At 49.6% G+C, this 60,403-nt stretch overlaps 3 protein-coding genes across 8 annotated transcripts; 2 read left to right on the top strand and 1 right to left on the bottom strand.

The window, feature by feature from the left end:
• The first annotated feature begins 4,472 nt into the window (after nt 1-4,472).
• Nucleotides 4,473-17,711, top strand: LOC308466124 (uncharacterized protein). 4 transcript variants are annotated; one of them, XM_080986676.1, is made up of 3 exons: nt 4,473-4,512; nt 6,477-6,650; nt 10,674-17,711. In XM_080986676.1, exons 1-3 carry the CDS (start codon nt 4,488-4,490, stop codon nt 11,708-11,710), a joined length of 1,236 nt encoding a protein of 411 aa, XP_080842802.1. In that variant the 5' UTR covers nt 4,473-4,487; the 3' UTR covers nt 11,711-17,711. The 4 variants fall into 4 exon arrangements, with proteins under 4 accessions (XP_080842802.1, XP_080842803.1, XP_080842804.1 ...); XM_080986677.1 differs by lacking the exon at nt 4,473-4,512 and adding an exon at nt 4,646-4,769; XM_080986678.1 differs by lacking the exon at nt 4,473-4,512 and adding an exon at nt 4,782-4,965.
• A 9,100-nt stretch (nt 17,712-26,811) lies between these two features.
• On the top strand, nt 26,812-48,173 carry RGL2 (ral guanine nucleotide dissociation stimulator like 2). 2 transcript variants are annotated; one of them, XM_080993505.1, is made up of 18 exons: nt 26,812-27,044; nt 27,406-27,555; nt 28,903-29,001; nt 29,414-29,649; nt 29,927-29,986; nt 33,354-33,639; nt 34,269-34,484; nt 35,649-35,752; nt 36,646-36,730; nt 38,816-38,893; nt 39,014-39,088; nt 39,608-39,640; nt 39,757-39,878; nt 41,332-41,424; nt 41,870-41,999; nt 42,827-43,072; nt 44,845-44,959; nt 45,856-48,173. In XM_080993505.1, exons 2-18 carry the CDS (start codon nt 27,436-27,438, stop codon nt 46,065-46,067), a joined length of 2,310 nt encoding a protein of 769 aa, XP_080849631.1. In that variant the 5' UTR covers nt 26,812-27,044; nt 27,406-27,435; the 3' UTR covers nt 46,068-48,173. The 2 variants fall into 2 exon arrangements, with proteins under 2 accessions (XP_080849631.1, XP_080849632.1); XM_080993506.1 differs by lacking the exons at nt 26,812-27,044; nt 27,406-27,555 and adding an exon at nt 28,273-28,637.
• PFDN6 (prefoldin subunit 6) lies at nt 47,130-54,319 on the bottom strand. 2 transcript variants are annotated; one of them, XM_080993508.1, is made up of 5 exons: nt 54,163-54,319; nt 53,484-53,596; nt 51,474-51,544; nt 51,266-51,390; nt 47,130-49,518 (listed from the first exon to the last, which is right to left on the bottom strand). In XM_080993508.1, exons 2-5 carry the CDS (start codon nt 53,545-53,547, stop codon nt 49,398-49,400), a joined length of 381 nt encoding a protein of 126 aa, XP_080849634.1. In that variant the 5' UTR covers nt 53,548-53,596; nt 54,163-54,319; the 3' UTR covers nt 47,130-49,397. The 2 variants fall into 2 exon arrangements, with proteins under 2 accessions (XP_080849634.1, XP_080849633.1); XM_080993507.1 differs by having other exon boundaries at nt 53,484-53,661; nt 54,163-54,314.
• Nucleotides 54,320-60,403: the final 6,084 nt, after the last annotated feature.

Below are 60,403 nucleotides of genomic sequence, written 5' to 3'. Positions count from 1 at the left end.
GGCCATCCACCCTCTTCTCAAAAATCGCCAGTGAAGGAGAGACCACAAACTCCAGAGGGAGACCAGTCCACTGTCAAACAACTCTAATTACCAGGAAGATGAGCCCTTTGATAAATTTGGTTTTGGCAACTGCAAAACAACATACAAGATCCTGGTTTTTCCCTGAGATATGACACTTGAAAATCGGCCGTATTATATTTAAAATTATTTTGGCCACGTAGAAGAAGAGTGGATTTGATATCCCACTTTATCATTACCCGAAGGAGTCTCAAAGCGGCTAACATTCTCCCTTCCCTTCCTCCCCCACAACACTCTGTGAGGTGAGTGAGGCTGAGAGATTTCAGAGAAGTGTGACTAGCCCAAGGTCACCAAGCTGCTGCATGTGGAAGAGCGGAGACACGAACCCGGTTCCCCAGATTACGAGTCTATCGCTCTTAACCAGTACACCACAGTGGCTCTTGTAGTAAACAACATTTTTCTTTCCAATTTTAATGAGTAGGAAATCTCCAACATTTATATTTTCAGGATTGGGAACATCAAAAATTGTACATTAGCAGGTCACTTCTATACGTATCAATGTGCCCCATGTCTTAGTGTATCAAAGTGCCCGAAACAGATATTTTCAAAAAATTAACATTTATTAATAAAACCACTGAATTTATTTAAAAATCACGTGTAATCCTGATTACTGAGTGGAATAACTTAGAATCATAGAATCATAGAGTTGGAAGAGACCACAAGGGCCATCGAGTCCAACCCCCTGCCAAGCAGGAAACACCATCAGAGCACTCCTGACATATGGTTGTCAAGCCTCTGCTTAAAGACCTCCAAAGAAGGAGACTCCACCACACTCCTTGGCAGCAAATTCCACTGTCAAACAGCTCTTACTGTCAGGAAGTTCTTCCTAATGTTTAGGTGGAATTTTCTTTCTTGTAGTTTGGATCCATTGCTCCGTGTCCGCTTCTCTGGAGCAGCAGAAAACAACCTTTCTCTCTCCTCTATGTGACATCCTTTTATATATTTGAACATGGCTATCATATCACCCCTTAACCTCCTCTTCTCCAGGCTAAACATGCCCAGCTCCCTTAGCCGTTCCTCATACGGCATCGTTTCCAGGCCTTTGACCATTTTGGTTGCCCTCCTCTGGACACGTTCCAGTTTGTCAGTGTCATTCTTGAACTGTGGTGCCCAGAACAGGACACAGTATTCCAGGTGAGGTCTGACCAGAGCAGAATACAGTGGCACTATTTTTTTTATATATTTATTAAGATTTTTTAAAATATTACATTAACAATGAAAAAAAAAGAAAAATACAAAATAAAAACAGTTAAAAACACACAGATTTTCCATTACTTATTTTCCTTTAGCTTGTTTCCCGGACCTCCTCATACCTCCCTTTTTTGTATTCCACTTCAATTTGTTGGCTCAGCAAATCCTTACCATTAGATTTTTACCCATTTATAACCCTTTTTCATATTCTCTTAAAGCATAACAGCTGGAAACCACTTAATTTCTATCCAACATCATACTAACATTAATTTTACAATATTTCTGTAGATAGTCTTTAAATTTCTTCCAATCTTCTTCCACCGACTCTTCTCCCTGGTCTCGGATTCTGCCAGTCATTTCTGCCAATTCCATGTAGTCCATCACCTTCATCTGCCATTCTTCCAAAGTGGGTAGGTCTTGTGTCTTCCAATACTTTGCAATGAGTATTCTTGCTGCTGTTGTAGCATACATAAAAAAAATTCTGTCCTTCTTTGGCACCAATTGGTCGACAATGCCCAGAAGAAAGGCCTCTGGTTTCTTCAAGAAAGTATATTTGAATACCCTTTTCAGTTCATTATATATCATTTCCCAGAAAGCCTTAATCCTTGGGCACGTCCACCAAAGGTGAAAGAATGTACCTTCAGTTTCTTTACATTTCCAGCATTTATTATCGGGCAAATGATAGATCTTTGCAAGCTTGACTGGGGTCATGTACCACCTGTATATCATTTTCATAATATTCTCTCTTAGGGCATTACATGCCGTAAACTTCATACCTGTGGTCCATAACTGTTCCCAGTCAGCCATCATTATGTTATGTCCAACATCTTGTGCCCATTTAATCATAGCAGATTTCACCGTTTCATCCTGAGTATTCCATTTCAACAGCAAGTTATACATTCTTGACAAATTCTTAGTTTTGGGTTCTAAGAGTTCTGTTTCTAATTTTGATTTTTCCACCTGGAAGCCAATTTTCTTATCCAAATTATATGCCTCCATTATCTGATAATAATGAAGCCAATCTCTCACTTTGTTTTTTAATTTCTCGAAACTCTGCAATTTCAATTTGTCTCCTTCTTGTTCCAAAATTTCCCAATATTTCGGCCATTTGGCCTCCATATTGAGCCTTTTCAGAGCTTCCGCTTCCATCGGTGACAGAATACAGTGGCACTATTACTTCCCTTGATCTAGATGCTATAGTCCTATTGATGCAGCCCAGAATTGCATTGGCTTTTTTAGCTGCCGCGTCACATAGCTGCCGCATTTTTAGCTGCCACGTCACACTTACATTTGGTCTTTTTAAATTTTAAGGATTTAGAACAGCGTTGGGGCACTTTTACATTTCTCATAATTTTTCATTTGGCTGCACTATAAACACACCTACTCTTGTCAAATGCCAGCAGCTAACTGGTGGGCAGCGTGGTCACAACTGTTGTATTCACAGATGTATAGACACGTTTCTCAAAACTGAAATATTGTTGGTGTATCAATGTGCCCCTTACATCAATGTGCCCCCTCTCCCCTACATGCCAGAGAGGCTGCTTCCCTGGGCAAGGAAGGAGCAGGAATCCCTAAAGGGGAGGATCTGTATGTGATCCCATCTCTAGAGCTCACATAAACACCAGAGGGAAGGTGGCCGGGGTGTAAAAGGCAAAAGCAGGCCTCAGGGATGCTTCTTCCCTTTCCCCCATAGAGACCTGGGACCCCTTCTCCAGGAGGGACCTCTGAGGAGGAGGAAGCCAGGGCGGATCAGTCCCTGGACGTTGGAGGCAATGCCTGGACTCCTCTGGAAAGATGCAATATAATGTTCCATTCCCCATTGGCCAGGAACCTAAGCTCCTTTTGGGGTTCCTTATTCCACACCCCAAGGTTCCTCCAAGGCCCTGGGGAAGGAAACTGAGGCAGGCTTAGCCAAGACAAGAGGAAGAGCTCTGGCTGCCCCCCAGGGTGGGGGGCCTGCCTCTTTCTCTGGCCATGGCAGCCCCCTTGGAAGAAAGGCAGGAGACCCGCAGCAGGGAGCAGCCAAGTCTGGTTCTTCTCCGCAATGTCTTCCTCTTCTGAGAGCTCCCTCTCTTTCTTGTCTGGGCTGGACTGGGAGGACCCCAGTTGATCCAGTTCCCCTGATTCTCCCACTGGGCTCCAGTGCCCCCCTGAGACTTAACAGGGATCTGGAGTGGAAGTGACTTCTCCTGTTGAACTACTGCCTGAGGGGGAAGAACAAGCGAGGGGCGTTCAGAAAGGGCTCCTGGGACTCCTGACGTCTGGCGAGGAGCAAGGCTGCTCTGTGGAGGCAAAGCCATCATGGCAGGAAGGCGGCTGAGGACGCCCCATGAGCGCTGGCCCCCGAAACTGCCGCCCTCCTTCAGCTGAGAGCGTGGGACCCCCGAGGTCCACAGGGAGACATGACGTCTCTGCGAGCGGCTGGGGCCTCCAGATGAAACAAAATGGCGTTCCCGCCTTTTTCGGAAAAGAGCGGGAAACGCCACCTCCTGGCCCTGTCGCCTCCGTGGGTTCCTGCTTGATCATGGGGGGGGTTGCAGCTGCCCCCAAACTCTTCCCTTCCCCAGACATTGAGGGTGGGGAGGAACATTAAGAGAAGGAGAAATGAAGGAGAAGCTGGGAGGGGTAGCAGCCAAGAGGGAAGCTCAGGGGGGAAACTCCCTCAGGAAACCTGGCAAAGGAGAGGACGAGGCCCAGGGGAATCTGAAAGGGGATTGGCCAGCTCTCAAATGGAGAGGCTTCTGATTGGCCCTGCTCTGGGGTGGGAAATGGGGTCAAATGGTTCTGAGAGCCCAGTATAAACTGGTTTTCTGACAGGAAAGGCAGGGAAGGGATGGAGTTGGGAAGGGGGGAAAGAGTCCCAGAGTGGGGGGCTGCCCCGTGAGCAGCATGTGCCCCTCTCCCTCCCTCCCAATAGTGGGCTTCGCCTTTCCTGCCTGTGGTGCTTTTACGGGGGGGGGGCTTCCACACACACCCCCCCCCCCAGGATGGCGTGTCTGTTTCATTCCCAGCATGGGACACTTCCTCATCTGTCTCTCTTCCTGGGCTGCAGAGATTATTTTCGGAGGGGGAGGGATCTCCTAGCTGGGAAGCCCCCCCCCCCCCATTCTTCCCCCCACTCGCTGATCGGGTGTTTTGTTTTTTTGAGGGGTGTCTTGATGGAGCCATTTTTTAGCCTCTTCTCCCTCCCAGCCTTTCCTTGGGATTCAGGAGCCTCTATGTTGGAGGAGGGGGAGAGCCAAGGTAACCCCCCTCATTGCCATCCCCGTCTGCCATCCCCGGCGCAGAAGCAGGAAAACTGCGGAGAGGGAGGGGTGCCCTCGGCTTTGCAAGGGTTAAAGGAGCAAAGCTGGATTCCTAGAGAGGACAGGAAGTGAAGGGGGTCAAGGTCCTCCATGGCTAAATTCCCTCCCTCCCACATCCCTTCCTACAAGCGGAGAGGAGGTGGCTTGGTTTTCTCTCCTTTGCAAAAGCTTCCTTGGGGCCCCTCCTGGAATCCGGTGAGTCTCCTCTCTCTTCCCCCCAGAGTGCAATGGGGAGATTGGGGTCCCTGTTCAGATCATGCACGGTGGGGGGAGAAGAAAGAAGAAGAGGAGGAGTTTGGATTTGATATCCCGCCTTTCACTCCCCTTCAGGAGTCTCAAAGCGGCTAACATTCTCCTTTCCCTTCCTCCCCCACAACAAACCCTCTGTGGGGTGAGTGGGGCTGAGAGACTTCAGAGAAGTGTGACTGGCCCAAGGTCACCCAGCAGCTGCATGTGGAGGAGCGGAGACGCGAACCCGGTTCCCCAGATTACGAGTCCACCGCTCTTTACCACTACACGACACTGGTCCTCCCTTGTCCTCTCTGCCAAGCCAGGGAGGGGAGGAGTTCGCAGGAGGTCTGCAGCTCTGTTCTTCCTTGGTATCCAGGTGCTGCCTTCCTTTTTGGGGAGGGGGCTTTGGGTCAAGAAAAACGGGGCATGCAGATAAACCCCCTTCAGACTGAGAAGTCACATTTGTGAACAGAGGCTGCAGCCAGAAGGGAACATTTGCACATGGGGGGAGCACAGGGAGAAGAAAAGCCCATCTGCATCTGCAGCGGCACAACCGGACCACTTCCTCTGTCCCAGATGCAACAACACATGTCTCTCCCCTATTCAGGCTAAACAAGTAGGTGAACTAATGTCAAAGCAGATTTTAGATGTATTCCCAGGAAATGCTAAAGCAAGGATAAAAGACTCCTTCTCCCAACATTCTGGGACAAATGAGCGATTATCAATAACTGGGTGCCTTGTGCTACTAACAGAGGACATGGAATGCATAAAATCATTTTTCCCCCTGACTGTGATAAAATCCTTACTATCCTGATAGGTACTTGTAAAGCCTTCTGGGAGAAAATCTAGCGGAGGGTCTGTGGGTTTTGATAAACAAGAAATGGAAATTGGTGTTATCTCAAAATAGACTAGTTCTCTCAAGCTACCCTACACCTTTGGGAATCTTGTCAGAAGAGGAGTGCAAAGCTCACCTCAGGAGTTTTTTTAAAGGGTATACATGCCTGGTGTCTTAAGAACAGAAGAGATTTAGGACATGTGGAAGATCTATATTTTGATGGCTTCCATGCCAGGGTGGGGGCCACATTTTGGGACTGGAGACTTGTGAAGATGGTGTATAAGCACAGATGATATCTAAGGAGGAGGGGTGTATTAGTTTCCTGATATTTAAAAAATGTGGCATCGGCTCCTCTGCTTCCACGTATAGATTGGGTCCCCATGCAACTCTTGACAGAGGCGGATACGGCTACACCATCTGCCTGGCTTGCGATGAGAGAGCTCAAAGATTGTGAACAGGGCTCTGCATACAAAGCACCTAGCATGGGGGCACCTACATGTAATATCTACTCTGCTCTTTTCTGCCCATGCTCTGGGGTTGCAGTTTTCAGGCTTGGGGACAGGACAGTGACTGGTTTTTGCACCAAGTTCTGTCAATAATCCCCACTGAGTTCAAAGGGATCTATTCTCAGGTCACTACTGTGCAGACCGTGCCAGCCTTACGAAGTGAAGTGAGGAGTATACAGAGGAAATTGGAATCACTGGAGATGTTTAGAAATGGGGCTTCTGTTGGGAAGGGGCTGCCCCATTTGTTCTTCTCCAGGGGCAGGAGAATATCTAGGCAGGAGAATCCCTGCAGGGCCTCTGAGGCTCCCTTTGCTTCTTCCTCTCTCCCAGGACCCTGCAGCTTCTTTTGGCTCCTCGACTCCTCAGGAAGGATGAAAGAGACGAATCCTGCAAACCTAAGGAAGATGGAAGGGGGAAGATGGACGGTTGACCTGGTCAGGTTGTCTCCTGCATCCCTCCCCACAACCTCTGAGCGTTCCCTCCCAGGGACCTCCGAAAGATCTGGTGAGTCCCAAGGGAGTGGAGCTGGGGACGTGGATGGAAGGAGCCGGAGAGGTATCAGGGCTTGCTCAGTTTGGGGGTGGGGGGACGCAGGCAGGCGGATGGAGATGGAGAAGGGGAGCACTTTTTTGGGCTCCTCCACCTGCTTCCTGCCTGCGCCTTTGTCATCTTCAGGCAATTTGAGCTAGGAATACAGTTGAACCTCAGAAGTCGAACAGAATCCGTTCTGGAAGTCGGTTCAACTTCCAAGGCGTGACTTTTGATTGGCTCTTGAAATGGGAAGAGCCGATCGGAAGCTGCAACGATGCAACGTCACTTTCTCTTCCTGGCACTGCTGGGCCAGCCCTCTGCTTCCCTTTCCCTCAGGCGAAATCCCCAATGGAGTATGAATCACGAGCGACCGTGGGTTTTCTTTGGGAAAACAGGTTGCAAACAAACTTTATTATAACAGATGTCAACAAGGAGTTTTGGTTCTTCTTCCACAGAAATGGAACAAAGAGTGCTGTTGTTTTTTTCTATTAACTTGAATACGGTCTAAAGTTATAGGCTGTATGCTGTTTAGGTTTAAGGTTACTTCCTTTTACACATTTTCCATGGATCAGACTTCTGCACACAAATTTCTGGAACTGAATCCTAATCCTGTGTCTTCCGTGTGTTGCCTTTTTCTTTTCTTTTTGGAATAACTTTTATTTGCTTTTAAAAGCAAGGATCATAGGACCACTAAATGATGAAATATGTAGACCGGGGTCAGCAATCTACCATCCTCGGGCAGCAAGCGACTCACGGGGGGTCATTTAACCGGCCCCTGAGCTGCCCCCAAGCCGTCCGCTCGGTGAGTCCCGTGTCTACACACGTGATCCTGCCCACGGAGCGATCTCCGTGAGAGTGAACCAGCCCAGGCGAGGTAAAGCTTGCCGACCCCTGATGTAGACTGAGTCTTCTCATGTCATTTGTATATCTCAAAACTAGCAGAATCTATTTGCAGGAATATCTGTAACATACGATTCATCATTAGCAGTCAGTGTGTGAGTTCTGGGTTCATGAAATGTTTTAAACTGGAAGAAAAAATGAGGAAACAGGAGAGAACAGAGAGCATTCAACATTGCATAGCTGAATGCCTAGTCAGGAGCACTTGTGGCTGTTGTGCTTAGATAAAGTGTGAGTTATAGTCACTTTTCCTCTTATGTTTCCAATGAAACAATACAGAGTTGGTCTCCTCATGAACACGGGAGGGGGGTTCAAACTGAAGAAAGTGATTTACGTATAAATTTAAATTTAGACCAGTCAGATTGAGGCAACTGCTGATGGCGTGTAGTTTTCACAGACAAGGCATGGATCCTGTCCAAAGAGCTCTGCATAAGGAAGTAAAGGAGGAGAATCGTAGGATCATGGACCCTCTCAGTAAAACTCCCTGTTGGATCATAAAATCAGTTTTGAAATTCCATACATACTTCTGTCAGGGGTCGGCAACCTGCAGCCCATGGGGGTCATTTAAGTGGGCCACAAGCCACCCCCAAACCAAGCTGCCCGCTCAGCGAGTCCCCGCCTGCTGCACTAAACCAGTCCAGGGCGGGGACTCGCTTCCGTGGTGCCGGAAATCAGACGCAGACACATGAGCGATCCAGACCATGGCGGGATCTTCGCAGGGCTGAACCGACCCAGGCAAGGTAAACCTTCCTGAGCCCTGCTCTGTGTGATGAACCTTCGCTTTTTTGATGGAGATGAAAAGCTGAGCAGTTGGCTCCTTACTTCTCTCGCCCTGACCTAGCCACTGTGATCCACGCGACAGTCACCTCCAGGCTTGATTATTGTAACTCACTCTACGTGGGGATGCCTTTGAGACTGACCCAGAAACTCCAGCAGGTACAGAATGCCGTGGCAGGACTCTGTGGTGGGTCTGGAAACCTTTCACAAGAAATACCTCTGCTCACTCAGAGATATATTTACAGTCTTTATTTACATACATATTTACACGGTACAGGACATAGCTTCATGCATTTGAATCCTCGGTAGCAGATCCAGGCAGTGGGAGCTTTTGGCTCCTCCTCCAGCAGAGGAGCTTGGGAAGCCCCAAGCGCCTCCTTTATTCCCTACATTTAAACCCCCTTCTGTCCTGTGCTGAAGGAGTGGGCATTGACTCTCTCTCTGTCCTCCCTCTGAACTGGTTGAGTGGTGTTGATGGTCTCCAGCATCTGGGAGCATCCTTGCCGCTTGAGTTCCTTCCGCTTACTTGTCCTCCTCTCCCTCTCCTGTCTTTTCTAACGGCCCTTGTTCTTCCCCCTCCCTCAGCTCTGGGGCATTCCCTGGCAGCCCCGTGACAGACTCCTTACGGGGTCCTCACAGCAGGATCACATTCACCCAGTGCTATGCCAGCTGCACTAGCTCCCGCTGGAGTACAGGGTCAGGTTTAAGGTGTGGGTTTTAACCTTTAAAGCCCTATACAGCCTAGGACCCTCGTACCTATGAGACCGCCTCTCCTGGTAATGTCCCACGGAGGACCTTACGGTCTTAAAACAAAAACATATTGGAGGTCCCGGGCCACAGGGAGGTTAGGCTGGCCTCAACCAGATTTAGCAGTGGCCCCAATCTGGTGGAACGCTCTGTCACAAGAGACTAGGGCCCTGCGGGACTTGACATCTTTCCTCAGGGCCTGCAAGACAGAGCTGTTCCACCAGGCCTTTGGCCAAGGCACAGTCTGACCCCCTCTCTCCTTCTGTAATCTTCATAGAACTCTAACCTGGTGGTTGCTATTAATATGATTCTGAATTAATTCTAAAATGTATTTTAATTAATTGACTGTGTGATTTTATGAATTTTTTACCTGTTGTTAGCCGCTCTGACCGTGGCTTTGGTCGGGAAGGGCGGGGTACAAATAAAAATTTATCATCATCATCATCATCTGGGATTCCAAGATCCTCACCGTGAATCCTGAATGGAGGGATATCAACTGTTTTCTCTGTGAATATTCTTCATTTCGTCAAGCTTTTTTAAGCAAGGACCAGGCTTTTTTGAACTACCCAGGCCTTTTTAAATGTCATCTTCAGATTTTTTAGGGTAGTTGAAGTAAGTTCTGTCAGGTTTGTTGTTTTTGTTTTTGCTTTTGTCTGCATTTTATTGACCAAAGAGATGACTGACCTTGGAGATGAAGATAATTCCATGACTGAGCCAAACATTATCTATCCCAGATAAAAGCCAAGTAATATATCAGTAAATATCAGCCAACAAAGGTAGTAAAAATAATAGTAAGGCCTCATAACTAATTATTTTCAGTTCTTCCTCTATCACAAGCATTCATTAACATTCTTAATTACTGGCCTCAACAACATCAAAAATACCATCTCAGGACTATTTAATTGCTCATCTTCTAACATTATGTATGCCATCAAATGCCAACAGTGCCCTTCAGCTCTCTATATTGGACAAACAGGCCAAGCCCTACGCCAAAGGATAAATGGACATAAATCTGATATCAGGAATCACAAGACAGAGAAACCAGTAGGAGAAAACTTCAATCTCCCAGGACATTCTAAACAAGATCTCAAAGTAGCTGTCTTATTACAAAAGAATTTCAGAAATAGACTGGAAAAAGAAGTTGCTGAATTACAACTTATTACCAAACTTAAAACCCTGGAGAGACCTGGTCTGAATAGAGACATTGGGTTCTTATCTCATTATACATGGTATATGTAGCTATTTTTAGCCATCTCACCCCTTGCTTTTTCCTGTAAGACCAATTGCAGTCTTTAACAGTCTTCAACAGATTTACCACACCTATCAGCCAATCACCCATTCCCACCACCCTTCTGAGTAATACCTCTCCCCACCCTCTCACTATATATAAGGGTCTGGTGACTTCGGTGTCAGTGTATCTGAAGAAGTGTGCATGCACACAAAAGGGCATATCAACAACAAACTTAGGTGATCTCTAAGGTGCTACTGGAAGGAATTTTTTAATTCATTAACATCGTTCAATAATCTGGGGAATAATCTTCGTGAGGCTCTAATTAGCTTCTCTCTTCATTGCAGATGATGATGAATTGGAAGGGAAGAACAAAGGGGACCACAACAGAATCCACATAGCGGAGAAGTCAAATAAATATTCAGGGTGTGGAGAGAACATCCGTCAGAGCTCCCAGTCCACCTCCCATCAAGGAAACAGCTTCATCCAGAGGGATAGCCTTACGTCACACAAAAGAACTCACAGTGGAGAGAAATTGAATCAGTGCTTGGAATGTGGAAAGAGCTTCAGTCGGAAGGATTCTCTCATTTCCCATCAAAGAATTCATACAGGAGAGAAACCCTATCAGTGTTTGCAGTGTGGAAAGTGCTTCAGTCAGAGGAGCAATCTGACAACCCATCAAAGGATTCATACAGGGGAGAAACCCTATCAGTGCTTGGAATGTGGAAAGAGATTCAGACTGAGCTCAGAGCTCACTTCCCATCACAGAATTCATACAGGGGAGAAGCCTTATCAGTGCTTGGAATGTGGAAAGAGCTTCAGTCATAGTAGGAATCTCACTTCCCATCAAATAATTCATACAGGGGAGAAACCCTATCAGTGCTTGGAATGTGGAAAGAGCTTCAGACAGAGGAACGGTCTCACTTACCATCAAAGAATTCATACAGGGGAGAAACCCTATCAGTGCTTGGAATGTGGAAAGAGCTTCAGTAACCGCCAAATTCTCACTTCCCATCAAAGAATTCATACAGGGGAGAAACCCTATCAGTGCTTGGAATGCGGAAAGAGCTTCAATTGTAGGACTAGTCTTACTTCCCATCAAAGAATTCATACAGGGGAGAAACCTTTTCAGTGCCATGAATGTGGAAAGAGCTTCATTCAGAAGACTAATCTCACCTCCCATCAAAGAATTCATACAGGTCAGAAACCATATAAATGCTTCCAATGTGGAAAGAGCTTCAGTCACAGCCATGAACTCACCATCCATCAAAGGATGCATACAGGTGAGAAACCCTATCAGTGCCAGGAATGTGGAAAGAGCTTTCGTGAGACGGGAAAACTTGCTGCTCATCGAAGAATTCATACAGGGGAGAAACCCTATTAATGCTTGGAATGTGGAAAGAGCTTCATCCAAAGGGCCCATCTCCTGAGCCATCAAAAAACTCATACAGTTCAGAAACCCTATCAATGCTTGGAATGTGGAAAGAGCTTTCGTGATGGGGTAAACTCACTTCCCATCAAAGAATTCATACTGGGGAGAAACCCTATCCATGCTTGGAATGTAGAAAGAGCTTCAGTCGGAGGGATAGTCTTACTTCCCATCAAAGAATTCATAAAGGGGAGAAACCCTATCAGTGCTTGGAATGTGGAAAGAGCTTCAGATGGAAGATTAGTTTCACCTTCCATCAAAATATTCATACAGGGGAGAATCCCTATCAATGCTTGGAATGTAGAAGGAGCTTCAGTCGGAAGGATGCTCTCACTTCCCATCAAAGAATTTATAAAGGGGAGAAACCCTATCAATGCTTGGAATGTGGAAAGAGCTTCATTCAGAAGGATTATCTCACTTCCCATCAAAGAATTCATGAAGAGGAGAAACCCTAATAGTGCTTAGAATGTTTAAAGAACTAATAATAATAATAACAACAGATACAGGTAGGTAGCTGTGTTGGTCTGCCATAATCAAAACAAAATTTAAAAAATTCTTAACGCTGGGCAGCTCCCAACAGACTATTGAAAACATGATAAAAAATCAAGTCTTGTTGTTGTTTAGTCGTTTAGCCGTGTCCGCCTCTTCATGACCCCAAACTCATGTTGGTAGCTTCAAGAACACTGTCCAACCATCTCGTCCTCTGTCGTGCCCTTCTCCTTGCGCCCTCCATCTTTCCCAACATCAGGGTCTTTTCCAGGGAGTCTTCTCTTCTCATGAGGTGGCCAAAGTCTTGGAGCCTCAGCTTCACGATCTGTCTTTCCAGTGAGCACTCAGGGCTAATTTCCTTAAGAATGGATGCGTTTGATCTTCTTGCAGTCCATGGGACTCTCAAGAGTCTCCTCCAGCACCAGAATTCAAAAGCATCAATTCTTCGGCCATTAGCCTTCCTTATGGTTCAGCTCTCACTTCCATACTTTATTACTGGGAAAACCAAAGCTTTAAGTATACGGAACTTTGTTGGCAAGGTGATGTCTCTGCTTTTTAAGATGCTGTCTAGGTTTGTCATTGCTTTCCTCCAAGAAGCAGGCGTCTTTTAATTTCGTGACTACTGTCGTCACCATCTGCAGTGATCATGGAACCCAAGGAAGTAAAATCTCTCACTGCCTCCATTTCTTCCCCTTCTATTTGCCAGGAGGTGATGGGACCAGTGGCCATGATCTTCGTTTTTTTGATGTTGAGCTTCAGACCATATTTTGCGCTCTCCTCTTCCACCCTCATTAAAAGGTTCTTTAATTCCTCCTCACTTTCTGCCATCAAGGTTGTGTCATCTGCATATCTGAGGTTGTTGATATTTCTTCCGGCAGTCTTAATTCCGGCTAGGGATTCATCCAGCCCAGCCTTTCGCATGATGAATTCTGCGTATAAGTTAAATAAGCAGGTAGACAATATACAGCCTTGTCGTATTCCTTTCCCAAATTTGAACCAATCAGTTGTTTCATATCCAGTTCTAACTGTAGCTTCTTGTCCCACGTAGAGATTTCTCAGGAGGCAGATGAGGTGATCAGGCACTCCCATTTCTTTAAGAACTTGCCATAGTTTGCTGTGGTTGACACAGTTAAAGGCTTTTGCATAGTCAATGAAGCAGAAGTACATGTCTTTCTGGAACTCTCTAGCTTTCTCCATAATCCAGCTCATTTTTGCAATTTGGTCTCTGGTTCCTCTGCCTCTTCTAAATCCAGCTTGCACTTCTGGGAGTTCTCGGTCCACATACTGCTTTAGCCTGCCTTAAGCATAACCTTGCTAGAATGTGAAATGAGCGCAATTGTGCGGTAGTTGGAGCGTTCTTTGGCACTGCCCTTCTTTGGGATTGGGATGTAGACTGATCTTCTCCAATCCCCTGGCCACTGCTGAGTTTTCCAAACTTGCTGGCATACTGAGTATAGCACCTTAACAGCATCATCTTTTAAAATTTTTAATAGTTCAACTGGAATACCATCACTTCCACTGGCCTTGTTATTAGCAGTGCTTTCTAAGGCCCATTTGACTTCACTCTCCAGGATGTCTGGCTGAAGGTCAGCAACCACACTACTCCGGGGTGTATGAGACATCCATATCTTTCTGGAATATTTCCTCTGTGTATTCTTTCCATCTCTTCTTGATGTCTTCTGCTTCTGCTAGGTCCTTACCACTTTTGTCCTTTACCTCCCCCATTTCCCTAACTCAGGGGATGGGACTTCTTCCTCCCAGTTCCCTCCATGGAAACCTAGGGAATGGGATCCGTTCCTGCTCATTCTCTGCCCCAGAGATTAAACGGAAACAAGAACACTCAGAAGCAGTCATAATAATAATAATAATAATAATTTATTATTTATACCCCGCCCATCTGGCTGGGTTTCCCCAGCCACTCTGGGCGGCTTCCAAAAGAATATTAAAATACTGTGATACATCAAACATTAAAAGCTTCCCTAAACAATAAATCAAAGCTTCTCTGTTCAAGCTACTTGGCAGCTGCACAAACGTTCCAGGCAGCCTATTTTCACTTTTCGGCAGCTGCTGTACTCACAGTCTATCTGCTTTTTCTCTTCCGTCTCTGAAGAGGCTTGCTTCACGGGACTTCCGGGTTAGCGCGAAAGGGAATGGCGGATTCCCTCCGAGCTCCGAAGGGAATCGGCTTAGTAGAAGACGGGTCTTGCCGCCGCGGCGACGTGGGTACCCTCAGAAACCACAGGCGCTGAAGCCTGGGGAGTTAGTGACTCGGCGGGCACCATTTGCGCCCCCCCGACCTGCAAAGAAGCCTTTTTAAAAGCTTCGGAGCGGGGGACGGAGAGTGGCGTGGTACTGTGAGTAGACCGCTTCTTCTGCTGAGTGAAGCCGCAAGCCATGACCGGAGAGCGCTGACTTCTTCCTTGGAACATTTGGACTCTAAAAGTAACAACCCGTGAGTAATACGGAAATCGGAATTAAAAATCATCTTTTTTGAATTTGGCACGATCGGGAGAGGTGCTAAAAGGAAGTCCGTCTCCCCCTCCTGTAGATAAATTAAAGCAAGAACTGATAACTAAGGTTGTGAGAACATCCTTCTATTTACGGGAGAAAAGTTATTAATTCTACGATTTGGCAATATAAGTAACTTTGCTGGAGGATAAGAACTGACTTTAAGAGCTGAAGTGCAACCCCCCGGGACCCGGGAATGATCCGCGAAAGAGCCTGTTGAGGAGATACAAAGAATTTGACAGAGAGGGACTGAGAGAGATTTGAGGGCCTCGGATGTGAGATCTCCAGGCTGATAGTTGATGGACTGATGGACATTTTTTGGGGATCAAAACCGGGAAGGGAGGGGGTGAGAGTTTTGGAACCCAAAGGGTGTATAATTATATGTTGTTTTCTGTTATTTTGTTTTGTAAATAATATGAAAATTGGGAAATTTGTGGAAGGGAAATGGGGTCGACCTTAGAAAAATATGTAAAGGATGTGTATTTTGGTTTAATTGAGGTTTATAAGTTAAATTTGGTTAACTAAGTAGAATTAAGTAAAATATCAATAAGGTAAAGGTTGGAGATAAGAACTTGCTGAGTAAACTATTGGAGTTGGGATGCAGGAGGGGGAGGTGTGGGGAAGTCAGGGAAAGTGGTTAAGAAATTAGGGATTTGAAATTACATGTGTTTGTCTTTGTGTTTGTATGTCTGTGTTGTGTATTGTCTGTGTTTGTGTAAATTTTGAAAACCCAATAAAAATTTTATATAAAAAAAGGACACTCGTACAAAAAGCAGGTGGCTAAACAGCATGCCAAAGGTAGTGCCCCATAAGTTGCTCCCCATGTCAATGTATAAACCAACAGCCGTCTCCACTGGAGGCAACAAATGCTGCAATGCACTGAAGCGGAGGAAGATAGAGGAGGGTGGAATGTCGTCCCCCCATCTGTAAACTGAAATTCATGGTAAGAAAAAAATATGTTTTTACTAGATGGAGGGGGGCGCCATTCCTGATAGGGATCTACCAGAACAGTATCCCAGCATTGGGGAGGGCTTCCTCTGCCTCCAGATCCCTGTGGAACTCCTCTCTGCAGCATCCGAAGAAGTTTGTACCTACGGGACCGCCTCTCCCAGTCTGCCCCACGGAGAGCCTCAAGGTCCATAAATAACAACACCCTAGTGGTCCCAGGCCCTAAGGAAGTTAGATTAGCTTCAAACAGAGCCAGGGTCTTTTCAACACTGGCCCCGGCCTGGTGGAACGCTCTGCCTCATGAGACCAGGGCCCTGCAGGATCTGATTTCTTTCCGCAGGGCCTGTAAGACAGAGTTGTTCCGCCTGGCCTTTGGCTTGGAGCCAATTTGATTCCTTCCCCCTCTTTTTTTCCTTTTCTTTCTCCTCCTGTGATGAGGCTCCATTTTAATATTTTAATGTTTCAATATTTTAATGTATTTTAATCTTGTTTTTAAGTTGTATTCATTCAACTTGTTTTTATTGTTACTTGTTAGCCACCCTAAGTCCGGCCTTGGCTGGGGAAGGCGGGGTATAAATAAAAATTATTATTATTATTATTATTATTATTATTATTGGAAAACCTTCCTTAGGGGGGAGCGGGGCAGACTGATGCAGAAAAATTCAATCTCGTATTTTATGTAACAAAAACGAGTCAAATAATAATTTTTTTTGCTTTATGCATGGCATAACTAATCAATATTATAATAGCAATCAAAAGAACAATTATAGTTAGAAGATAATGAGAATATGACGACTTGAGTAAAAAATGGGTTTTGTATCATTCTGCCCCACCTACAGAGAGCTTTGATACATTGGATGTGGCACTTTGATACAAAGTGTAAATTTTATGAGAATGTTAAGTATTTACAAAAATTAATGAAAAAACTTTTTATTGTGAGAGATCATAATCAGCCTTACAATTGGTTACTTAAAATCTAAATAACGTATCAAAACTAACAGTGTTTCACATATATCATAGACTTTACGGCAGGTTTTCTTACAAAGCATCAAAACATATTAATCTTTCCTCAAACACATCCATTTAAGAAAGAACTTTGGAGAAACTTTAGAAAGTATAAGAACTCACATTAGGTAGTCAAAAATAGTAATTTAAACAAAAGGCTTATAACAAATAAGATAATTACTGAACGTTTAGCTTCTATTGTACATTATATCCACTGAAGTCAATAGAAAAAGTATACAGTGGTACCTCGGGTTACATACGCTTCAGGTTACAGACGCTTCAGAGTACAGAATCCGCTAACCCAGAAATAGTACCTCAGATTAAGAACTTTGCTTCAGGATGAGAACAGAAATCATGCTCCGGCGGCGCAGCAGCAGCAGCAGGAGGCCCCATTAGCTAAAGTGGTGCTTCAGGTTAAGAACAGTTTCAGGTTAAGAACGGACCTCCAGAACGAATTAAGTTCTTAACCCAATGTACCACTGTAAAGAGATGAAGGATAAAGAGATGAGCCCTTTGATAAATTTGGTTTTGGCAACTGCAAAACAACATACAAGATCCTGGTTTTCCCCTGAGATATGACACTTGAAAATCGGTTGTATTATATTTAGAAATGATTTTGGCCATGTAGTAAACAACAGTATTTTTCTTTTCAAATATAATGAGTAGGAAATCTCCAACAATTTTATTTTCAGGATTGGGAACATCAAAAATTGTACACTAGCAGGGCACTTCTATACGTATCAATGTGCCCCATGTCTTAGTGTATCAAAGTGCCCGAAACAGACATTTTCAAAAAATTAACACTTATTAATAAAACCACTGAATTTATTTTAAAATCACATGTAATCCTGATAACTAGGTGGAATAACTTACCTTTGGTCTTTTTAAATCTTAACAATTTAAAACAGCGTTGGAACACTTTTACATTTCTCATAATTTTTCATTTGGCTGCACTAAAAACACACCTACTCTTGTCAAACGCCAACAGCTAACTGGTGGGCAGCGTGGTCACTGTTACCATAAAGCACCAATGCTGCAGCAAGCAAAGGCTCTAGCAGCTCAGCCAGCTGCTTGTGGCTGGAAAGCCAGACAGGATGTTTGTGACTGTTGCCATGGGAACAAAGGGGCAGTCCATTCTGTACTGAGCACCGGATGTTAGCTCAGTGTGTGTGTGTGTCATATGACCCGTACTGGATGTACTTGGGAGGAGTTTCTTCTTGCTGTTGTTGAGTGCAGACATGATTCTCTGTACTGATGTAAGAGGCAGAAATAAATGATGTAAATAGTTTTCTGTCTGCTTCTTTCCCCTCCCTGGGGACACCAAAGGGGAGAGAGGAAGAACGGTGTGTTCCTCTCATACATCTGAGAAGAATCGCCGGACCTCGCCTGCTTATCAGCAGAGTGGAGACGCGGGGAGGTCGACAGGAATATCTGCCGGTGCCTACGCTGTGGCACATTCCTCTGACCCAGGCAGAATTCCAACAGTGGCAGCCTTCGGATGGTTTCGATCCATCGAACATCTGCATGAGAGGCTGGTGGATTGTCCTCCTCTGCTCCAAGGAGGAAGAGAAGCGTCTGAAAGAAGCCAGAGGCTCCACAGACAGCTGGTGGAAAGAAGAGGTGTTTTCCAGAGCAACAAAGTTCAAGGTATGCTGCATTTCGGGCTAAAAGTGTGAACGCAGGAAGATTAATTCCCTGGTTCACGGAGCTGCGTTTCAAAGAAAACAAAAGCTCCGGAGGAAGAGGCCTGCAGCTTGAAGGCTGAAGCCTGCATTCCACAAATTTTTGTGGTAGATAAGATGTCCTATTGAAATGCATTGTTGCTAGGTAACGGTCCTGGAAAGTTACTGGCAAAGGGGCTGGACTCTGAGTGTGAGCCTGGGAAAGCGAAACAAAATCAGAGAATGTTTCGGCTACAAGGTTTACGAGCTCTTGGAAGGGACTTTTCAATAGCAGCCTGAGTTTAGTTGCCAGGTGCAAAGAGCGTAAACAATTTGCAGTTTGCTGCGTGAGAAAGGAAAAAACAACTGTTGGATTTTACAGTTTGTTTGACAGTGTGAGCTGGAGGCTTGGCTTCAAGATGGATGCCAAGAAAGGGGGAGGTTTGCCTTGCCCACCTCCCTTAACCAATGACAATTATTCATCTTGGTCTGTAAAGATGAAGGCCCTGCTGCAGAATCAGAGGCTTTTTGATGTAATTGAAAACCCCATCCCTGCAGCACCAACCAGAGGTTGGGAGTCACAGAATGTAAGGGCCAGGACTGCTATAATTCTGTATGTCTCAGATGATCAGTTGGTGCATGTTCAGCATTTAGAAAATGCGAAAGAGGTATGAGACACGCTGCGTACAACGCATCAGAGAGATGCTGGTTCTTCAGCGTTGCTGTATTTTGAGAAATTGACCAATCTGAGACTTGCGCCTGATGGAGATGTTCAAGCGCACCTGACAGAAATGAAGTTTCTGCGTCAACAGATGGTGGAACGCAATTTCCGTCTTCAGGAGGAAGTGTTTTGCTTCATGATGATAAACAGCCTTAGCCGCACCTACAAGGTTGTTGCCAGTCAGCTTGGTTCCCTACCGGCCGCGCAGTTGACCGCGGAGAGAGTTTGTGCTGTGGTCCTGAATGAACACGACAGACTTGCTGCACTGGAAGAAAAAGACAGGGGGAGGGAAGAACAGAGTTCTAATTCCCCCACTGCTGATGCTACTGGAGAGCATGGTGTAGCATTGAGTGCTGTCCGATGCTACAATTGTGGACAGACTGGGCATCTACAGCGAAACTGTAAGAAGCCGCGCCAGTCAAGAGGAGCAAAGAGCAGCTCTACGAAGCCTCAGGCGTCAGGCAAAAGCCGTACCAAGTGCCAGGTGAAACCTGCAAAGGCTATGATGGCGAAAGGAACCACGCCAGATGTTGGGAACGCCTTCGTAATCGACACGGGCTGTACAAAACATTTGTGCCCGCACAGAGGACTATTTTCGACGTTGAGGAAGCAAAGCTTCACTGTGAAACAGGCCAACGGTCAGGAGTTGGAAGCGACTGGAATTGGGACTGTGTATCTTGAGAGTCTGAACTTGACTATAAGTGATGTTTACCTGGTTCCAGAACTGAGATTTAATCTGCTGAGCGTGTCGCAGATTGCAAAGAAAGGACTGAAACTGTCCTATGATGCTAAAAGCTGCAAGATCTACAAAGATGGAGAACTGTTTCTTACTGCCAAAGAGAAAGATGGACTGTATTTGTTGACTTTTGATCAAAGTGATTACATGAAATGTAATTCTTCTGATTCTAACAAAATCTCTCTTGCAGGTGTGACCAGTGTGAGCACCAAGACCAAGAAGGTCGACAGAGCATTTCAGCGGGTGTATGCTGATGTGATTGGTCCTCTAGAACCATCTAGAGGCGGTGCACGATTTTACCTTTTGTGTGTGGATTGTTTCACTAATTATTCTTGGGTTTATATGATGGAGAAACCGCAAGAAACTTTAGAAAAGTTTCAGGAGTTTTGTGACAAGGTTAAAAGTATGCATGATGCTAACATTGATTGTCTTTTCACAGATGACAAACAAGTTTTTCTGTTACAGAAGTTTCAGAAGTTCCTGGATGGAAAAGGGATAAACCACAAGGTTGCAGTTTCGCAAGAAGCGTGGAACAGGGGGGTCTGTGTAAAAGTGAACAAAGAATTGCAAAAGGGGATGAATGCGCAATTGCTGAGTTCACATTTGCCACATGAATATTGGGCCGAATCGCTAGCGTCCTATCTTCATGTGTGGTTGAGAAAAGTCTCAACAGAGTTGGGATGTTCTCCTTTTGAGAAGCTGTTCAATAGAAAACCTTCTGTTGCCTACTTTAAGGTTTTCGGGTCTCATGTGAGAACAGAAGCTCCAGGTGGTGTAAAGAATGCCAGAGGCATTTTCGTAGGTTATGAAAAGGGTCTCTACAGAGTAATTTTGTCTGAATCTGGTCAGGTGATTCTCACAAAGTTCCTAGAGAGTGCTCCAAAGCAAGAGCGGATAGTACAGACATTTCCCACAGAGGATTATGATGATGATGATGAGTTTGATCTTATTGAGTTCAGTAGTACTGATGATGACAGCGATAGCTCAGACAGCTCAGTTGTCACAGTCATTGAGAGGAAATCTCACATAATGACTAGACCCTCAGAAGAGGAGGATGAACCATTGATTAAGCTTAGTACTGGTTCTCCAGAGAATTCAGAGGCTGAACCAGAAAGCAGAGAAGAGCAGCAACTTTTACGTAGGTCTGAGAGAGCAACGAAGGGTGTACCACCCAAGAGGTATTCAAAGGAGTTTGCTAACCTTGCATATGTTGCTATTGTAAACGACCAAGGACAGATTGAAGCTGTGTCTGAGTCAGAGACAAAGGCACAACAGAGAGTTGTTAACCGAGGTAATGCGAAGTCACACAACCAGAGAGGTACATTGGTTAAACCAGTGGCGGGTAGTTCCAAGGGTGGAACTGAAACAACAGGGGAATGTTATAAGTATAACAACTGTTTGTTTTCTTCTCTGGATGACGCTTTGCTCGCGGCACACATTGATACTTTAGGGGGAGTATGTTACCATAAAGCACCAATGCTGCAGCAAGCAAAGGCTCTAGCAGCTCAGCCAGCTGCTTGTGGCTGGAAAGCCAGACAGGATGTTTGTGACTGTTGCCATGGGAACAAAGGGGCAGTCCATTCTGTACTGAGCACCGGATGTTAGCTCAGTGTGTGTGTGTGTCATATGACCCGTACTGGATGTACTTGGGAGGAGTTTCTTCTTGCTGTTGTTGAGTGCAGACATGATTCTCTGTACTGATGTAAGAGGCAGAAATAAATGATGTAAATAGTTTTCTGTCTGCTTCTTTCCCCTCCCTGGGGACACCAAAGGGGAGAGAGGAAGAACGGTGTGTTCCTCTCATACATCTGAGAAGAATCGCCGGACCTCGCCTGCTTATCAGCAGAGTGGAGACGCGGGGAGGTCGACAGGAATATCTGCCGGTGCCTACGCTGTGGCACATTCCTCTGACCCAGGCAGAATTCCAACAGTCACAACTGTTAAATTCACACATCTATAGACACGTTTCTCGAAATTGAAATATTGTTGGTGTATCAATGTGCCCCGTACATCAATGTGCCCCCCTCCCCCTACATGCCAGAGAGGCTGCTTCCCTGGGCAAGGAAGGAGCAGGAATCCCTAAAGGGGAGGATCTGTATGTGATCCCATCTCTAGAGCTCACATAAACACCAGAGGGAAGGTGGCCGGGGCGTAAAAGGCAAAAGCATTGGCCTCGAACGCAGGCCTCAGGGACGCTTCTCCCCGTTCCCCCCATAGAGACCTGGGACCCCTTCTCCAGGAGGGACCTCCAAGGAGGAGGAAGCCAGGGCGGATCAGTCCCTGGACCTTGGAGGCAATGCCTGGACTCCTCCGGAAAGATGCAATATAATGTTCCATTCCCCATTGGCCAGGAACCTAAGCTCCTTTTGGGGTTGTCATTCCACACCCCAAGGTTCCTCCGAGGCCTTGGGGAAGGAAACTGAGGCAGGCTCTGCTTGCTCCCCAGGGCCCTGCAGGGGATTGGCGGGGCTGTGTCTTCCTCTGGCCATGGCACCCCCAGGAAGCCTTGGAAGAAAGGCAGGAGACCCTCAGCAGAGAACAGCCATGTCTGGTTCTTCTCCGCAATGGCTTCCTCTTCTGAGAGCTCCCTCTCTTTCTTGTCTGGACTGGACTGGGAGGACTCCAGTTCAACCAGTTCCCCTGTAGCCTTATGAGGCTTTGCCCTCGGGTGGGAAAAATATTGTGCCCGGGAAAGGGAAGTGGGAGTCAACAGACACTCAAGGAATAGTTTTGGAGAAAAGGCTTTTTATTTCTACCATCCATGAACTGGTAGAAGGAGCAAGTGTGATAGTTCACAAAAAGCATGCACGAGTTCACAATCATGTGCACAAGCATATATACCCCTTTCCAGTTCCCTCCTCCTTTCTCCTCCCTCAGGAGTCCTGCCCCATGTTGAGGTTCCTGAGCATGTACAGAAAGCTGTCTTGGGACTATTGGACTCTTCCCAGGAAAGGGGGAATGAGAAGCCGAGGGGGTTTTCAGCATGTTCAGATATGTTTCAATCTCTTGTTCTGGCATGGTTCCCGGACAGAAAGCAAGTTGCAATGTGGTTCTTTAGCAAGGCCAGAAGGCATGAGAAAGGCCTGAGGAACAATGGCCTGTTCTCTACCTTTGTTACAGCAGAGCAGAATGTTTCTGATGCTTAGCTGCTGAGAAAATGATTTTGAAAAGCTTTGAGAAGCTTTGAGCCTGCTTTAGTGGGGGGTGACTTCGGGCCTAGGTGGGGTCACCTGTCCTCACCTTCCTTCACCCCAGAGTCCCCTGCTGCAGTGGCCCCATGAGACCTGCAGGGATCTGGAGTGGGAGCAACTTCTCCTGTTGAACTACTGCCTGAGGGAGAGGAACAGACGTCTTAGCCCGTTTTGGGGGCAAGTGAGGGCCATCCAGAAAGGGCTCCTGGGACCCCGAGGGGCCAGAAAGGAATTCTCCAGCCTTGTCTGGGAAGAGCCTCCCTTTCCCGTAGGCCGGCAGGTGGAGCCCGTCTCCTAGCGCTGACTCTTGGGGTGACGAAGGAAGCTGGTCTGGGGGTCAAACTCCCCTGAGGGAACCCTCCACCTCTGAGGAGATAAAGCCCTTCTCCTTATTCTCCTCCTTGGGCCTCCGAGACAGAGAGGGCCTTTCCCTCCTTGCTGCCTGTCCTGGCGCAAAACCTGGCGGATCCCCCTAGGCCGCTTGCCTGGCATCTCCCAATGGGGAGGCCTCCTCCGTGGGGCCAACATGGTGAGGAGAGAGGCTGCCCTGTGGAGGCCAAGCCATCATGGCAGGAAGGCAGCTGAGGACCAAAGGTGCCGCCCTCCTTCATCCGGGAGGAGAGACCCCGAGAGCGTGGGACCCCCAAGGCCCACAGGGGAGCCATGGCGTCTCTGGGAGTGGCTGGGGCCTCCGGGAAAAAACAAAATGGCGTTCCCGCCTTTTTCAGAAAAGGGCGGGAAATGGCGTCTCCTGGCCCTGCCGCCTCCTGGGCTCCTCTTGGGCCTGCCTGGCCGAGGGGGGGGGTGGGAATCCAGCTGGCCCCAAACAATGTGGGGGGGGGGGGAGAGAGAAACATGGAGAGAAGGCAGGAGAAATGAAGGATAAGCTGGGAGGGGGAGCAGCCAAGAGGGAAACTCAGTGGGAAAATTCCCTCAGGAAACAGGGCAAAGGAGAGGACAAGGGAAAATCCGCACAAAACTGGCCCTCCAGCAAGCATTTCTCTCTCTCTTCTCTCTCTCTCTCTCTCTCTCTCACACACACAACAGACCCAGCCATCCCTGCCTCCCTTCCCTCTGGAAATGACTTTGCAAGTGGAAGGCCCTGCCTCCTCCAGGAGGGGAGTCGTTCCTGTCAGCAATGGCTTCCCCCTCCACCTGGCAAACATTTCCATCCTCCAAGAAATTCTTTCATTCTCAGGGCATCTCAGCATATTCTTCCGCCATCTTCATAAGCCTTTCCCCCCTTTCGCTAGGGCAAGGGCTCCTTTCCATTTTTGTGCGCGGACCCTCGTGGAGAAAGGCTGGCTCCTGCCCCTCTCTCTGGCCAGGGGCCCATGGGGTTTCAGGTGCCCCCACAGGGCCTGCGTCTCTGGAGAACAGAAACCCAAAGCATTGCAGGCAGCCTTCCCTTCTCCCTTGCCAAGATGGCTCTCTGCCCTTCTCCCCCTTTTCCTTCCCCCAAACTCCTTGCCCTCCCCTGGAGCAGTTACCCTGCAACCTCCCAAATCCCCGCCCCCCCCTCTGGTCACACCTGGGGCAAGAAGTCTTGCTGAGGACCTTCAATGGCTCTCCATGGGTCTCTGCTGTCCGCTTAATAGCCCTAGTTTGGCCAGGCTGCCCACAATCCCTTTGCATTTTATATTTCTCCCTCTCCAAACCACAAATAATCCCAATCCTAGCATTTCTTAATTCCACGTTTCTCCCAAATCTTATATCCCTCTTGCCGCCGCTGCCCTAGGATACATAAACAAATGAAACAATTCCTTCAGAAGCTCTGGTCCGGTTGCACCGAACATGCTTTTTTTAAATGAAGGATGGCCAAGATGGCCTGGGAGGCATTACTGGAACCTGGTGGGATGAGACTCAGGACAGAAAGGAGTTTTGGTGACTTTAAAGTCGGCCGTGCAGGTCGAAGTTCAAGAGGGGAAGCTTCAGCCTGGTCCAGAGTCCTGTTCTCACAAGCAGGGCCCGGGTGCAAGAGGACTTCCCCCTGGGGGTTTCCAGCAACTGGGGTCCAGAACCTCCAACCTTGGACTCCCATCTCCTCCTCCGTGGATTTGTCTGATCCTCTTCCAAAGCCATCCCTGCCTCCTGCTCCAGCGAATTCCGCAAGTTAGCTGCGTGAAGAAGCAGAATGATGCCAGCAGGAACTATACCAGTGGGACTCCTGCCTGTCATGCAGGTCTCAGCCAGCGGGGCATGCTGGCCATCCCTATTAATGTGGGCCAGAGCTTTTCAAACGTTTCCTGTTAGCGACACACTTTTTGGACGTGCATCATTTTGCAACACAGTAATTCAGTTTTACAACAACAACAACAACAACAACAATAATTTGTACCCAGCCACTCTGGGCGGCTTCCAACAAGGATTAAAAATGAGCATTCACAGGACACACCTACGCACTGCAGCCAGCACACAGTTTGGAAAGCTCTGGTCTAGGGAAAGGTGCACTTTGATACTGGGATCGAAGGTGTTAAATCAGCAAGGGAGGGGAGGGAGAGGCTGAAGGAAGCCCCTCCCTGCTTGGGTGACGCAACCCCTTCCTGGAGACAGGAAACTGGGTTTCCAGACCCCCATTGTGCTCCTTCCTGCTCTGAGGGAGAAGGAAGGAGTCCTGGGGGAGAGGGAGAGGCCAAATCCTGCTGTGGGGCAAAGGGAAAACACAGATGCAGAACACAACAGAATCTCTCTCCCCAGGACTGGATTCCCAGGGGAATATATTTTCGAAGCTGCAGCCAAAGGCTGGGCAATGGAGACTGGATTTCTCCTGTGTCCTCGCAACCAGAATCCTTGGCCTCAGTTCCCTTTGTAGATTTGCAAAGGGGTCTCCCAAGGCTCATCTAGTCCAACCCCGTCTTGGCAGGCCATTTCTCCATTGTTAAGAGAAAGGGGCCACTCTGGTGTTCCCCAGAAGTTGTGGACTACTGTATTTATTTATTAGATGTGTGTACTGCAACTCCCATCAGGCCTGGCCAGCCAGTGGGCATACTGTTCCACAACCGCTAGAGGGCACCAGGTTGGCAAACGCTGGATCTGCACATTACTGGGGTCTGCATGGACCCCAATGCACCCGCTTTGCGACTTTGATCGGTAGAACTGGCAGTGCTGCTGGTGCCACGTAATTCCATTTCTGCGTCTGTAAGGAAATGGAGCTTTGGAACTCCCTGCCTATTGACACCCAGGTAGGCTCCTCACTGGTACAGCTTTTGGCACCTGCTGAAAACATTATTGCTTGGCCGAGATGCATAGGGTGTTGACATATTCTTCCCTTGTTTAAAATAGCTCTCAACAGCATCCATCGTTGTATTTCTGAATTCCACAGCCTCAGTTCAAGGGATGTGTCTGCACCATCTGTGGAGTCACACACACAGGCGGCAGTCTCAGCCTGTTCCAGCAATTTGCACACCTCTCCAGCTTCCCTGCACGAGCCGGTTCCACGTTTTCCACCCACCCTCTCCTGTCAAGTCAGAGGACCAATCCCTCTCTCAATACTGGGGCTCCACACTCAGAATCCAGTTCTGCCTTTGGCATAACTCACACCAGCCCAATCCTCCTTGCGCTCCACCCCAGGCTTTTGCTGAAGCTGGCCTCGTTTGCATCGACTTCCCCTCTGGGCTCTGCACCTGCCACCCTCAGTCCGTGAAGGCCGGTTCCAGGTTTTCCTTCTGCTTCCTGACTCCGATTCCAGATCTCCCCTAGCCATTCCTGGGCAAACTCCAGTTCCGTGGTTTGGGGCTGCTCAGGGCTTCCTCTACTCGGCGCTCCGGCTCCGCCAGCCTCTCCCGCTCCCTTCCCGAGGCGGAATCCAGTCCCGGGCTTTCCCCAGTCTCCTGGCTCCGCTCCCAGGGAGTCCGGCTCCGGTTTCCCCTGCCTTCACTTTGTCCCTGGCTCCGCTCCCAGCTGGCTCCGCTTCCGGACTTTCCATCCTGCCCCCTCCCTTGGCCGGCGCCTGGGAAAGCAACGGGGCACTCCTGGGTCCCTGCCCTGCAGCCCAGCAGCACCCCATGGGGTCCTGCCCTCCAGCACCCAGGTGAGACCCAGCAGGGAGAGGGCTGGCCCCCATGGGAGGGGGGGGCGAGGCATCATCAGCAGGAGCTGGAGTGGAGTTGGAGGGCGGGGACCCCAGGGGTCATCCATTCCAACCCCGTGCAAGTTAACGGAGGGAAGGAGGCAAGAGTTTCTTGCAAGCGGTTTAGGGGCTGAGGGTGTTTAAAAAACAAAGTTTTGGGGTGGGATTTTTGCCTGTGGGACCCTCGTCGCAAGCACCCTTAAGAGGAGGCGCGTTTGCAGCTAGGGTTTGGGGTGAAAACGGGCAATACGGTGGGAGACCCCCCCCAAAAAAACAACCATGGGGAAAAACACCCCCTCCCCTGCTTCTCTCCCCCCCCCAGCTGCCCTCGGGCGTGAGGGGAGGGGTCCGGATGTTCCCCCGTTCTCTTCGCCACCTGCTGGACGGGGGAGGCGACGCCGGTGTGACCCTCAGCGCTTTCCGGAGCAGGACCCCCGAGTCGGAGCGCGGAGGACCCCCAATTCCTGAGCAGGTCAGTAGCAGCAGGGAGGTGTTTGTTGAGGGGGGGACGCATGCAGGAGTTACTCTCTGCGGGTATGCTTGGCAGGTACTGGGTTCAAGAGTTCCCTCGCCCGTGCCCACGAGCCATAGAAGGGAACCCCGGGGTCATCCAGCTCAGCCCTAGCCACGGTCCCTTACAAAGCCCTGTTTAAAAACCTCTGGCCAATCCCAGCATTGCCCAGGGTCATCTAGTCCAACCCCCACCGGCTGCTTCCAGAGGTGACCCCCCTTTGCAGACAGGAGCCCCCCCGCCCGCCTCATTGTGTGGGGCTGGTCCGCTTGGGGGTCGTGATCGCGCTGCCCCCCTCCTCCTCTGCCGGCCTTCACTGCAGGGTTGGCGCAGTGCGTCTGTTTGCATTGCCGGTGTGCAGGCTGGGACAGGTGCGTGCGCGTGTTTTTGTGTGTGTGTGTGTGTGTGTGTGTGTGTGTGCGTGTGTGTTTGCGTGTCTGCCTGCTGCTCTCTATTGACCCACGGTGTGGCTCCGTTGCCCGGGTGACAAAGCTCCGTCTCTGGAGGCGAGCACCTTTGATCCGGTGTTGTGGGCACGCCTTCCCAGCTGGCAGCTGCACCTGTTGGACTCCGGCCTGCCTGCCTGCTGCCTAGGTGTGCAGGTGTATGGCGGGGCTTCCAGGCAAAGGCCCTGTTGTTGTTGTTGGGGGGGTTGGCTGAGAGAGAGAAGTGGAATCTGGTTCGGCCTGTTTTTGGGGAAGTCCTCTGCAGGGCGGGGAAGGGGCCGGGCCCAATCCTGCGAAGCGGAAGGAGAGGAATCGACACCGAAAGGGAGGCAGGAGAGAAACACACACGAGGCCTGGGTGGGGGGCCAGGAGTTCAGCCTGGGCCCCCCCATCCCAACCCTCTTTCTGCCCATCTTCTGCAGCAAAGAGGACACCCCCCACTTTCTCCAGCTGGGGGCAGGAGGGGTGCAAAGGGAGGGGTGATCTGCCACCCCCATGAAGGTCTTCCTCCGCCTGGGGGGCTGCCTGGAGCCGGGAGGGGGCTCCGCAGAGGGGGGGATCCTCACCCGCACCCGTTGGTACTGCCTGCCTGTGAAGGTAAGGCTCGGAGGGTTTTATGGGGGGGGGTGTCAGAAGCCAAGGTGGTGCCGTGGTTTGAGGACTTGGGTTCAAATCCTGGCAGGCTGCCTTCTCCCAGCCTGGCCTCCCTCTCAGGGTTGTTGAGGGGGAGGCCTGAGGGACGGAAATGCCGCAGACCCACAAATAAATAGACATAAATGAAGGAGCACTCTGGTGGCAACTTTGGGGGGTGGGCAGGAATTGCACCCGGGCTGAAATGCCTTTTTTTCTCCCTCCACCGCAGCCCCCAGTGACCTTGTGGGAGGAGAAGGAGGAAGGCGCCATCTACACCGTCAGCTCTCGTCTGCCAGGGGGCGCCAACAAAGCCAGCCTGTTCTCTGGGGTAAGTCGTGCCCCATGCCTGGGGGGTGGGTGGGGGTGTATATTGCCAAAGGAAGAGAAGCGTAGTTAAAAGGCGTATCACTTACATTGCTGAGTTTTCGTGGTATTTGGTGAAGCGTCACCTGTTGAATTTCTGCCTGCTGTGCAACAGTTAGAGGCCCTGATGGTGCGCAAGCCAGGCAAGGGAATGGCGTGCCCTGCCCTCCACAGGCCAGATTAGGATGAGGAGGCAGCGGCTGCCTCTGTTTACATAAAATTGAAAAATTGGTTGGGATCCCCCAGAGGTCATCCAGCTCAACCCGCCGGCTGTGCAGGGAACCACTGCTAAGAAATCCACAACTTGCAGCTCACAAACCGAGCCTCCTTCCTTGTCATTGGAGCCCACCCCTTTCTTTTTCTGCCCCCCCCCACAGGGCGAGGACCTGCCAAGCGCCTCTGGTCCCCCGGGGGCTGCTGATGCCTCGGCGCTGGGGGTGTTGGGGTCCCCGGCCGGTCACTCTCGGGTGCTGAAGGCTGGATCACTGCCCCGCCTGGTCAGGCACCTTCTGGAAGCCCCTTTGCTCGGGGACACCTGCTACGTGCCGGCCTTCCTGGCCACCTACCGGACGTTCGCCACGACCGGCCTGGTCCTGGGGTTCCTGCTTGAGAGGTTTGCAATGGAGGGGAGATGGTCTGGGGGGGGGGGGGAAACGTTGGCAGTGCTGTTTGTTTGGTCCGCAGGCGGAAACCCAGCAGGTGCAGCTTGTGCGGCATCTTTAACATTGCTGAGTTTTCATGGTAAGAACAGAACATCACCGGTTGGGTTTCTGCCTGCTGGGCAGCCGCCTGAGGCTGTGGAGAGGTGGCGGGTCCCTGGCAGGGTAAGAGAGTAGAAGGATTACTTAATTTATTGAGTCCCTTGGTTTTTCTCAACACCCCCCCCACAGGCTGCAGGCGGTTGTGGGTTCGAGTTCAGACGCTACCCCGGAAACAGCAGACCTTCAGCGGTGAGTGGGTGCCTGCTTCCTTTTCCCTGCTCCCCTGAGCACTTAATAACAGCCCCCTCCGCAAAAGAAATATCCCCCTCCGCAGCCCAAATCCCATTTTCCGAGCTAATTCCTAAGCTGCTTCTGGACTCTCTCCTCTCTCTGCCAGAAGGATGGCTGCCTGTGTTGGTGTTATGATTATGAACTGGGTAAGGTCATTGAATCGTAGCACTGGAAGGCCCCCTGGCGGTCATCTAGCCCAACCCCTTGCCGTGCGGGAACCTGAGAGGTCCCCGAACTCGGCACATGCTCAGAGGCACAGTGGTCGTCGCAAGCCTTTGGGTTCCGGGTTTGAGCTCCGTCTCCAGCCTTGCTTCTGAACGGCCTCACATACTTAGAAACAGAGAAGGGTAGAGTTGGAAGGGGTTCCCCCTGTGGTCATCTAGTCCAGCCCCCGACAGGCAGGGATCTCAGCGAAAGCATCTAGGACAGGTGGCCCTGCAACCTCCCGAAGTGGCTCTCGCATGTCTACTCAGGAGTAAATCCCGCTTGTTTACGCCTTGGTGAAAATATTTGTACAGCTTTGTATCATACAAAAAGGATAATCCAATACGTTTATAGCAATAAAACCTTCTTCTCACAAGACCATGTTAAAAAGTTACCTTGTTATCTTGTTGTAAACCTCTTTTTTTTAATGATAGGTTGGTATATACATATTTTTAATAAATAAATAAAAAACCATCCATCAGTTCACCACTGATGAAGGATTTACATCTATTCCATTATTAGGATTAGGATTTACCGTATTTTTTGCACCATAACACTCACTTTTTTCCTCCTAGAAAGTAAGGGGAAATGTCCGTGCGTGTTATGGAGGGAATGCCTAGGGGTGGCGGGGGGGATCTGCTGCAGTCGTGAGCAGAGGATCCATGGTTCCCCTTCCTTCCCTCCTCCGTGGCTCGCTTTGAAACAGCAAAGCGGGAGAAGAGCCGCTGAGTGGGGAGGAGAGAGGGACAGAGAGCCTGCTTGCTTTAAAGGAGCAAAGCGGGAGAGGAGAGGAGCCGCTTACACGAGTGTAAGCGGCTCCTGTCCGGTTGGCTCCTTTAAAGCAAGCAGGCTCTCTGTCCCTCTCTCCTCCCCACTCAGCTCGCTAAATAGCAGCAAAGTTTTTCAGCTCGCTAAGCCGGGGATGAGCGGGGAGGAGGGAGAAAAGCAGAGCCTGCTTGCTTTAAAGGAGCAAAGTGGGAGAGGAGAGGAGCCTTCTCCCCTTATACCCCTCTTCTTCATTATTAGTAGCATCCTTCTCCACACACCCCAGGCGTGCTCCTTCTCCCCTTAAACCCCTCTTCTGCATTATTAGTAGCATCCTTCTCCTTGTCCCTTGAGTGCTTTTCCTTCCCTCCCCACTTAAAACGTGGTTACAAAGCACGGATCCACATGGATCCTCAGGATTTTTGCACTGGGACACCCCAAATTCACCATCAGATCACATAATATGTCCATGGCTACATCTTGCACCAAAAAAATCACGCACCCACTGTTGCCTGGGGCCGCAGTGGTGCAAAAACGTGGTTACAAAGCATGGATCCACATGGATCCTCAGGATTTTTGCATTGGGCTACTCCAAACTCACTGTCAGATCACATGTCTGTGGCCACAGCATGAACCACAAAAATCATACATCCACTGTTTCGTTTAGAATATTTCTTTTCTTGTTTTCCTCCTCTAAAAACTACATGCGTGTTATGGTCGGGTGTGTGTTATAGAGCGAAAAATACGGTATATATCATCCATCAAAAGCTTTCAGGGCAATTCACTAGATAAAAATACAAGATTAAAACACAAATAAGTAGTTTAAGAAAAAAAAAGCCAAACAAACACAAAAATAGCCAGTCATTGCCCCCGTTGCCCCCGGCTTGCAGAATATAGATATTTTCTGCTGGCCTGGGAGACTGTCCTCCTGGGCTGTCCCCTTTCGGAGATAGGACATTAGGTCAGGAGAGGGTCAAGCAGGGCTGCTCCTTTGAGCCTTCAGTGGAAAGCGGGTGCGGGAGACGACACCCTCCCTGAAACGCCCTCCGGAGAGACGAGGCACTTGCCGGCTGCGTCTGGTCTTGCCGTGGGCTCCCGGGAGGGATTGGCGGTGAGCCACGTGGAATGGGGTGGGGGGCGGGGGCGAGGCCAGGGCACGTGGGCTTGGCTCCCTCGCACGAGTGAGTCACCAGAGACTCCCTGATCTGGGAGGGTAGGGTGTCTCTGAGACGGGTTCAGAACAGGGCAACTGGAAAGGTCATAGAGCCATAGAATGGGAGAGTTTGGAGGGACACCAGAGGGATCCAGTCAAATAATAATAATAATAATAGTAATTATTATTATTATTATTATTATTATTATTATTATTATTACCCCGCCCATCTGGCTGGGTTTCCCCAGCCACTCTGGGCGGCTTTCAAAAGAGCATTAAAAAGAGAATAAAACGTCAAAACTTCCCTGAACCAGGCTGCCTTCAGATGTCTTCTGAAAGTCAGATAGTTGTTTATTTCCTTGACATCTGGTGGGAGGGCGTTCCACAGGACAGGCGCCACCACCGAGAAGGCCCTCTGCCTGGTTCCCTGCAACCTCACTTCTTGCAGGGAGAGAACCGCCAGAAGGCCCTCGGGAGAGGGACCCAGGTGTCCGGGGTGGAGATGCTCCTTCAGGTTTACTGGGCTGTTTAGGGCTTTAAAGGTCAGCACCAACACTCTGAATTGTGCTCGGAAACGTCCTGGGAGCCAATGTAGGTCTTTCAAGACTGATGCTATGTGGTTCTGGCGGCCGCTCCCAGTCACCAGTCTGGCTGCCGCATTCTGGATTAGTTGTAGTTTCCGGGTCACCTTCAAAGGGAGCCCCACGGAGAGCGCATTGCAGTAGTCCAAGCGAGAGAGAACTAGGGCATGCACCACTCTGGCGAGACAGTCCGCGGGCAGGTAGGGTCTCATCCTGCGTATCAGATGGAGCTGGGAGACAGCTGCCCTGGATACAGAATTGACCTATGCCTCTCTGCAATGTAGTCAAATGCAATTCAGGAATCTTTCCCCCATGGTGGGAACTCACGACTCTGAGAGCTACGGACTGAGCCATCTCTTTGGGGCTTTTTCATTCGGAGGAAAGGCGAAGAAGAGGCCGATACACCTGGAGGAAAACGGGGTTGGACTAGATGACCAGCAGGCCCCTTCCAACGATTCTATGATTCTATGCTGGAAACCACAGAAAGGGAGAGAGGGCTCTTGGGGGTTCGAATCCCACTTGCCCATTTCCCATAATGGGCCTCTCTGACTGGCTGCTGTGCGGGGGGGGGCCTTCCTGGGATCCCAGCAGTCACAGACTCCCCCCTTTCCCCTCCCCCCAGGGCCCTGGGGTCTCTGCTGTGCTCCTGGCTGGACGGGTACCCGGAGGACTTTGTGGGGTTGGACGCTGGCCTGAAGGAGCAGCTGGGAGCCTGGCTACGCTGGGCGCTGGGTAGCGGATCGGACCCTGAGAAGACCCTCCTGGCGGCCGGCCAAGAGGGAGCCCACAAGGGCCAGGAGGACTCCCGTGAGGACGAGGGCATCACGGACGAAGGGCCCCCAGACCCCCACTACATCCTGGGGCTCCAGGCGGAAGACGTGGCCGCTCATCTCACCGCGCAGGATGCTGTGAGTGTGACGGGGGGGGGGGCAGGGGAGAGGGCCTGGGGGGATCCTGCAGGGGGTCTGGATGAGCTCCACAACCCTCGTTCCGCCTCTGTCACAGCCCACCCTCCACCTCTTCGGGCATGAGGACTGGAGACTTGGGAGGTTTTGCTTTCCACCAACGAAAGCTGTTCTTGGTCAGTGAGAAAGAGGAGGATTGGTCTGAGAAGATATTGAATTATTGGGGCAATTGAAATGTTAAAAGTTAAATAAACCTTGTGGAGGGAGGAATGTTAAGGCATTTAGAAGTGTACATATGGTTGATTTGAATATGTATATTATTTAAAATGTATATTATTGAATATTGTATACCACATGTATCAGCCGCCTGGGGGGGTTTCACTGTTTGTGTTTGGGTGGTTGGTAAAAAATTAATAATAATAATAATAATAATAATAATAATAATAATAATAATTAATAGTAAAATAACAGAAGCTGTTCTTCCTGGTCAGAGAATCCCTCGCCATTTGCCCAGCCTGCCTTTGAGGGGCACAGGTTTCGGGTTCCTTTTAAGCCAGCCTGCCAGGGATTGGGGGCTTTTGGGGGGGTTCTCCTCTCTTCCTCCCCCCCTTCAGTTTCTTCTCTCCCCGCAGGAGCTCTTCCTGCGCCTGGTGCCCCACGAGTGCCAGGGCCAGCTGTGGTCGCAGCGGGACAAGAGGGGCCACGAGGGGGCCTGCCCCTCCGTCCGCGCCACCGTGGCCCAGTTCAACCGCGTGGCCAACGCCGTCGTCTCCTCCTGCCTGGGCGACACGGAGCTGCGGGCGGCGCAGAGGGCGCGGCTGCTGGAGAAGTGGATCCGCGTGGCAGAGGTGGGTCCTCCTCACAAGGAGGGAGTCTCGGTTCCTTCTGCCCCTTTCCGGCTTCGTGCTGGATTAAGCTGAAATCGTAACAGAATGATGGAATTCATAGAACCATCGGACGGTTAGGGTTGGAATGGGCCACCCAAGGGTCATCCAGCCCAGCCCTCTGCTGTAGCTTTCCCAAAGCAAGCAAGGATTGGATTCTGATTAATAAAATACACCCGAGGCTTTACCAGCAAGACTCTGTGAGGAGGTGCCAATAATAATAATTCTCCTCTGTCCACCCCTTGGCCCAGGTCGTTTTATTCACAAAAGAACTTTTTACACAGTGTTCGTAAGAATCAATCAGATTTCCTCTGAGCATTTCAAAACCCCCCACGTGGGGGGTTAAAAGAAATTCTTTTAACTACAAAGACTACTTTGAGCATGCATACATATCTGAGAGTAAATTAAACAGGACTAGAGGAATGCATTCAGCAAAACCCTGGAGGTCATAAACAGGAGTTAGGATGGCAGTATTTGCCATCTCCTTGTGAACTCTCTTCCTGGCCCTTAAGATCTATCTAAAGATTAAACTACATCAAAGTAACCTACTAACTTTATGTACTGAGGATTCCTGATGAAGCAACTGGCCTGTGGTTCAGAATGCTTATACGTGCCTGTCAGGCGTAGAGAAAGCAAATGGCCAAGGTGGAGAGGCCTGGGGGATTCGATCAGAAACTGTTGTCAATGAATCAAACCCAGTCAACGCATTGCGGACACAATGGCTTACTTCATTTTTCATAATTCCTCATAGCAATCCCACCTGACCCCCCCCACTCTGGATATTTGCACCCCTACACTCTGCAATGCAGGAATCTTTTGCCCAACGCGGGACTCGAACGCGTGACCCTCAGATTCTCAGAGTCTTGTGCTCTACCGACTGAGCAATCCAGAATGCAGTCGTGGAGTTGGAATGGGAAGGCAGGAATAATAATAACAATAAACAAACAACAGCAACGTTTCTGGGTCCATGGAGCAATGTTTGCCAACTCCTGCTTTATCTATTTGTTTGGAATGTTTATAAGCTGCATTTGTCGTTGTTGTTGAGATTTAAACATGTAGCCTTTGCATAAAAACCTCCCAGGAAGGCGGTTGACAGACCCTTTCCTTATTTTCTCTTTCCCATCCCAGGAGTGTTTTCTCCTCCGCAACTTCTCCTCTCTCTATGCCGTCGTCTCTGCGCTGAAGTCCACCCCTTTGCATCGCCTCAAGAGGACTTGGGAGGAGACATCCAGGTGGGCCCCGATCCTCTGATTCAGAGCTCCTTCCCCTCGCAGAAACACACACACACACACACACACACACACACCCGTCTCTGAGACCCTGAGCTTCTTCCTGGCAGCAACAAAAACCAGGCTGTCATCCGCCCCGGCCATTCCCCTCTTCTTGCCCAGGTCCTTAGGTTCTCCTCCCAAAGCGCTTCTCTTCCCTGCCAGGCACCTTCTGGAATTGTAGGGTTGGTTGAGACACCTCTGGGTCATCTAGTCCAACCCCAGAATCACAGCTAACCAATGCAGCAGAGGTGTCTAGGGAGGTCCCTACAAACACACAAGCCCGATCCCTCTTAGGCGGGGTGCAGCCCATTAAACTTCTTCTTTTTATATAATTTTTTATTAATTTCCAGCATATTTAAACATATATTGACATCTTATACAATTTCTTTTTACTTCCATCAACCTTCTCTGAAAATTTTCCAATCTAATCTCTAAATGCACATTTCCCACTTCTTCCATTACATTTAATTCATAACAAATATCACTGTTCTTTCTCTAATTTGCAACGCTTCACAGATTTCTCCTTACACAGCTTCTTGTAGTCCTACTAGCGTAATTTGTTGGTAATACAGTTGCTCTTCAAATAGTTTGTATATTTCTTCCAATCTTCTGTAAATCTCTGGTCCCACAGGTTTTGAATCCTTCCTGTCATTTTATCCAGTTCTGCACAGTTCATTAATTTTGTTTGCCATTCTTCTTCTGTCGGAATCTCCTCTTGTTTCCATTTCTGGGCGCAGCCCATTAAAGGTGGCCTGGCTGACCTGTTGTCTCTGTCGTATTTTAGTGCTGGGGTGGGTTGAGGGAGGGGGTTCCCTTTTGAGACTGCCCTACTCTTCTTCTCTCCCCCCCCCCAGGGACTCCCTCCGCTGCTATGAGGAGCTGAGCGCCGTCTGCTCGGAGGAGGACAACTACAGCCAGAGCAGGAGGCTCCTCTTCCAGGTATTTATTCCACGTTCTCCGCAGAATCGGGATCCAAAATGACTGTAACAGATTGGAGAACTGGGCCCAGGCTAACAAAATGAATTTCAACAGGGACAAATGTCAGATCCTGCACTTAGGCAGGAAGAACCGGATGCACAAATAGAGGATGGGGCACACCTGGCTTAATAGTAATACATGTGAGAAGGATCTAGGGGTCTTGGTGAATCACAAGCTGAACATGAGTCCACAGAGTGATGCAGCAGCAAAAAAAGCTAATGCGATTCTAGGCTGCATCAAGTCTAGTGTCCAGATCAAGGGAAGTGAGAGTCCCACTATTCTGATTTAGTCAGACCAAACTTGGAGTACAGTGTCCAGTTCTGGGCACCACAATTTAAGGCTGTTGGCGAGCTGGAAGGCGTGCAGAGGAGGGCGACCAAGATGGTCGAGGGTCTGGAAGCCAGGCCTGATGAGGAACAGTTGAAGGAGCTGGGGATGTTTAGCCTGGGAAAGAGAAGACTTGAGGGGAAACTATATCTTAAGGGCTGTCCCATGGAGGAGGGAGCATGCTTGTTTTATCCTGCTCCGGAGGGTAGGACTCGAACCCATGGCTTCAGGTTACAAGAAAGGAGATTCCAATATACGAAAAAACTTTCTGACAGTAAGAGCTGATTGACAGTGGAACAGACTGCCATGAGAGGTGGTGGACTCTCTTTCCTTGGAGATTTTAAAGCAGAGGTTGGGTGGCCATCTGTCATGGATGCTTTAGCTGAGATTCCCGCATTGCAGGGGGTTGGACTAGATGACCCATGGATCCCTTCCAGCTTTAAGATTCTATGATTCTCTCCCAGGTCGCATTCTGTCACTCTAACCACTGTACTACCTTGGCTCTCGATGTCTGGTGGACTTTTAAACCCCCACACACTGGCTTTCCCCTGGCATAAAAATGTTCAGGGCTTTGACTTTTTGCGAACTGCAGTTCCTAATCTATTGCATATCCTATCCTGAGGAAATCCCTTGCATCTCTGAGCCAACCTTCTCACTCGGCTTGTTTGTTTTTGCACCATCGGTGCTTACAGTCCTCACTTTCCGGGCAACAAACTCTTCCGAGGCGGCTCCTCACGAGCGGAAAGGGAACACAGGAAAGATAACAGCCCGTGAAAACAAACATTGAAGTTCAGGTGCCGAAGCAAAACCGGATGGGGTGTGTCAAGTGTTCCTCTGCTTGTCTCCGAAATCCGGGACATGGCCTGAGACTCAGGGCTTTGTAGGAACTGCAGCGAAAGAGTCCCTGGCAGACGGCCATCCAGCCTCTATAATAATAATAATAAAAAAAAATTATTTATACCCTGCCCTCCTCAGCCAAGCCCGGGCTCAGGTCAGCTAACACCAGGTATAAAAACAATTGAATAAAATACAACTTAAAAACAAGATTAAAATACAGCATTAAAATGCAGCCTCATTTCAGTAGGAACTCAAATCAAAGACTTTTGGGGAATGAAAAAGTCAAGTCTTCACCAAGGCCAACTATCCAGACTGGTCCTACGTGGGCCAGAAAAAAGCCAGGGAAGTCCCCGAATGGGAGTTGCATCACAGAAGGAGAAAGGAAAGAGGGGAAGGGGATCAAGTTGATTCCAAGCCAAAGGCCAGGCGGAACAGCTCTGTCTTACAGGCCCTGCGGAAAGAAATCAGATCCCGCAGGGCCCGGGTCTCATGAGACAGAGCGTTCCACCAGGCTGGAGCCAGTGCTGAAAAGGCCCTGGCTCTGGTTGAGGCTAATCTGACTTCCTTAGGGCCCGGGACCTCTAGGGTGTTGTTGTTTATGGACCTTAAGGTCCTCTGTGGGGCATACCGGGAGAGGTGGTCCCATAGGTACGAGGGTCCTAGGCCTCTGCTTGAAAACCTCCAATGGGGGAGAGACGTTCACCTTTCGAGGGAGTCTCCTGATATCCTCCCACTGAACACGTTTTTGAATGCAATTTGGGCCAATTTGCACATTTCGTCATGCAATTATCCTAAAATGATGCAGTTCTGAATTGCAACGTTCACTGATAGGTTCCTTTTTTTAAAGCCCACCCCTCTCTTCTCTTCTCCTGCTCCCCACAGGATGGCTACCCTCGAGGAGCTGGGGCAGACCCGATCCAGCGCAGGCAGCAGCGGAGATCTTTGGAGCATCGCCCTGTGGTACCCAGACTTCAAGAGGAGGGGAGGCGGGCTAGGGCTGAGGGGTGGACTGCAGGCGGGGCCAGGAATGTGGGGGTCCCCGTCTCTGACCTCCTCCCTCCCTCGATCTCTTCCCCGCAGGGCGTGGTCCCCTACCTGGGCACCTTCCTCAAGGACTTGGTGATGCTGGACGCAGCGACACGGAACAGGCTGCAGGTAAGGACCAGGTGGCAGGCGGGGAGACGCCAACCCCGGGCAGGCCGTTTGGCAGGGGAGCAGGCTCGTAGAACTACAGAATTTTGGGTTTTGAAGGGACCCCCGGGGGTCATCCAGTCCAACCCCCTGCAATGCAGGAATCTCAACTCTCTCGGAAGGCGGTGGGCTCTCCTTCCTTGGAGGTTTTATCAGACGTTGGATGGCCATCTGTCAGAGAGGCTTTGGGGGAGATTGCTGCCTTGTAGGGTGGGCTGGATGACCTTGGAAGGTCCCTTCTGTGATTCTACGGCGAAGTGACCCAGCTGCCTCCAAATGCAGAGGTGGGTTGGCAGGAGGACGACGGAACGGCAACTCGCACAGAGAGACAACCAGGGAGTCCCTTCCCTGGGAGAGAACTTTGGGGTGGGAATCGCAGCAGGCATGAATGAATGAATGAGCGAATAATTTACATCTCTCGTCCCCCCCAAGTTGCTCGGGGTCCGACTAAATCTACAATTCTGTGACTCTGTCTCTTTGCAGAATGGTTACATCAACTTTGAGAAGCACCGCAAGGTACGTGCCGCATTGGGAGAGGGTAGGAGCATGCAACGGGCACCCCCTTAAAAACGGGGGGTGCGCCTTCTATTATTAATGCCCATTTTTCTTTGTGACTCCCTCCCAAAAAATAGGAATTCGAGATCCTCACCCAGCTGCGACTCCTGCAGGCCAACTGCCGCAACTACGCCCTGAGCCCCGACCGGCACCTCCAGCGATGGCTGCAGCGCCTGCCCCGACTCAGCGAGGGCCAGAGGTGGGTCTCAGGATCCCACCCGAAACCCAGTCTGCTCTTTGGCCCTAGAATCCTAAATCGGTTGGAAGGGGGTTCCTGGAGGTCACGCGGCCCACCCCCCTGACATGCCCTGAGCCCCTCCGTTTCTGCAAATGTTTAGCTGGAATTTGTGGAGGGGACGCCCCAGATATCATGCAGACTGACCCCTCAAAAGCCCAAAGTTTGTATACTGCTCTTTATTTGTAAACCTCAGAGCGGTTCACGTTGCAGTGAAATAATAATAATAATAATAATAATAATAATAATAATAATAATTATTAATAAATAATTTATTATTTATACCCCGCCCATCTGGCTGGGTTTCCCCAGCCACTCTGGGCGGCTTCCAACAAAGTATTAAAATACAGTGGTCTGTTAAACATTAAAAGCTTCCCTAAACAGGGCTGCCTTCAGATGTCTTCTAAAAGTCTGGTAGTTGTTCTTCTCTTTGACATCTGGTGGGAGGGCATTCCACAGGGCAGGCGCCACCACCGAGAAGGCCCTCTGCCTGGTTCCCTGTAACTTGGCTTCTCACAGCGAGGGAACCGCCAGAAGGCCCTCGGCGCTGGACCTCAGTGTCTGGGCTGGATGATGGGGCAGAACGATGGGCCAGTGTCTGGGCAGAACGACGCTCCTTCAGGTCTACTTAGCCAAGCATAGGGCTTGAAAGGTCAGCACCAACACTTTGAATTGTGCTGGGAAACGTACTGGAAGCCAATGTAGGTCTTTCAAGACTGGTGTTATGTGGTCTCGGTGGCCGCTCCCAGTCACCAGTCTAGCTGCCGCATTCTGGATTAGTTGCAGTTTGGTCACCTTCAGTATTCCAGACGGGAGATAACTGCAGACAGTGGAGCGGTCTCCCCCGAGAGGCGGTGGGCTCTCCTTCCTTGCCTCTGTCGTGGAGGCTAGAGCCGAGATTCCTGCAAGGCAGGGGTTGGACTGGATGACCCCTGGGTCCCTTCTGACTCGGAAGATTCTATGATTTTATGACCCTGTCCTTCAGAAACTCCTGACGAATTTTCCACAACGGTCCATGGCATCTTGATTCCAGAAAAAAGGGGTCAAGCTTCCAAGATGCCGCAAGACCCTGGGCAGTGGTCAACCAAAGCGTCCTGTCAGTGCCAAGATTTCCGCAGGGCCATCCAGCCCCCTTGCAATGCAGGAAACTCAGCTATAGAATCCTTGACAGACAGCTTCAAAATCTCCAAGGAAGGTTTTCTTGGCCCCTCTCCTTCCCAGTCTGGTCCGGAGGTTTGGAACAGATTTAGGGGGTTTATGGGGGGCAGGGTGCATCCTGTCCTGTAGCTTTTGCTGCAACAGACTGAAACACAGCTGCTGTTTTCTCTTCTGGGAAATTATTATTATTATTATTATTATTATTATTATTAAAAGTAAAATATTTAAAGCGGACATTCTCCCTCTTTCTCTCTGCCAGCTACCAGCTCTCCTGCACAATCGAGCCGCCTGCGGAAGGAGCGACCCCTGGCCGCCCCGTGAAGCCCACCCTGGTGATCACCCACTGCGCAGAGTGAGAGGCGGGAAGGGCCCGGGAGAGATGGGAGGGACCCCCGAGGGACATCTAGCCCAACCCCTTGCCAGAAAAGAATCCATGACAGCTGGCCACCCGTCCTCTGCTTTAGAAACCTCCAGCGAAAGAGGAAGTCCAGCCCCACCTCTTCTCTCCCCCCGCCCTCTAATTTCGAAGCTTTCTTTTCAAATAATAGAATTGTGGAGCTGGAAGGGGGACCCCCTGAGGGACATCTAGCCCAACCCGCTGCAATGCGGGAATCTCAGCTCAAGCACCGCTGGTGCTCAAATGGCCACCCAACCTCTGCTCCCATGAAGGAGAGTCCAAATCGCAGGTGTCCAGCTGGAATCTTAAAACCCTAGCGCGGTGGAGCTGGGTCTCACCTGCTGAGACGTCTTCTCCTGGTCCTTTCCCAACCACCAGACGTTTCTCCTTTCTCCTCCAGCCTGGCCACCTCGATTGGGATGAGCACCCTTGTCTCGTGGGACAAGCCCAGCTCCCCACAGGCCCCGCCAGACCTCCTGCTGCCTCCACCTGCTTCCCCCACCCCCCACGGGCAGCCACACCAGACCCAGGTGAGTTGGGGGCCCGGGGCGATGTCCTTTCCCAGCTGCGATTTGTGAGCTCTGCGGGAATTTTCACTTCGTAAGCAGAACGAGGGTCCTGCTTAGTATCAGTTTTTAAGGAAAGGGCTGGTGCTATGCTGCTTTTACGGTGATTTTCTGTACCTTTAATCTCTCATCTGGTTTCTATCTTAGGGCTGCCATACCTCCAGGGTTTCCCAGACGCTTCCGGGATTTGGGCCTGGAAAATGGCGTCCGGGGGTGGGGGGATTTTCCTGAAACCAGCAAAATGTCGAGGGAAACCCGGAAGTATGGCAAAAGGGATGAAAACTGTGATAAAATCTGCAGAAAAAAGCTCCAGGGAAAGAAAGGGGAAAAAAAAGCTCCAGAAAGTCAGCAACTCTGTCCGGATTTTCACATTTGGAAATATGGCAACCCTAATGTATCTTATCTACCTACCTATTTGTGTTTAATTGCTTTTTCACAATTGTCTTTCCTATGACGCTTTTATCTGTTTCCATTTTATTTGTAAGCCACCTTCAAAAGTACCTGAATTTGGAATGAGGCCACTTTACTCTTTCAGCGGCTGCCTGTTGGTGCTTTTATGTTGCTTTTTTTCATGCTGTTAACTGCCCTGGGACCTGTGGAAATTTAACAAACAAATAAATGAGGTACCTACTGAGGACCCATAAGAAGCAACTGTGCCAAAAGGGGCATCGTTGTGAATATTAGAACTGTGGGGGGAGATTTCTCGAAGTCCCCCGCTGCTGCCGGCCCGTGTAGACAGCACTGAGCAGGACGCATCCCTCGCTAACCCTTGCCTCCCGCTGCCTCCCCAGCGTATGAAGTGGCCGTCCGTCTCCTCACTGGACACAGCCCCAGAGAACGCCTCTCCCTCCTCTCCGGAGGGCTTGGCCCCACCCCCTGCCGTGGGGGGCACCTTCGTCCGGGGCCACCGGCGCTCGGCATCCTGTGGGTCAGCCTACCCCACGGCCCCCGCCCCGGACAGCGGACTCCCCTCGGACTGCCGCATCATCCGCGTCAGCATGGCTCTGCACAACGGCACCCTCTACAAGAGCATCTTGGTGAGCGAAGGGGCAGGACCCCTGGGGAAGAGAGGGCCTGGCCAGGGAGGGGGGCGCAGGAACAGCCGTTAGCTGTCCCCCGTGCGCGGCAGGAGGTTGGTCTAGACCAGGCACCCCCAAACTCGGCCCTCCAGATGTTTCGGGACTACAATGGAATGAATGTTGTTATTACGGTCACAGATCAGTTCCGGCTTACTTACGATATCAGGAAAATTGTAAAACACAACAGGGATACACTGAATTGCAATTGGGTACAACAGAGACAGTTCAGATACAGTGGTACCTCTGGTTAAGAACTTAATTTGTTCCAGAGGTCTGTTCTTAACCTGAAACTGTTCTTAACCTGAGGTACCACTTATCTAATGGGGCCTCCTGCTGCAGCTGCGCCGCTGGAGCACGATTCCTGTTATCATCCTGAAGCAAAGTTCTTAACCCGAGGTACTATTTCTGGGTTAATGGAGTCTGTAACCTGAAGCGTATGTAACCTGAAGCGTATGTAACCTGAGGTACCACTGTATAGCGGCAGTGTGTGTGTGTGTGTGTGTGTATAATCTTGATCACTAAAATATACCCTAAAATTATCATTTAAAACCTCAATCATTTTGGCAGTACAGCTTGTTTCCTAAGTTTTATGGCAGTCGCACAGAATTTGGCCACCCTTAGCGTGATCTCCAGGTCCTTGCCCTCTACCAGGAGTTTTAGACATTGACATTCGGACCCATTTGGAGATTTTTGTATAACAGGAGTGATAAATACTGAGGGACTACAGTTCCCATCATCCCTGACCACTGGCCCTGTTAGCTAGGGATGATGGGAGTTGTAGTCCCAAAACGTCTGGAGGACCGAGTTTGGGGGTGCCTGGCCTAGATGGCCCTAGGGCAGCCTTTCTCAACCTGTGGGTCCCCAGATGTTGTTGAACTACAACTCCCATCACTCCTAGCTAGCAAGGCCAGGGATGATGGGAGTTGTAGTCCAACAATATCTGGGGACCCACAGGTTGAGAACCACTGCCCTTCCCGGGCTGCAGCTCTACGGTTCCCCAGCCAGGTGCCTGCCAGCTCTTTTGCGCTGTGACGCGGGACCAGGTCATCTGTGTCGTGGCCTGACCCCACATGCAGCCACTCAGCTGCTTAGACTGCAAGGGCTGGGCTGGATGACCCTCAGGGGTCCCTTCCCACTAACTCAATATGATTCTGTGACTGGCTGAACTGGCCCATTCTCAGGGGCTATGGAACACCCGTTCTGAATCTGTAATAAAATGGATTTTCCGGCATGGCAGCTCCTGACTGTGGAACTCCCTAATGAGTGACACCAAGCAGATACCATAGAATCAGAAGGGACCCCAAAAATCATCTAGTCCAGCCCCCTGCAGTGCAAGAATCTCAGCTCAAGCGCCCCCGACAGATGGGCACCCAGCCTTTGCTGTGATCTTAGCAGCGCCTCCTAAAGCGTTTTTTATTTTGGACAGACCTACCCAGATAACGTAGAACGTTGGTGTGTTTTAATCTCAGTTTGCCGCAAAGGTTTTTGTTTCATTTTTAAGGTTTTACATAGTTATTTACACACCGTTTCTGCCAATAGTTTCATTGTTTTTCAAAACGGCTTTGAGGCTTGTTTGTTTTGTTACAATCCAGTGGCCTGTAAATTTTATGAAATAAACTCACAATCGGCCCTGGTCCAAAAAATCCTGAGGGGCACCCAATTGGCAAAGGCTGAAAATCCTGTTTCTTCTCTCTCTCTCTCCCTGTGCTATTGCTGCCTGCCCTCTGCAGGTCACGAGCCAAGACAAGGCGCCGGTTGTGATCGCGAAGGCGCTGGAGAAGCACAACCAGGATCGGGTCCTGGCCCCCAACTATGAACTGGTGCAGCTCCTGCCGGAAGGCCGAGGTGAGGCCCATCTCTGTGCTTTATAGTGGGGAGGGGGGAATCTGAGGGGATGTGAATCCTGCATTGCAAAGGGGGTTGGACTAGATGAGCTCTGGGGGGTCCCTTCCAAATCTGTTGCAAGCATTTACGCCACTGGTTTTAACTACTGCCTGCGGGATTTTGCAGTGCGTCAAATTGTTTTTAGGTTACAATTAGCTTTCCGGTGCTTCCCTGGCAGCTTATACAGTGGTACCTCGGGTTAAGAACTTAATTCGTTCTGGAAGTCCGTTCTTAACCTGAAACTGTTCTTAACCTGAAGCACCACTTTAGCTAATGGGGCCTCCTGCTGCCGCTGCGCCGCCGGAGCACGATTTCTGTTCTCATCCTGAAGCAAATTTCTTAACCCGAGGTACTATTTCTGGGTTAGCGGAGTCTGTAACCTGAAGCGTCTGTAACCCGAGGTACCACTGTAAATGTTTCCTTAAAAAATATTTTTCCAACACAGCAGCACAGAGGACGGTGTCTTTTAAACATTTCCCCTGCTTCAAGGCTGCCCAATGGACTTCAAAGTCTTTATTATCCTCCCCTTGTTTGTCAGCAGATTCTAATCAAGCCATCTCCTGATGTTGACAAAGTGGCAAAAATCTTGCGGCTTTGTATTTGGGTTTTTAAGAAAACAGCAGCTCGGGTTCTGCAAAGCTGCAGAGCAACAGAGGTCTGGGAAAGCAGTGCTAATAGAGGAGGGTTGTTTTTTTTTAAGATTGGAGATGAGCTGCGCCCCCAGGAGTCCCTGGTTCTGGCTTTGGGCATGCCATTCCTTTTCCACTAGGGAACTCCAAAAATGAGCAGTTCCTCTCGTTCTTCCACCTTGACCCCTCCTCGCTCTCTTGCCCTCTCTCTTCCTACCACCCCTGCAGAGCTGGCCTTCCCCACCACGGCGAACGTCTTCTACGCGATGAGCAGCACCTGCCTGGACTTCATGCTGCGACCCAAGTGCCCGCGGGAGAAGCCGCCCCCTCCACCGCCCCCGCCCAAGCCCAAGCCGACGCCACCCAAGGGGGTGGAGATCAGCGCCACCTTCCCGAAGATTAAGGCCACCGGGCGGAAGATAGCCAGGGCCCTCTTTTGAGTTGGGCGGCAAGAGGATAGAGCGGTGCCTCGGTTTCCACTCGCTCGGGGCTGGCGGCCCACGCTGCCCTTGAGACTGGGGACAGCATAGGGTTGCAACGCGGTGTCAGAAGTGGCAGTATGTTGGCAGAGCTGTGGCCCGTTCTGGCTGGTGGAGAACCCTGGTTTTCCAGAGTCTCTGAGGAACTCAGTGTCCTTAACTGCTTGGACCTGAGGGCAGGACCTGATCCGATGGATGCAAACGACGAGAAAGGAGATTCCGGCTAAACGTTAGGAAGAACTTCCCGCTTGATGGTGGAACCGGAGGTGGCAGAGTCTCCTCCATTTTTTAAGCGCCACCTGGGATCCTTTAGCTATGATTCCGCCATCTCAGGGGGGCTGGACTAGATGATCCTTGCGGGCCCCTCCTGATCCTCCGTTTCCGAGTCCGTTGTCCGATTTCCAGTGTCAGCACCTTTCCTTCATCATGCCGTTCACAGCTCAGTCGGGTAGAGCATGGGGCCGATAAGGTTTGCAGTCCCACCTTGGACCGCTGGGGTTGGACTGGATGATCCTCAGGGGCCTTCGAACTCTGCGATTCTAGTGAAATCCCTCCCCTCTAGCTCAGGGGGGAAGGCTGCGTTGTCGAAGACACGGATGTTGTGTCGCGCTTGGAAGAGTTTCCATCTGCGTTGTGCGCTTCCTGTTGCCGTTGCCACCGGCTTCCTGTTTCTTTGCCGTGGGCGCCTTCTCCTCTCACTCTGGGCTCCTCCCACCTCCCCCACCCTGCCTGCCCCAAGTGCCTTGACTCTCAATGGGAGGGTTGCCAAGTGGCCCTGAGACACTCCGCTTCCTGCTGCGGGGAGGGAGGGCTTGGCGGATTGCCCCATTGACAGCTCCCTCTTTTTGGACCGGTGGGAATGTGGAGCAATTCTGTGCCTGTCGGAGGCTGTTTCTCACAGATCCCAGATGCAAACTGCCCCCTCTGCTAAGCTCAGCTGCCCCATATCTCAGGGAGGGTGTGTGTGACACTTAGATACACTTGACACTGCGCTGAGTGCAAATTAACACTAACTTTTATAAAAAAGACGGCGCTATGTTGTGAGGCTGTGGGGAAGGGTTCGGCCCGACCCAGGGCCAAATTTGTCCTTCCTAAAGCGAGGGGGAAACGTCACCTGTGAATCCTGATGCTGGTGGGAAGACGGTGACTTTTCGCGGCTGTTTTACACGGACAGCCACTTTGCAAATTCCGCTCCAGCCACCCTCCGGTTGGGATCTCCTCCATGGGTTTTGCACTGAATTTCCCATCAGCCCCAACCGATGGCTTCAAATTACGAGAAAGGAGGTTCTGCGTAAATGTCTTTCTGAACCGCCTTCTCTTTCCTAAAAGGTTTTTAAGCCGAGGTTGGGTGGCCGTCTGTCGTGGGGTTAGGCTAGATGGCCCTTGGAGGTCCCTTCCAACACTTGAATTCTATGATTCATTGGAGGTTGGGTGGGCTTCTGTCAGGTATCATTGAACTCTGGTTCCTGAATTGCAGGGGGTTGGACTAGATGACCCTAGGTGTCCCCTCCCAATGTCACAGCTCTGAGACTCCAGGACTTTTGGACTACAGTTCCCACCAGCACCTGATGGGGAGTTGTAGTTTAAAACCCCAGAGGCGATCTCAGGATGAGGAAGGTTGGGAGTTTCCCCACTTTTTCCTCTCCTGCAGGCTGCTACTTCTCACCGCGCAGCTAACATTTTATATACGATCCTAAACAGCTTGCAAATTGGCTCTCGTCTTTCGCGTACTTTTGGAGGCAATTCCTGTCTCTCCACACCAGCATGTCTGAAACTCTGCAGAGTCCCCGATATATTTTTATACTATTTAAGTTTCAGCCCAAGAAACGCCTTCTTCACGGGAGCCTCTTAACACCTTCCTTAATGTTCTGTGGACTGAGCTGCACCGGTTGGGCTGCCGCCTGCCCCTTGCCGCCGCCCACGGGCAACCAGCACTTTCTACCTGCTGCCTATAACTTTTTTTTCTCTTTCTCTGGAGGAAAAATGATGTTTTGAATGTTAAAAACATTTGTACTCGGCTGCATCAGGGACACTGAAACTTTCTATAAAATATTATTATAAAAAGCAGCTTTGTGGTATGGAAAGCTTTGTGCGTGGGGACCCAGACTGAGATGGGAGTACCTCTGAGGACGTGAAGAGTGCACTAAAAAAAATTGGCAATATTTGGCCCATCTTCACAAAGTGCTCAGAGGTTCTGTTTACAACCAAGTGTCCTTAGGTGCCTCTTGGCCTTTTGGACGTGTCCCAAGAATCCCCTCTGCCAGCTTCTAGGTGGCTCTCGCCTCTTCTTGCCTACAGCAGCAAAGTTGGAAACATTCCCAGGCACCTGTCTCTGGCGGGGAGGTGAGCCTGACGTAGGGGGCAACACAGGGCTCTTTGCCAGCCCCAGAGAAGCAGGCAGGCAGCTGCAGCCTGGCCCTAGAGACCTGAGGAGGGGCAGGACATCTCCAAGCCTGGAGATGTGAGATATGATAGCTGTCTTCAGATATCTCGAGGGCTGTCACATGGAATAGGGAGAAAGGTTGTTTTCTCCTGCTCTGGAGGGGAGGACTCGAACACAGGGCTTCAGGTTACGATAAAAGAGGATTTCTGACAGGAAGAGCTGTTCCACAGTGGGCTCTCCTTCCTTGGAGGTTTTTAAGCAGAGGTTGGGTGGTCATCCACCAGGAATGCTTTAGCTGAGATTCCTGCCTTAACAGGCGGTTGGAATGGATGACCCCCCGAGGTCCCACCGAACTCTACATTTCCATCCGTTCCCTAGAGAGCGAACCGGATGTCCCTGCTTCCTAAAAAGCTCTGCCAGTGCAGCGGGAATTGCCAGAAACCCCATCCTTCTCGGCTTTTCTGCAGCCCTTGCGGAAGTGGCTGTCGGCCGAAGGAGGGTCTCATCCGAAGAACGTGCTCTGCTCCCGCCTTGGCAGGGGGCTGGACTAGATGGCCCTGGGGGTCCCCCCTTCCAACTCTACCGTTCCAGGATCCCAGACCAGCCACCCTTCGAAGCTGCCGCAGCCTGACCCTATAGAGAGCTCCTCGCGAGGCAGCGATGGGGTCAAGACGCCCCACGGGTACCAGGCCACAGGGACAGATTTTGTGTGTCGGCTTCGTGTTGGGGGGGGGGATGTCTCCTTTCCAGGGGCCTCCCCCTCCCCATTGCGCATGGCGAGGTCCGAGTGCGAAAGACAGAGAGTTGGGAGACTTGGCCCTAGCTTTTATTTATGCCCAGCGGAGCAGGCCTCGCAACCGTGTCCCCATCCCTCCCCCCACAGTCCAGGAACGGCCCCCCAACTCCCCTCAGGCCTTGACGGCCCCCTTGGCCTGGGCCTTCTGGAACTCCTGCTGCAGCCGCGCCAGCGTCTCCCGCTGCTGGTCCGACTTCTTCTCATAATCCTGCATCTGGCCCTCGTAGCGCTTGCTGAAACGACAGGACACAGTGGAGGCGGCGTCAGCGCATGTGGCTTCACAAGCCCCGGGGAGGCTGAGAACATGCAAGCCCCGCACTGCAAGGGGGTTCGGCTGGATGACACCCGGAGAGCCCTCCCAACACCACAGTTCGGGGATCCCCAGCAACACGTGTTCAGAGAAGTGACCCCTCTGACAGCAGAGCTGGAACACGGACCACTGTATAACCAATTAAAAACTAAAAATAAGATAAAAGGACAAGTCGTAGTCAACGTCAGTCTCCTCCTCCTCCCCGAGGCGGCTAGCCAGCTGTCCTTTTATCTTATTTTTAGTTTTTAATTGGTTATACAGTGGTACCTTGGGTTACATACGGTTCAGGTTACATACGCTTCAGGTTACAAACTCCGCTAACCCAGAAATATTACCTCGGGTTAAGAACTTTGCTTCAGGATAAGAACAGAAATCGTGCAGCCGCGGCATGGTGGCAGCAGGAGGCCCCATTAGCTAAAGTGGTGCTTCAGGTTAAGAACAGTTTCAGGTTAAGAACGGACCTCCAGAACGAATTAAGTACGTAACCAGAGGTACCACTGTAATAATAATAATTTATTATTTATACCCCACCCATCTGGCTGCGTTTCCCCAGCCACTCTGGGCGACTTCCCACAAAGATTAAAAATACATTAAAATGTCTGTACAAACCACCTCAATTAGTGGCCACAACTGCTGCCTGTGGAACCCTGGCACGCCCCCCCCCCCCTGCTTGCAAAGGTAAGTCCACGGCAGCCTGTCTCTGAACCTGAAGGTCCCACAGATGCTATAGAATTGCAAAGGGGTCCCCCAGGGTCATCTAGTCCAGCCCCCCCCCCCAATGCAGGAATCACAGCTGCTTAAGTCCTCATCACGAACAGCAAGTGAGCCATAGCAACCCACGGATTCACATATACTTTATATAGTTTTGTAGCCTTGATTATATTTCATGGCCATTTTTTTTTGTTATTGCTGTTTTCTTCCGCTTTTAAAATGTTTTTACATAGTCATACCTCAGGTTACAGACGCTTCAGGCTGCGTTTTTTCAGGTTATGGAGGATATATAAATCGCATTTTGTGCCTGCACAGAAGCGCCGAATCGCAACCCATGCATGCGCAGATGCACCACTGCGGGTTACGAACGCTGCAGGTTGCAAACGTGCATCCTGCACGGATCACGTTTGCAACCTTCGTGTCCACTGTATTCTCATTCTCATATATATATATATATATACACACACACACACACACACACGCACACACACATATAAATTTTCTGTTTAACAATTTAGAATATTCATTTAAACAACCTTAAAATATCAGTGACTTCCCTACTTCTCTTTCCATGGTTCATTTTGCATAGTACAAATCCCTGCACATTTTACATAAACTAAACAATTCAGTTTTCCATTATTGCACACTGTTGAATTTATCTTAATGCTGCCCATGTTTTCAAACGCACACAATTTCCCCTATTCTCTTCTGCGCAGGACGTTATTTTGAGCGTCTGCGCATGCGCGAGCGGTGAAACCCGGAAGTAGCAGAACACGTTACTTCCAGGTCGCTGTGGAATGTAACCCGAAAGTACTCAACCTGAAGCAACTTCAACCCAAGGTATGACTCTGTGGGTGTGTGGGTGGGTGTGTGTATATATATATATATATATATATATATATATATATATGAAAAACCGCAGTAGCAGAGCATCCCCGCGGGATGGAGGCGGCACTCACATCTCCCCTGCGATGTAGTCCAGCCGTTTCGCGACTGTGGCTTTGGCCTCGTCTGTGTCCTGCTTCACCAAGACGGGCCCAATCAGCTTGTAGACGGTGTTGGACGAATCCAACAGGTCCAGCTCCTGCAGAGGAAGGAAAGGTCAGCAGGGAGGGAGGCGGCTCAAGCGGCAGCTTCTGCAAAGGCGGGGGGAGGGCGGGGGCTCACCTCCTTCACCACGTTGTTCTCGGTCAGCTGAGCCTCCAGTTTCTGCCGGGCCGTCATGCACTTGCTGATATCTGGAAGCAGGGAAGAAGAACGGGCACAGAAATTGATGGACTATGCAGAACGGGCAACGCTCACCGAAATAATGATAAGAATCAAGAAGATCAAGTTCGTAAGAAAGAATGGAAATCATTTACTCTAAACAAAGCAAAATTACTCTAAACAAATAAAGACGCTAGCAAGTTTAATATAAATAACGTGCAGTATACATTTTACACACACACACACACACACTTATGTATGTAGAAGAGATTGTAAATAACGATTTAACTTAATTGGGAAATGCAGGAAATAATATAAAATATAAGGAACCCAAGAAGAGGGGGAAGGGAGTCATAATAAGAGAAATATGGAATATCATTTGTGTTTTAAATTTTTGGCTATTTTTTCCTTTTTTCTGTACTTTGTAAAAGCTTATAAAATTATTATTATTATTATTATTATTATTACTATTACTATTAGTGGGGACGAGGAAGAGTTCCCCCCAGTAAAACAAACAAAAAAAGGAAATCCACACAGTTAAAAGTGTAGAATACACATGGAAAAATATTAGAACCAACACAACATAGACCTGCACTCCACAGGAATGAATGAAATCCAACCCAAAAGCATAGTATTGGAAGGGACCCCGAGGGTCATCTAGTCTAACCCCCTGCAATGCAGGAATCTCAACTAAAGCATCCATGAGAGATGGCCGCCCAACTTGTGCTTCAAAACTTCCAAGAACTTAACTTTTAAGTGGGCCCAGCTACTTCTTGGTGGGAGGTCGAGGCGTGACAGGTGTCTAGACAGCACATATAAGAAATGGGGGGGGGGGAAGACTCCCACATTTTAAACGCAAGCCCAGAACTGAGAGATGCTGCTATAACGTTCTGGAGCAGGGAAATGGGATTCTGAGGTGGTCTTCTGACTCACTTCCTGAGCCAGGTTCAGGGGCCTTCTAGCGGTCCCCTCATTGCGAGAAGTGAGGTTACAGCGAACCAGGCAGAGGGCCTCCTCGGTGGTGGCACCTGCCCTGTGGAACGCCCTCCCTTCAGATGTGAAGGAAATTAGCAGCTATCTTATTTTTAAAAGATATCTGAAGACAGCCCTGTTTAGGGAAGTTTTTAATATTTAATGCTGTATTGTTTTAAATAAATTATTTAATAAAATAATAAATAAATAATAAAAATTATTTAATAAATAATAATAATAATAATAATAACAATAATAATTATGTCCTTGCATTAATTTACAAAGCCCTGGGCAACTTGGGTCCAGGGTGCTTCAGGGACCGCCTGAACCCCAATTTCCCAGTCAGGCCACCTGCAGGAGTGTCGCTGTTCATTCCCCAAGTTGGTGAGGCCCATTTGGCAACAAGGAGAATCCGAGCCTTTTGAGTTATTGGCCCCGTCCTGCGGGACTCCCTGCCACTGGAGTTCAGCCAGCTTTCAAAGACCTGGTGAGAGCTTTTCTGCTGTCTGATTTCAACTTTTAGAACTGTTTCATGTACAGCTATTCTAAGGCGCTCTGATACAGTGGTGCCTCGCAAGACGAAATTAATCCGTTCCGCGAGAGTCTTCGTCTAGCGGTTTTTTCGTCTTGCGAAGCAACCCTATTAGCGGCTTAACGGATTAGCGCTATTAGCGGTTTAGTGGCTATTAAAGGCTTAGCGGATTAGCTGCTAAAAGGCTATTAAAGGCTATTAAAGGCTTAGCAGATTAGATAAAGGGGGCGAAAAGCGAAAAAAAAATCTCAAGACTTGCAAGACATTTTCATCTTGCGAAGCAAGCCCATAGGGAAATTCGTCCTGCGAAGCAACTCAAAAACGGAAAACCCTTTCGTCTAGCGGGTTTTCCGTCTTGCGAGGCATTCGTCTTGCGGGGCACCACTGTACTTTCTTATGAATAGCTCTGTGTGTGTGTGTGTGTGTGTGTGTGTGTGTGTATAATGCGAGGTGGTGGTGGAATTTACCTTTCTGCAGCTGCTGGTATTTCTCCAGCTCTCCCTGGAGCTTCTTCTGCAGGGCTTCAGCCATCGCCTCCTCCTCTCACTTGGCTCAGGAGCAGGGGTGCGGGTGGCACTCTCTGCAGAAAAAGCAAGTAACTGCCAGTGCAGCTTTGCTGGTAGAAAAGCCAGGAGCCCCCAGGAGCTAGGAGAAAACACAGGGCAGATCCAGCTGTCAAAGGGCTCTGCTTACATCCCGCTCAGGGCTCCAGTTTGGAGCAGCCCCTCGCCACCAGCTCCTGGGCGGGGAGGGGGGTCTCTATCCTCAAAACAAAAGCCCGTGTGGGAGCACTGAACCCGGGGGGGGGGGAGTTCTGCATGGTGAAGATGCCCTCTGCCTATGGGTCACCCCAGGGGCCGCCCCAACTCCCAGGGGCATCTTCTGGCCTCCTCCCCATCTGGGTGTGTGGAGACGGGGGGAAAGGGCAGCCACCCCCCAGGGTCCCTCCCCCCCAGCTCCCTTTTCTCCCCCACCTCCTCCAATGGATCCCCCAGGCACCCCTGGAGCCCCCTCCCCACACAAGCCCCCTCCCCCATTCAGCCCCCCCAGCACCCATGGCGCCCCCTCCTCGCCCCTTGGTGCCCCCACCCACCTGCCCCTCTCTCTCTGCCCCCACCCCCAACACCTGCCCCCTCCCCGACTCACGTTCCGCTAAAGCTCCTCCTCCCGACCTCTAACCCGAGGAACTTCCGCCCGCAGCACCTCCGCGTCACCCAGGATCCCTCGCGGTCTCGCTCCTTCCCGCACAGGCGCAGACGGGCCGCCAGCGCCTTTGGATGCGTCACTTCCGCCCCCCGCCAAGATGGCGGCTTAACACAGGACGGGAGCGTAGTCCTAGAGCGGTCGCCTCGAAGTCCCGGGGGCTACGAACACTTCCCCGCCGCAAAGGATACCGGGAAATGTAATTTGTCCCCCCGCGGAGCTCCAGTTCCAGCGGAGCCCTTGACAAACTACAGTTCCCAGGAGGGGATTTTCTTGTGGGGGGGGGGGAATGGTAGAGTTGAGAAAAGTAAAGTGTTTTTGAATGCATCGTGTGAATGCGATCCACGTGTCTGGCTGGGCCACGTGTAATCGGGTTTGCACGCTTTTGTTATTGGTTTTCCCCTTTTTTCTTGTTTTTCTGCTTCTATTATGGATTTTCATGCTGTGAGCCGCCCTGGGATCTTTGAGGACGGGGCAGTGTCCAAATTTAATAATGCTATAATATAATAATTTATTTATTATTTATATAATAAATAAATGGGCTGTAGCCACGTGTGTGTGTGTACAAACTTTGGAGACCCACACTGCCTGTCGATAAATAAATAAGCGTATGAGAAATTCTGAATGGACTGAGTACTGTTTTCCTAACATGTCAAATAATTTTTAAACCTCCCTTTTTGGTTATGACTTTCCACCAAAAAACACGATACTGAGTTGGCCCTTGGACAGTCAGAAGGAGGGAAGGCACAAGGGCGCATGGACGGAAGTGCGCAGGGCAGAGACTTAAGAGATCCACAGGGTAACCTGCCACTTTGACTCAGAAGTCAAGGTTTCCTCCGAATTAAGTGGCCAGGATTAGGACCCTGCTTCAGGAAAGAACACCCTCAGGAGGGACATCAGCTGGAAGCAAAATCAAGCTTTGATTTGAGGCTGCAATAGCTCCGTTGCTTAGAGCGTGGTGCTCATCATGCCAAGGTTGCGGGTTCAATCCCCGTAAAGGACATCTGAATATTCCTGCAATGCTGAGGGTTGGACTAGATGACCCTTGGGGAACTTTTGGAGGTGTTACGGAATGAATGGTGGTGGAGGAATATTTTTGTAGAGCAGGCATAGGCAACCTTCGGCTCTCCAGATGTTTTGGACTACAGTTCCCATCATCCTTAGCTAATAGGACCAGTGGTCAGGGATGATGGGAATTGTAGTCCAAAACATCTGGAGGGCTGAAGGTTGCCTATGCCTATTGCAGAGGTTTCAGCTTTTCTTAACACAGGCAAAAAGGCACTGTTAGTAGTGATTACATAACTGATTACAAACTTTTTTAATAAGTGATGTGATTCAAGGACTGAGAAAACATAGGCATTGGCACAACCTGTGACCTGCTTCCCAGAGGGAAGGCAATGTTAAAAAGCATGGGGAGAGGACGGAGCCCTAAGGCACCCCACAAGTGAGCGCCCAGGGGTCCCCCAACATCACTTTCTGGACGTGGCCCAGGAGGAAGGAGCGGAACCACTGCATAACCCTGCCCCTAACTCCCTACCGTCCTAGACCGTCCAGGAGGATGTGTTAGTATTTGTAATGTCATTTCATTGGGAATGCACCGTATTTTTCACTCTATAAGACGCACCTAGTTTTCAGAGGAGCAAAACAAGGAAAAAAAACATTCTGAATGAAATGTTGTTGAAGACGCTTCACGTGGCTATGAGAGCCAGTGTGGTGTAGTGGTTAAGAGCGGGAGACTCGTAATCTGGGGAACCGGGTTTGGGTCTTGGCTCCTCCACATGCAGCTGCTGGGTGATCTTGGATTAGTCACACTTCTCTGAAGTATCTCGGCCCCACTCACGCCACAGAGTGTTTGTTGTGGGGGAGGAAGGGAAAGGAGAATGTTAGCCGCTTTGAGACTCCTTCGGGTAGTGATAAAGCGGAATATCAAATCCAAATTCTTCTTCTGCTTCTATCCCTGAAGCCAGAACAAACAGCTGCGAAAGCAATGCAAAGCCTCTTCAGTGCAGTGGGAGGAAGAGGCTTCGTGCGGCTATCGCTGAAGCCAGCGATAGCTGTGCAGTCTGCATTAGCTCCATAAGACGCACACACATTTCCCCTTACTTTTTAGTAGGGAAAAAGTGTGCCTTATAGAGCGAAAAATACGGTATTTCAGAAAGCAGAGGTGGCATTGGGGAAATGAAATGGCACTTGTTTGGTTAATTCAGTTCGCTGTGTCTTGACTGCTGAGAGGTCAAGCTGAGAGGTGTGGGGACTTCATGTACACGCTGTCTGGAGCGGTTTGTAAATAATACTAGTGTTTCAACTGTTGCCAGCCTGACAAGTAAATATTTATTTTCAACAAATTGGGTAAGGCATATATTTTTATCACAAACAGCTATCCAGATACTGTGGTCAATTGTATTAAAAGCCACTGAGAGATCCAGCAGAACCAGGAAACAGCTTTTACCTCTGTCCCTAGCCCGCCAGAGATAATCAACCATCGCCACCAGGGTGGTCTCAGTCCAATAGAAGGGCCTAAAACTCAATTGGGACAAATGCAGTCTAAATGGTTCACATCCTCCAGATATGCCTGGATTTATTCTGCAACCAAACATACATTTAAATTGTTTTTCCTGTGTGAGTTCCTTCCTGGAGGAGCGAACCCAGGAGGTAGCACTGAGTGACTCGTGTTCCATATGTTGGCCATTTTCCTGCAGCGTGCCTCTGGGGTCTGTTCTGCGCCCCATGCTATTCAACGTGTGTGTCCAGGGCAGCTGTTTATCAGCTCCATCTGGTAGGCAGGCTGAGACCCTACCTGCCTGCGGACTGTCTTGCCAGAGTGGTGTATGCTCCGGTTATCACCCGCTTAGACTACTGTAACGAACTCTATGTGGGGCTACCTTTAAAGGTGACCCGGAAACTGCAACTACAGTGGTGCCCCGCAAGACGAATGCCTCGCAAGACGAAAAACTTGCTAGACGAAAGGGTTTTGCGGTTTTTGAGCTGCTTCGCAAGACGAATTTCCCTATGGGCTTGCTTCGCAAGACGAAAATGTCTTGCAAGTTTGTTTCCTTTTTCTTAACACCGTTAATACAGTTGCGACTTGACTTCGAGGAGCAACTCATAGAACGCGGTGTGGTAGCCTTTTTTGAGGTTTTTGGTGATTTTTGAAGCTTTTCCAAAACTTTTCCGATGCCGTGCTTCGCAAGACGAAAAATTCGCTAGACGAAAAAACTCGCGGAACGAATTAATTTCATCTTGCGAGGCACCACTGTAATCCAGAATGCAGCAGCTAGGGTGGTGACTGGGAGCGGCCGCCGAGACTATATAACACCGGTCTTGAAAGACCTACATTGACTCCCAGTACGTTTCCGAGCACAATTCAAAGTGTTGGTGCTGACCTTTAAAGCCCTAAACGGCCTCGGTCCAGTATACCTGAAGGAGCATCTCCACCCCCATCGTTCTGCCCGGACCCTTCTGGCGGTTCCCTCGCTGCAATAAGCCAAGTTACAGGGAACCAAGCAGAGGGCCTTCCCGGTAGTGGCACCCGCCCTGTGGAATGCCCTCCCACCAGATGTCAAAGAGAAAAATAACTACCAAACTTTTAGAAGACATCTAAAGGCAGCCCTGTTTAGGGAAGCTTTTAATGTTTAATAGGTTATTGTATTTTAGTGTTTTGTTGGAAGCTGCCCAGAGTGGCTAGGGAAACCCAGCCAGATGGGCGGGGTATAAATAAATTATTATTATTATTATTATTATTATTATTAACATTTACATGAAAACAGTGGGAAAGCTTGTCCAGAATTTTGGGTTTTGGTGGCACCCGTATGACGGTTTTCTTATGTTTTTAGCAGTTCTTAATTGCCTTAAGTCCCATCAGGGAATAAGATGGGATAATAATAATAATAAAATAATAAAAATAAAAAGTGTAGTCTGCTGGCAGCAGGACTCCCTTCAGCATGACTGTAGAATAACATTTGGGATTATAGAAAAGCCCAATCTTCTCCAAACCCCAAAAGCAGGAGCCATGGGGTTGCCACATGGGGACGATGAGGGAAAATGGGGCCACCAAGAGCCTGCCCTGGAGCTCCTCCTTTCCCCTGTTGGAAGTAGACTTTGATAAAAGTATCCCATTATTCAGCTGCATTATGAGGGAGGCTGAAAAAGAAAATTTAAGGTCTTATATATATCGATAATAAAGGAGCATGATCAATTAAGTGGTTCCTCACAAGAAAGGGAACTGCTCTCTGTCTATGTACATGCCCTCTGTTCCTAATTACTTTTTAAAAAATCTCTGCATAATCATCCTCCACCCCTTGAGCCACATTCCCCCCCCCCTTGACCTTGAGAAGTTTATGAATCAACTGCACAGTACCTTTGGCTGAAGGAGGTCCATATTGACCATTTTTGGAGACCCACATCTGAGTTGTTTCTGGGGTCAGGGGTTTGTCAGAGAACTAGTGACAAGAGTGCAGACTGATGATGTGGACTCTGTACCAGGAAAGCTCACACCACCATTCACCTGTGGTTCTCTTCATAGATTTTGCAGTTATTTTGGAATTTGTGCCGCAATTTCAGCTTATGAAAAGTTGTTGTTGTTGTTTAGTCGTGTCCGACTCTTCGTGACCCCATGGACCAGAGCACGCCAGGCACTTCTATCCTCCACTGCCTCCCGCAGTTTGGTCAAACTCATACAGACGGGAAAATATAACAGGGTTGCTGTGACCTATAATTCATCCACTAACTCAGGGGACAGCAAGCTTATCAGCTGATGGGCCGGTCCACACTCCGCCAGTCAGAGGATGGACTGGAGCGTGTGCGCATGCGCACTCTTCTGGGTTGGTGTGCACGGAAATAACGGCCCAGATGTGCACGGCAATAGCAAGTGCACATGGGTGCATCTCCATCCCGCATGCGTGTGCACACATTATTTCAGGCACACGTCCAGGTCGGAGGAGCGCCTGTGCACAAGCGCAAAGGCGCCATCAACCCAGAAGTCGGTCCCCACGCTGTGCCGTGTCGGTAAGAGTGGGTGGCGGCGGGTGGCAGGGGTCATCACGGGCCGGTCGGGTGACCTCTACGGGCCGCTACCGGCCCATGGGCCATAGGTTGCCAACCTCTGCACTAACTCTTACTTGTGTACAGCCTGTAAATTTGGCAAACTCACCCACCTTGCCTATAATACTGGCAATCTTTGGCCTGAATATGCACACCTGTGTGTAGAGCCTCCAGCCACAGGTATTGTCTATCATGAAAATGGGTCCTTTGCCCAGGAAGCACCCAAGCTGGAAATGTTCATGCACTTACCATCTTTGGATGCAGATGGATTGGGTCTCAGCACATGGACATAGCCATGGGGGGCAGGGAGGGGCAGCTGCCAGGGTGGCAGGGGAGGGGCTGATCCAGGCAAGCTAGCCACAAAGTGGGGTTTCCCACCCCCACCCTGGTGTGCACTGCAGGACCCTATGTGAAGCCCAGAGATGGATCCAGCTTATTGAATCTAATTTCTGCTTTCTTAATGCATGTGTTATCTTATGGCTTTTGGCTTTTGTATTTAGTCCATTCACATTCCATGTTAAACATTTACTGTATTTTTTGCTCTATAAGACTCACTTTTTCCCTCCTAAAAAGTAAGGGGAAATGTGTGTGCGTCTTATGGAGCGAATGCAGGCTGCGCAGCTATCCCAGAAGCCAGAACAGCAAGAGGGATTGCTGCTTTCACTGCGTAGCGATCCCTCTTGCTGTTCTGGCTTCTGAGATTCAGAATTTTTTTTTCTTGTTTTCTTCCTCCAAAAACTAGGTGCGTCTTGTGGTCTGGTGCGTCTTATAGAGCGAAAAATACGGTATAAGCCATCATTACACTCATCTGTATGGTTTCCCCCTGTCTGTTATTCAGGGAATAGATAGATATTCAAGCTCACAGTGAAGCATTTTGCACAAACCTGTGTCAACACACTCCGCCCTGGCATTCCTTTGAGATGTTCAGGCACTGCCTCCCCTCCCTCATGCAGGTTGTGCAGAGATAACATTTTATATGGACACTTCATGTAGCGGAGTATGAGGAGGTGTTGCAACACAATTAATTTATAAAATATAAAGAATATATGCGGTTTGCAATATTACCTTGGGGATGTAAGAAGATTCACACTCTCTCCCTCCCTATGTAACATTACAGTACATTCAATCTTACATTATGCTTACT

Source organism: Podarcis pityusensis (assembly GCF_964106645.2).
Source record: "Podarcis pityusensis genome assembly, chromosome: 2".
Lineage (NCBI taxonomy): Eukaryota > Metazoa > Chordata > Lepidosauria > Squamata > Lacertidae > Podarcis > Podarcis pityusensis.
This window is presented reverse-complemented; position numbering and strand designations above follow the sequence as displayed.

Coding starts and splice junctions, on each gene's coding strand:
- RGL2 (XM_080993505.1), top strand. CDS start 27,436: ATGTTCCCCCGTTCTCTTCGCCACCTGCTGGACGGGGGAGGCGACGCC. Junction 35,753..36,645: donor ACTTGGGAGGAGACATCCAG/GTGGGCCCCGAT, acceptor CCCCCCCCCCAG/GGACTCCCTCCGCTGCTATG. Junction 39,089..39,607: donor CGACACGGAACAGGCTGCAG/GTAAGGACCAGG, acceptor GTCTCTTTGCAG/AATGGTTACATCAACTTTGA.
- PFDN6 (XM_080993508.1), bottom strand. CDS start 53,547: ATGGCTGAAGCCCTGCAGAAGAAGCTCCAGGGAGAGCTGGAGAAATAC. Junction 51,391..51,473: donor AGAACAACGTGGTGAAGGAG/GTGAGCCCCCGC, acceptor CTTCCTCTGCAG/GAGCTGGACCTGTTGGATTC. Junction 49,519..51,265: donor GACTACATCGCAGGGGAGAT/GTGAGTGCCGCC, acceptor CTGTCGTTTCAG/CAAGCGCTACGAGGGCCAGA.
- LOC308466124 (XM_080986676.1), top strand. CDS start 4,488: ATGTTGGAGGAGGGGGAGAGCCAAG. Junction 4,513..6,476: donor GGAGGAGGGGGAGAGCCAAG/GTAACCCCCCTC, acceptor CCTCTCTCCCAG/GACCCTGCAGCTTCTTTTGG. Junction 6,651..10,673: donor AGGGACCTCCGAAAGATCTG/GTGAGTCCCAAG, acceptor TCTTCATTGCAG/ATGATGATGAATTGGAAGGG.